Source organism: Manihot esculenta, chromosome 17, assembly GCF_001659605.2.
Source record: "Manihot esculenta cultivar AM560-2 chromosome 17, M.esculenta_v8, whole genome shotgun sequence".
NCBI lineage: Eukaryota > Viridiplantae > Streptophyta > Magnoliopsida > Malpighiales > Euphorbiaceae > Manihot > Manihot esculenta.
This window is the reverse complement of record NC_035177.2, coordinates 8364691-8436779: the sequence shown is the minus strand read 5'-3', so window position 1 is coordinate 8436779 and position 72089 is coordinate 8364691. Positions and strand designations below refer to the sequence as shown.

At 36.4% G+C, this 72089-nt stretch overlaps 2 protein-coding genes across 5 annotated transcripts; both read left to right on the top strand.

Moving 5' to 3' along the window:
• Positions 1-15098: 15098 nt before the first annotated feature.
• Positions 15099-42494, top strand: LOC110605112 (CLP protease regulatory subunit CLPX3, mitochondrial). Of its 2 annotated transcripts, XM_043952826.1 has the most exons (16): positions 15099-16217; positions 16816-16877; positions 17078-17175; positions 17344-17423; positions 18013-18063; positions 18291-18344; positions 18900-18974; positions 19064-19141; positions 25795-25851; positions 30262-30332; positions 30441-30540; positions 30715-30819; positions 41286-41348; positions 41461-41583; positions 41712-41870; positions 42261-42494. In XM_043952826.1, the coding sequence occupies exons 1-16, from the start codon at positions 15330-15332 to the stop codon at positions 42333-42335; spliced, it is 2139 nt and encodes a 712-aa protein (XP_043808761.1). In that variant the 5' UTR covers positions 15099-15329; the 3' UTR covers positions 42336-42494. The 2 variants fall into 2 exon arrangements, with proteins under 2 accessions (XP_043808761.1, XP_021599127.1); XM_021743435.2 differs by lacking the exon at positions 18291-18344.
• A 20383-nt stretch (positions 42495-62877) lies between these two features.
• Positions 62878-67619, top strand: LOC110605242. Of its 3 annotated transcripts, none has more exons than XR_006349239.1 (9): positions 62878-63717; positions 63977-64136; positions 64283-64360; positions 64883-65246; positions 65451-65563; positions 65701-65865; positions 65998-66137; positions 66452-66738; positions 67244-67520. XR_006349239.1 is itself a non-coding variant. In XM_021743664.2 (9 exons), the coding sequence occupies exons 1-9, from the start codon at positions 63599-63601 to the stop codon at positions 67401-67403; spliced, it is 1392 nt and encodes a 463-aa protein (XP_021599356.1). In that variant the 5' UTR covers positions 62880-63598; the 3' UTR covers positions 67404-67619. The 3 variants fall into 3 exon arrangements, 2 of the variants coding, with proteins under 2 accessions (XP_021599356.1, XP_043808573.1); XM_021743664.2 differs by having other exon boundaries at positions 62880-63717; positions 66646-66738; positions 67244-67619; XM_043952638.1 differs by lacking the exon at positions 63977-64136 and having other exon boundaries at positions 62882-63717; positions 66646-66738; positions 67244-67619.
• Positions 67620-72089: the final 4470 nt, after the last annotated feature.

Here is a 72089-nt window from a genome sequence, read left to right as displayed (position 1 = left end):
ATATCTGAGCATTTTGGTTCATATGAGTGGACCTACAGAGAGTGTTTTAAAGGTTAAGTCTGGTTGTTTTAAAGAAAAGTTTGAACAGTTAATAGTCCAGTCGGATCATGTATGGGATTTTAACAGGTACATAGAGTTCAGGATAGGCTTACTACGGGTCTAGGCGGCCTTAAGCCGATCTGGATCCTAGTGCCGAGCAGTTTGGGCCGTTACAGAGAGGGTACCGGTTTCCGGGCTGTTACAGATGGTATCAGAGCATAGGTGCCTCAAAAGTACGGTGTGTGAGCATGTTTGTTCACGGATTAGAGATCCCACATCGGAAAGAGGTTGCTTCAGTCATAGTTAGGCAAAGCACAATAAGGAAAATCATGTCCATTAGGATGTTAGTTTTGTTTTGCATGCTGATGTGAAATGCCATGAGGGATGCTATGCATGTATATGTTCTATGTTCATGTGTCTTTCATATGAACTATATGTGTGCTCATGTTTGTCTATTTGTGTTTTGTGTTTTCAGAAGGGCTAAGATGAGTGGAAGTAGTCCTCAGATTGATTCAGATCTGTCTGAAGGGTCTTTTGATGAAAGCAGGGATGGAATGGATCGAGAAAGAGTATCTGGAGATAGGAAAGAGAAGGAAGTGGATGTGCAAAGAAGGGATATAGGTTTGCAGGTGAATATGGACACCGAATCTTTAGAGGATATGCAGGCTAAGGATGCCAGACGGTCAGTTATAGGAGAGAATGATCCCTCTACTTGGAGTACAGCTACCTCAAAAGGAGTGCAATGGGGGAGCACTAGTAAGCAAAAAGTCAGAGGCCTTAAAGGGTCAAAGAAAAAGGAGTTCTGGAATAGGGTAAAACCTAGTGTGTATAGTGGTGCTGATCCGAGTCTTGGTATAGGTAGACCAACATGTCTGAGGTGTGGAAGGTTGCATAAGGGAGTCTGTCGTGTAGGGATAACAGGATGTTATAGGTGTGGTCAAGAAGGACATATGATATGTGAGTGTCCTGTTACGCCTTGGATGGTTCAGTCCCAGCGGACATTTTCTGGTAGAGCTGTTCAGCAGGAGGCAGCCACATTTGACACAGAGGTGCCAGGTATGCTTGTGTTTTTGGGTCGTGTCTATATGTTGTGAGCGAATTATAGGAATGCTGAGGAAAGTGAATAGCTAAGAGAGTAGTGAACTAAAGAAAAGGTAAAAAGAGAATTGCTATGAAATGTGGTAACCTTGGGTTGTGACGTGTACTTGTAGTGAATGATCATACGAGAAGAAGATAGTTGAACATAAACAAAGAGAAAAGACGAAAGACAGAAAGAGAAGAGAGCTAGTCTGGGAATAGGTGGTCTTTGAGGCAGAGAAAAGTGCCAGGCTTTTCTTTTGTTGATTCCCGTGGGCAGTTCCGTTAGCTTTGGCTTGGATCTTCACCCTGCGTTTCTAGGAGGCTAACACAGCAAACACGGTGACGTCGGATACGGTCACTGGAAGTGTTTGGATGTGTATGCTTTGGTTTGGACCCTAGTGTTTCGCTTTCCTTGCTTTTGGTGAGCTAGTAACAGAGTGGGTTTGATGACTTCTGGGCTTAGAGAGTTTTCTTTGGGTTGCTAGACCCGAGTGTGATCCATCTGTGGCAGAGTCAGTCTGTAGGTTCATTTCAGCGCATGTGAGAGTAGTGGATGCAATCCAGCTGACCTTATGGTTCTAGAGTTGACTAATGATGTCAATCTAGGGCGGATTGACTAGCTACTCATAGTACTACCTGTGTCAATAGAGACAAGGTAGGAGAGTTCAGAGTATAGGATGGATCAGTGGTCGTCCTTTAGAAGGACAGCGTATAGAGGTGCCTAGAAGTTGATGTCAGCCCTACAGGCTCACGGTTATTCAGGAAAGGTTATCAGAGGGTTGTTTTCACTCTTGTGAGTAAGTTTGTCAGGACAGGGAATCAGCCTCAATGCTCTTTTCTAGTGAGTTCTAGATGTTTCCCAGGTAGGCTGTCAGGTTTACCATCTGTCAGGGAGGTAGGATTGGAATGAGAATGGTATCTGAACGCGGAACCATTGCTTCCTCTCTTTCCTCGACAGAATGGCACCTGCAGAAAGAGAGCGAAAAATGGTCAGGATAGTGGATAAGAGGCTTGGTAGGTAAGGGTTTTATCTGATTAGTACCTCACCCTGGTATATGCACAAGTTGGTGTGGGAAACGAACGATAACTCCTTCAGGTTTTGCTCTGATAGGATCATAGATCAGTGCGTTTAAGCTGGTACGTAAGTACCAAGTTTTCCTTGTTAGGCTTGATGATCTTTTAGCTGCTCTGATAACAGTTGTTTATGGTTTTGGTGTGATCAAAGTTTGAATGCGACCAAGTGAGAGTTTGGAAGGAAAGGTTAGACAAGAGGGTGGTTAAGAAAAGATAAAGAGAAAAAGGAATAAGGATCAGCGTAGCACAGAAGGATTTGGCAGTATGGACTCAAAGAAGTGGTAGGCTTTATATGTTTATCTGTTTGGTTTTAACATTCGCGGACGAATGTTTTATAAGGGGGGAAGAATGTAATACCCGGCTAGTTCAGGCATCGGAATTCTTACCATCCGGTGGAATTCCGGAATGTCAGAGGTTCTAGACGGGTAAGAGTGAAAGTTTTCTAAAAGGTTTTTAAGTGTGTCAAAGGTTTGATTCAGAATAGAGTTAAGTTGTGAGGAGAATTGGCCTAAGGAGTTTCTGCTAGGTTCGGCCCCCGAAGGTAATGTTCGGCCGCCGAAAGTGTTATAGATTCGGCTTCCGAAGGTCATGTTCGGCCCCCGAACGTTGCATGGTTTTGCATGCAGGTTTGGCAGCCGAAGGTGAGTCGGCCAGCCCTCTATTTCAGCGCCTCCAGTCGGTGACTTGGATGGATTTCCGTTCCTTTCACTTCCTGAGGTGAGGCCACGTCCTCCCTGAGTCACTTGCTTTGGTTTTATCATCTTGTACTGTTTTAATGGGTTGATGGTGAAGGGTTTGAGTGAAAAAGAGAGGTTTGGTAGTGTGGAGAAGGTGAAGGGAGGTAGCACATGTCCTTAGGGTCAGGTTGCTCAGCTTATGTTTTCAGGAGGTAAGGACAGCTTTTTTTAACTTGTTTTAATGATTTATACCAGCGTTTTAAGAGGTTACAGGTAGAGTGGCATGTATAGGGTGTAAGTGTAGTTATTGATGAGTTATGCATGCAAGCTTGTCTATGTGTTATGTTTGCTGTTTGTTGGGGTTGATAGGTAGTTTTGGACCCCTTGGAGCATATACTTGAGTATATGCGAGTGGAGGATTGGAGTTATGCATGTTTAGAGAGGTGAAAAGGATGGAGGAGCTAGGTTGCGGGTGAAGCTGAGTTCGTGAGAAGAACTCAGGTTCGGCAGCCGAAGGTGCATTCGGCCGCCGAACCTCTTGCATGGTGGCTTAGGCTGCCACAGCTTGCCCCCGAGTGTGTTAAGGTTCGGCTCTGTTTAGGGGTTTCGGCCGCCGAAGGTGCCGCCGAAGGTTAGAGACTTTCGTCTCTGGAGTGTGTTATGACCCCCGAACCTTGCCCCCGAAAGGGTGCGGCCGCCGAAAGGAGAGCTTCGGCTGCCGAAAGTATGTGAGTTTCGGCTCTGGACAGGACATTCGGCCGCCGAAGCTGCCGCCGAATGTGTTCTGTCTAGCTGTTCTTTTGCATGCTTTATGTGATTGTTCTATGAGCTTTTAGAGGGATTTTGGGAAGTTGATTGTGAGTTAATAAGAGTATGTTTGACGCCTCATTCGAGTCCATTTGTGTAGGATTGGACCCGAGAGATCGAGGAGGTCACCAGTAGTCGTGGTTATAGCGTCAGTCAGGTTTCTGCTTGAGGAGCAGAGGTGAGTGGAACTAAACTTAATGCTTTTCATTAAGAAATAAACTACTTCCAGCATAGTTCATGCATCATGAGTATATAGTAGGTTGCGTGCATTAGAGTTCACGAATATGCCGCATTGCATTACGTACTTGTTGTTGTGAGTAAATGCTGAATGATCCAATAGTCTCAGACAGGAAGTCCAGGAGCCTTTGACTACGCCCTGGCAGGTATATGTGAAGTCCAGGAGCCTTTGACTACGCCCTGGCAAATGGTAAGTACCGATGACAGGAAGACCAGGTGCTCGATTCTACGCCCTGTCACAGAGTTACTGGGACTATGTGGTGACAGGTTTACCCTTGATGTGGATTGTCTGTGATATGATGCATTCCATAAGCTCATGTGTTGATAACTTGTTTTATTTACTGTTCTACTCACTGGGCTTTAGAGCTCATCCCACTCCCTTAATCCCAGTGTTGCAGGTACAGGGTTAGCTGGGAAGTCAAAAGCATCAGGGTGTTGGCTTCAGTATGTGTGTAATAGTTTAGTGTGGACATGATGTAAATTAAAGAAATATATGTAAAGGCATGTAATAGCTAGTAAGTCAGTATGAGATGGTTTAGTATGTGCTTTGCCTAGTGTTTGTTTATCCCTTGTATATGCATGTATCCAGTTTTACTTTTTGATCAGTCAGACCAGATTTAATATATGTTGTGTTTCGAAAACCCAGTGAATGATAACTGTGAGGGAAGATAGGGCGTAAGTCCCTTGACCCAAGACCAGTGCAAAGGGAAGACCAGGTTTGATTCCTGTGACTCTATGGTAGCCAAGTTAACTTATGATATGCTGACCCTTACAGAGTGGGTTCTATGCTGCAGAGCGCATAGGGTATGGAGGTTACTTGGTAAAGCATCACTGGTATGTTATAGATAGCCTGAGGGCTAGTTCAGATTAATATATCTGAGCATTTTGGTTCATATGAGTGGACCTACAGAGAGTGTTTTAAAGGTTAAGTCTGGTTGTTTTAAAGAAAAGTTTGAACAGTTAATAGTCCAGTCGGATCATGTATGGGATTTTAACAGGTACATAGAGTTCAGGATAGGCTTACTACGGGTCTAGGCGGCCTTAAGCCGATCTGGATCCTAGTGCCGAGCAGTTTGGGCCGTTACAGAGAGGGTACCGGTTTCCGGGCTGTTACAGCAGGTAACTTAATCATTGGTTGTTCAGATGTGTATGCCTTGATGGATCCTGGTGCATCTCATTCTTTTATTGCTCCGAGAGCCATGGGGAGGTTAGGTCTGATGACTTCTGGGTTAGAGTGTCCTCTCTGGGTCAGTGGACCCAAGTGTGATCCATCAGTGGCAGAGTCAGTCTGCCAGTGTAGTCCTGTGTTTGTTGAGGGAAGATGCTTGTCCGCCGACCTAGTGGTTCTAGATTTGACAGATTTTGACGTCATTCTAGGGATGGACTGGTTATCTACCCATGGTGCTACCTTGGACTGCAGGGACAAGGTAGTCAGGTTCAGAGGTCAGGATGGGTCTGAGGTTGTCTTCAGAGGAGACAGGAGGGGTACACCTAGAGGTCTGATATCAGCTCTTCAGGCTCGTAGGTTGCTCAGGAGGGGATGTCAGGGGTATTTGGCTCATGTGAGAGAGCTTAGCAGTCAGGTCAGAGAGCCCGCCTCAGTGCCAGTGGTTAGAGAGTTCTTAGATGTGTTCCTAGACGAGCTGCCAGGTTTACCACCTGCTAGGGAGATAGAGTTCGAGATAGAACTGATGCCTAGAACCCGACCGATCTCTATCCCTCCCTACAGGATGGCGCCAGCAGAATTGAAAGAGTTGAAGGAGCAGTTGCAGGAGTTGGTAGACAAGGGCTTCATCCGACCGAGTACCTCACCCTGGGGTGCTCCAGTTTTGTTCGTGAGAAAGAAGGATGGATCCCTTAGACTTTGTATCGACTACAGGCAGTTGAACAAAGTCACTACCAAGAACAAGTACCCGTTGCCAAGGATCGACGATCTATTCGACCAGCTAGCAGGAGCGGGTTGTTTTTCCAAAATAGATCTGAGATCTGGGTACCACCAGCTGAGGATCAGAGAAGAGGACGTACCAAAGACAGCTTTCAGGACCAGATATGGGCATTTTGAGTTCCTTGTAATGCCGTTCGGGCTAACAAACGCCCCTGCAGCATTCATGGATCTCATGAACAGAGTGTTTAGCCAATACCTGGATCACTTCGTTATTGTCTTCATAGATGATATCCTAGTGTATTCCAGGAATGCAGAGGAGCATGCCCATCATCTGAGGTTGGTTCTACAGACCTTGAGGGAACATGGCTTGTATGCCAAGTTCTCTAAGTGTGAGTTCTGGCTGAGGAGCATATCGTTCTTGGGGCATGTAGTGTCGGAGAATGGTATTGAGGTAGACCCCAAGAAGACATAAACTGTGGCTAACTGGCCTAGACCCACTTCAGTAACGGAGATCAGGAGTTTCTTGGGTTTGGCAGGTTACTACAGGAGGTTCGTTCAGGACTTCTCGAAAATAGCAACTCCTCTGACCAGACTAACCAGGAAGAATCAGAAGTTTCTGTGGACTGACCAATGCGAAGAGAGTTTTGAAGAGCTTAAGAAGAGGTTGACTTCAGCACCAATTTTAGCTCTGCCATCTAGTGATGAGGACTTTACAGTCTTTTGTGATGCGTCCCGTGTGGGACTGGGTTGTGTACTGATGCAAAATGAGAGGGTGATTGCTTATGCTTCGAGGCAGCTAAAGAAGCATGAGTTGAATTACCCCACACATGACCTTGAGATGGCAGCAGTAATCTTTGCACTCAAGATGTGGAGGCACTACCTCTATGGGGTAAAATATGAGATCTTCACAGATCATAAGAGCCTGCAGTACATCCTGAGTCAAAGAGATTTGAACTTGAGACAGAGAAGATGGCTAGAGTTGCTGAGTGACTATGATTGCAAGATTCAGTATCATCCGGGTAAGGCGAATGTCGTGGCAGACGCCTTAAGCCGAAAGTCACTAGGCAGTCTATCCCACATCACGGCAGAGAGGAGACCAGTGGTGAAGGAGTTTTACAAGCTCATTGAGGAAGGTCTACAGTTGGAGTTGTCTGGTACAGGTGCCTTGGTTGCTCAGATGAAAGTGACACCCGTGTTTCTGGAGCAGGTGGCTCAGAAACAGCATGAGGACCCAGAGTTAGTGAAGATTGCTAGGACTGTTCAGTCAGGCAAGGACAGTGAGTTCAGATTCGACAATAAGGGGATCCTCCGCTATGGGAGTCGTTTGTGTGTACCAGATGACATAGGGCTAAAGGGAGACATTATGAGAGAGGCTCATAATGCAAGATACAGCATTCACCCCGGAGCCACCAAGATGTATCAGGATCTGAAAAAGGTTTATTGGTGGCCAGCTATGAAGAGAGAAGTGGCACAGTTTGTGTCAGCCTGCGAAGTTTGTCAGAGGGTGAAGCTGGAACATCAGAAGCCGGCTGGAATGCTTAACCCGCTACCTATTCCAGAGTGGAAATGGGAGAATATAGCTATGGACTTCGTAGTGGGGTTACCGGCGACGTCCAACAGATTGGACTCCATATGGGTGATTGTGGACAGACTCACCAAATCTGCTCACTTCATCCCTGTCAGGAGTGGCTATTCTGTGGACAAATTGGCGCAGGTGTATGTTGAAGAGATAGTCAGGCTGCATGGGGTTCCTGTTTCTATAGTGTCAGATAGAGGACCCCAGTTCACCTCCAGGTTTTGGCGGAGTCTGTAGAATGCCATGGGTACTAGATTGGATTTCAGCACTGCCTTCCATCCACAGACAGACGGACAGTCAGAGAGGACCATCCAAACCATAGAAGATATGCTGAGAATGTGTGTGCTGGACTTTGGCGGTTCTTGGAGGCAGCATCTACCTTTGGTGGAGTTTGCCTACAATAACAGCCATCATGCTAGCATTGGGATGGCTCCATATGAAGCTTTATATGGAAGGAAGTGCAGGTCACCTGTTTGCTGGGAAGAAGTTGGAGAAAAGGCTTTGGCAGGGCCTGAGCTAGTAGAGATCACCAGCAGGGTGGTACCCTTAATCAGAGAAAGAATCAAGACTGCTGCAAGCAGACAGAAGAGTTATGCAGACATCCGCAGAAGGCTAGAGAGTTTCAGGAGGGGGATCTGGTATTGCTCAAGGTGTCTCCAATGAAAGGAGTGGTTCGGTTCGGGAAGAAGGGTAAGCTGGCTCCGCGGTATATCGGACCCTTTGAAGTCTTGCAAAAGATTGGGAATGTATCGTACAAGCTGGATTTACCTGCTTCAATGGAGAGAATCCATCCGGTTTTCCATGTTTCTATGTTGAGGAAATTTGTGTCAGATCCGGGCAAGGTTCTTAGTGAGCCTGATATGGAGATCCAAGAGGATCTCACCTATGTTGAGCAGCCAGTACGGATCCTAGACACCCAGATTAGAAAGCTAAGAAATAAGGAAATCCCGATGGTGAAAGTCCTGTGGAACCACCACAATATGGAAGAATGTACTTAGGAGACACGGGAGTCCATGCTCCGGCAATATCCTCATCTCTTTTAAGGTTAGTCTCTATGTGTTGTATGTGTATTATATGTTGTATGCTTTGCATGAGCTAGTTGAGGAACATTCGGGGACGAATGTTCTTAAGGGGGGGAGAATGTAATACCCGGCTAGACTCCGGTATCGGAATTCCTACCGTCCGGTGGAATCTCGGATGTCAGAAGCCTCTAGTAGGGTAAAACCATGTTTTTATGAAATGTTTTAATGTGTTTTATGTTTTAAGCATGAAAGAAAATGAGTTTTTGCATGAAAAGTCCTTGGAGGAAAACCCAGGTTCGGCCGCCGAAAGTCAAGTTCGGCCGCCGAACATGCATGCGTTTTGGAGGCACGTTAGGCCCCCGAAAGCATGAGTGAGGGAAGTCCAGATTCGGCCGCCGAAACTCAAGTTCGGCCGCCGAACATGGCATGCATGCGGAAGCACTTTCGGCCCCCGAACGTGGCCTGGCCAGCCACCTATAAAAGGGTCACTTGGCCGAAATGGGCGAGCTTTCTCCCATTTTCGACCACAGCTAGCTTCCGACCTCCCTCTTCCAAATCTAGTGTTCTTCCTTCAAATCCCCACCATTTTTCTTGAGTTTTAAGCTTGCATTGAAGGTTTTGAACTTTTGAAACAAGTTTTGGAGCTTTGGGAACTCATGAGCTCATTTTCGTGGATCTCCAAGTTTAGGTCGTCTCCCTCTCAATCTTCAAGAGGTAAGAGCCGATCTTAAGCTCCTTATGTGTTTTAAATAAGTCTTATGCAAGATCTATGGGTAGAAATGCATGTTAGGTTATATGTTGAGTTATGGGTTAATATTGATGTTTGGAATAATGTGTGTTGATTGTGTGTATTTGAAGTGTTGTAGTTGGGGTATATGACTGTTTGAGACCCCTAGGAACTTGTATGCATGTCCTAGTTGAGCTTTATGCATGATTTGAGGTTTTGGGAGGCAAGAGGCTCATGTGAGCCAAGTTTCTGCCCTTTTGGGAGAAACCAGGTTCGGCAGCCGAAGGGAGTTTCGGCCGCCGAACCCCCCTTGTGGAGGCAGCATTCGGCTGCCGAAGCTTGCCCCCGAAAGAGGACTTTCGGATCTGTCTGGGACTTTCGGCCGCCGAACCTGCCGCCGAAAGTGCCCTGTCCAGCCATTTCATGCATGTTCTTCTATGATGTTTTCATGATGTTTTAGGGGGTTTTTGGGGAGTAGTTTATAGTTATGTTCAGGTATGTTTGGTCCCTCATTTGAGTCCACCTGTGTAGGTTCGGACCCGAGGAACCGAGGACCCCAGCAGTGAGTTCAGCTGCTTCAGTGTTGTCAGAGTCAGCCAGAGGTGAGTGGAACTAAACTTAATCTTTTAAATTAAATGTTTTATCATGTTTCATGCATCATGATTATGCGATAGGATGATTGCATTTGTGTTCACGAATATGCTGCATTGCATTGATGGTTGTTGATGTGGGTGAATGTTGGATGACCCAATTAGTCCAAGACAGGAAGACCAGGACCCCATGCTACGGCCTGACACTATGTAAGGAAAGACCAGGACCCCATTCGACGGCCTGGCATGGTTATGAGACTCGAAGACCAGGAGCCCAAAGGAGGCCCTGGGGAAATGGTAAGTAATGTATGTTATGACAGGAAGACCAGGACCCCATGCTACGGCCTGACACTATGTTAACTTGGACTAATTGGTGACAAGTTCACCCAACCCTTATGTGAATTGTCTGTGTTATGATGCATTTCATTGGAGCATAGTATTAAAATGTTTTATAGTTCTTCTCACTGGGCTTTTAGCTCACCCCTCTCCCTTTTACCCCCAGGCTTGCAGGTACAGTGTAGAGCAGGAGTCCAGATAGAGTAAAGAATTCATGTTTATGTAATAGCTAGTAATGGACATGATCAAATTGTAATGTAATGTCTTAAGTACAGTATAGTTATGTAATGATGTTTATGGATGATTAGAGGTGTGCTTGACCATAGATGTTGTAATCCCCTTTTATACATGATCTTGGTTATTTTATGTCTTTATGTAAACCAACTCGGCATATTTTGTGTCACCCATTGGGGGCACTGATGGGATCCCATTGAGGGATCAATGTTATGATTATGTTAAGTATGTATGTGCCCAGGTTGAGTTTGGTTGATGTATATGGAAAGAAAAGTTTTAATTTTTATGTATGTTGTTGATCATGTATGGGATTAAGCAGGTTCACAGGATGCATGTTAGGCTTGCTACGGGTCCCGGCGGCCTTAAGTCGACCCGGATCCTAGCGCCGGTAGCGGTCCGATTTTCGGGTTATTACAAACACAACATACATCAAGCTTGGATCACATCCGACGAACCAAAACCTAACCTGTGCATGCATCAGAACCATAAACATAAAACCTCCACTAAAGTCCCCATCAAGTACTCTAGTGTAGTAATATTACATGCCACAAGTTTGGTTCAAACACAACTCATCACTAAAGCATTACATACATCATATACTAAAAAGGGACTAACCAAGCCTTAGGGCCAAGCACAACACTAATCCATAAACATAACTCTACTTTACGTTACATTACATCACATTATCTTACAATACATTATATCGATTTACATTACATGTCCACTACTAATCTATTACAAAACCATAATCTTTACCCTTGACATCTTCCTGGACTACCTCTGACCTGCAAACTTGGGGTTAGGGGAGAGGGGTGAGCTAAAAAGCCAGTGAGCAGAACATGGAAAACAATAATAAATCATATGCTTTCATGGAATGCGTCACAGCACAAACATTTCACATCACGGATGGACATGACCACCAAAACTCCCTCTGTCTGTAACATATCATAGTGCCCGGCCCTTCGGGCTCCTCAGGACTTCATTATGCCCGGCCCTCAAGGGGCTCCTCAAGACTTTATTATGCCCGGCCCTCAAGGGGTTCCTCAAGACTTCATTAACATATCATAACTAGGGCTATTGGGGTCACCTTGGTCCATCCACATCAACAGCAAATTATGCAATGCGGCATATTCGTGATTTCTAATGCAAACAACCTACTACATATACATGGTATTCATGATGCGTGAAACATGCTTAAAATATTTGAGTTAGTTCTACTCACCTTTGGCTGACGCTGGACTGACGCTGCAACAGCTAATACTGCTGGCCTTCTCGGTCCCTCTGGTCCGATCCTACACAGGTGGACTCGAATGAGGTGCCAAACACACTCTAAACAACTCATAAACAACTCCCCAAAAACCCCCTCAAACATCGTCAAAACATGCATAGAAAACAACCAAGAAAGGGCTGGACAAAGCACTTTCGGCGGTCGAAAGTCTCCTCCAGAGCCGAAAGCCATGCAGGTTCAGGGGCACTTTCGGCGGCCGAAGCCTCTCTCCAGATCTGAAAGTCAGGCACTTTCGGCGGCACCTTCGGCGGCCGAAAGTCTGCTCCAGATTCGAAACTCAACTTTTGGGGGCAAGGTTAGGCGGCCAAACCATGCATCCACAGGCAGGTTCGACGGCCGAAACTACCTTCGGCGGCCGAACCTGAGTTCATCCAGAACTCAGCCTCTTATGCATACAAGCCTCCCAAGCCTTCCAACACCCAAAACAACCCAAAACCTTACATGCTCTCTCCCAAACATGCATACACACTCCCACATGTATATAGGGGCATAAACTAACTTAAAACCCCAATACAAACATCACATAACATACATTGGGCATAAAACCCACATAAACCCTAACATGCATATTTACCCATACTCAAGCATTAAAACTTCTTTAAACTTACTTAAAACTTTATTAAACATCAAGAAAAGTAAGGATCTACACTTACCTCTTGAAGATCGAGGGTTGGTATGATCCTAACTTGAAGATATGGAGAATCCAAGCTCCAAAGATCTCCAAACTCCAAAACTTCGATCTAAGCTATAAAACTTATAAAAACCTTGGGAGATTGAAGAAAAATATGAAATCAGCCAAAGGAGGACATGAACACACCTGAGCTCGAGAATGGGGAGAAAACTCGCCCATTTTCGGTCTGAGGGCCTTTTATAGGTGGCCGGCTAAACTTCCTTCGGCGGCCAAAGCTGCTGCCAAAACTTCACCACGTTCGGCGGCCGAACTTGGGGTTCGACGGCTGAAAGGAAGCCGTCTTTGGAAGCCTAACGTGCCTCCTAAACTCTCCCATGTTCGGCGGCCGAACCTGGTTTCTGCCCTCAAAACTTTCGGAGGCCTAAAGCACTCCCGAAATAGCCCCATGTTCGGCTGCAGAACTTGAGGTTCGGCGGCCGAACCTGGGTCCTTCCTCCTTGGCCTATTCTTTTCAAAACTCAATTTCTTTTTCATTTAAAACCATAAAAATCATGTGAAAACATTTTAGAAACACATTTTACCCCTCTAGAAGACTCTGGCATCTTCAGAATTTCAGATTCCAACGGAGATTCCGCCGGAAGGTAGGGATTCCGATGCCGGAATCTAGCCAGGTATTACATATGTCATATTAATGGACTAAAAACCCATTAGTATAATTGATAATAATAAAGATGTTATTATTATTAATAATAATTATTTATTATTATTAAATAATAATATTTAAAAGATCTGCAGTCTATTTGTAACTGTTACAAATAAATGATTTTTCTGTTTTCCTTTTTTAAAAAAGGACTTATCACATAGATATTTGAGTATTTGCGAGATTGTGATAGTTAGTTATGAACATAAATCTTTTACGAAAAGAAGTGTGGGAAAAACAAAAAGACTGAAAAACGAATAAAACCTCTTCTACGAATTGTGGGAGTAAGGTTTTTAGAGTGATCGTTTTTCTAGGCTGCAGATTGAGAGCACATAGCTTATCCATCCGTTGAGATAGCTAGCACTCTAAACGAAAACGTTTGTGTGGATACCATTGAGAGTTTGTTTCAGAAGCAGCACCATCAGTTCGGAACTGTATCTTCTCGTCGAATCTAATAAATTAGTCTCTTATCTTTCCTTTCGAAATAAACGAAGCACTCAGATCCTGTAAGGAAAACATAGTTTTTTTTTCCGCTGCGTGTTTTAGGTTGCAGTAATCTCTAGGTTTCCTAACATCATCTTCCTCGAACTTGGCCTTCCCTTTGGACTGTGTCTAGATTATCTCTGTCAAAGTCCTTGGGTATCAACGTAGGCTTCTTCTCTTCCCCTGAGAGCCATGAATGATGCTCCCCTGAGTTTTGTATTGCTCGAGAGTAGTCTGCAACCTTTTGATGTATTGGAGCATTTGCTCATTGTTCAGATTATTGAGATATGCTTTGTTGATCATACAGGGTGTGTTTTATCTATTGCTAGGAGTGGAAGAAATAATAGTACCCTCATTGGTGGCTACCTTAGCAGTAGCTCGTGAATCGTCAGCCATTTCGAGAGAGAAAAGAAAATTTTCTTTTTAATAGAAAGAGGATAAGAGACCAGATTTAATCCAAATGAACAGAGAGAATTCAATAGATTTCCGGCAATGGAATCAAATGATATGGCCAAAATAAAATTGTACTGGGATTGGTCAATATGCAAAAAAGAGAATGTGAGCTGGTTAACACCTACAACCGCCACTCAGATGCTCAAGTCAGTAAATTGAAGAAAAGGGCGAATGTAAGGAATTGCTTAGAATTCAAAAGTAGTTATGTAAGAATGCGTACCTTGGTCTCTACGATCATTAGTTTTTGTATTGTAAGAAGATAGAGTTAATTATCGCATCTTCTGAAAATTCGGTTGATGCGGCTAATTGCTAGAAAATCCCGTGATTATAGGCATAATGAGAATCTACTGGATTGTTCCTACTAACGGTAACTTTATGTGAACACTCGACCTATTAAGGAGAAGGCAAGTCTTGATGAAGAACCGGATGCTATGGTGTTAGTGTCTTCCTTTCCACGAGTGGAACCATATATCAACATCAATATCGAATGCACCCTAAATTTTGTGTTTTTTATGTCTACGAGTGGAAGCATTATCAACTTATCGGACCCTTACCACGTGATATTATCTTACCGACTTATTTTTTGCTCTTATTATGTTACATCAACCTCGAATGCACCCTAAATTTTATGTTTTTTATAAAATAAAAAATAAAAAATAAAAAATAAAAAATCATAATGATAACAAATACGCCTGTAATTTTAAGTTTTCAACTTTTTAATTTAAAAAATATTTTTTAATAAATAATAAAAATAAAAATAAAAATACAACACTAAAAAAAATAAGCTTTTTTTGTTAAATACGAAAAAAAAAAAGCAAAAAACTACAATGAAAACGGATACATCTCGAATTTTTAGTTTTGAATTTTTTATTTTAAAAATATTTTTTAATAAATAATAATAATAAATATGCAGCACTAACAACTAAATAAGTTTTTTTATTTTTTAATTAAATAAAAATAAAAATATTAAATTACAACTTAAACAAATCAGCCTTAAATTATTCATTTTATAAAAATGATTCAATAGATAATTTATTATTACATATCTATAATTACTAGAATCAATTATATAGTTTTTTATTTTAAAAATTTATTAAAATATTTTTATATTTTATAAAAATAAATTCCTTTAGGTATTCTGAAAAAATAATAAATCAGATTAAAAATTAATTAAAAAATATTTTAAATTATTTTTTTATTAAAAAATAGTAACTAAATAATTAATTTCGGCAAACTACATATCCAAAACAAGATTTCTTGCTTGCACAAGGATGATAAACTAGCGGAAAGAGGAAAGAAAGTTTTCTCTCCACGTTTCCCCCTATAAACGCTCTCTGCAGCTTCTTCAACTGCTGCTCTTCTATATTTCTATATTAGCTGTTTTCTTCTTCTCCTTATTCTTCTCCTTCTTCTTCTTCTTCTTCTTCTCCTTCTTCGTCAATTTGTTCTCCACAGATCTCTTCCTTTTCATTTCATTATATCTTCTAATCATGTCTGCAATGAGAAGATGGAGGAAGCTTAAACACATACCTCTGGTTTTTTCTCATCCAGATCGCTCTCTCCACCGTTTCCTTCAGCTCTCCACCATCTCTACCCATTTAAATTATCTGAACGTCGGGTGCAACCGCCGGAGAGAGTCGCTTATTGGACTTCAAGAGAGATACAAGTGGAACCAAGGCTTTGGCTCCGGCGGTGGTAATTCTAATGATGGCGATTCTGAAATTCGCAAAATTAGGGCTGAAACCAATTGCCCTCGTTGTTCCAAGCACATGGATCTCCTCTTCTCGAATCGTCACTTTCCTTCTTCTAATCTTGAGTTGGATCCCAATCAAGAGTGCTCCAGTCTTGGAGGACCTAACAGTACTAGCAGCAGCTATCAAGCCGTTAATTTTTGCCCCAGTTGTAAAACCGCCTATTACTTCCGTCCTTACAAGATTGCTCCTCTTCAGGGTAGCTTCATTGAAATTGGCAGAGTTACTAACTCTAAACCCAAAAACAGAAACTCCACCAAACAATCCAAGGATAACGCCACTCAAGATTCCCCGGAGGATTACACCAATGCTATTAGTAATGGACTCAGGGCCTCCTTTTGGGACACTCTCAGGACTTACGCAGGGGACCCACCTGAGAATTTGCCTCCACCTGGTGAGAATGTCCTGGCAGTTCATACTCCACCTGGCCCACCATTTGCCCCTGGGGTTAATGTGATTAGAGCCACCGAGCCAAGTGGAGGAAGTGGATCAAATGGTAGAGCAGCTGGAGGAGGGGAAAGGACTGGTGGATGGGGTGGATCTAATTTGGGGAAGGACTTACCCACGCCAAAGGAGATTTGCAAGGGTCTTGATAAGTTCGTTATAGGTCAAGACAGAGCCAAAAAGGTTTGCTCTTCTAGCTTTATATCATTTGTATTATACGTTACTATTCCAATTACTAAATAACATATTCGGCGTTAATATGTTATTTGTTGATGTTTGACAAAATTGGGGTTCTGATTATTATAAATCTCAGGCATCATTATCTATTATATAATTTATACTGAATTTATGATTTCCCACAATGCATAAGCATGTGTTAGTTGATACAGCTTCCAAATTGCATGACAATCATATCCTCTAGTTCATTAAATTTATAAACCTTAATTTAGTTGTACGTCAACTTGATACCTACTCCTGTTCTTGCTTTATCATTTGGAATTGATTTTTGAATCTTTACTCTTTTTTCCCTGTGGGTCAATGCAATATAACCTTGATATTATCCATTTGCATAAATGGACCTTTATTTCCAGAAGCTGGTACTTCAAATAAGTTGAAAAGCAAACATGTCGTAAGCAATTTGTCATTCTAGGTTAATAACATCAACCGCTAAATTATACACTTAGTCTTGTGAAAATGTGTCTAGATTCATTAAATTAGTTTGATATTGGTTTTGTTTAATCTTTTAAGAGTAGTAGAGAGATGGTTCATGGTTGTGTTGCAGGTGCTTTCTGTTGCTGTATACAACCACTATAAGAGGATTTACCATGCCTCTGTGCAGAAAGGGTTAGTTTTCACTTGCTTCCTTACTTTTTAATATTTCAACCTCCACATTTACGTATCTATAGGTTCATGCTGATGACGGTTATTCATTCCCATTTTTAGGAACATTCAGCAGTTTCAAAATGTGATCTCTAATTTTTCTTATCTTAGTCAATATATGAAACAAACTAGTACAAAAAGTGACCTCTTCAATATGACACTAGGTCAGGAGCAGAATCAGGAACTTCATCTATCATAGATGATGATGATAATGTGGAGCTAGATAAAAGCAATGTGCTCTTGATGGGCCCAACTGGCTCAGGTAGTCTCTATTTTTTTTTTTTTTTGCCATTTTGTTTTACATGTATTTCTTCCTGCAGCTAGCAAAGCAATATAAACCAGCACTTCCTGCATTCTTACATTGTTAGCCCTTCTCTGAAGCTTCAGAATTTATAATCCAGACTTTGTGCTCTACTTGCATGTGAAACAGGCAAGACTTTGCTTGCAAAAACTCTAGCGCGCTTTGTTAATGTACCATTTGTCATTTCTGATGCAACAGCTTTAACTCAGGCAAGTTACTTTTAAATTAATGTCTCATTATGAATCACTTAAACTACCACATTATTCTCTCTCAGTAAGTGTTGTACATCCATGCAGAATTGTTAACTTATACATCCAACTAGTGATCTAATTCCTTTGTTTCCTTTATTTTTTTGTGTTCCGTTAGTTGTTGTCTTCTGTTGTCTATTATCAAGTTTTGTTGATAAAGGAACCTTGACAGTGCAATGGTTGTAATTCGCTTCACTTAATAATATTGTTTCAAGAAGTAAAAGAATGAAGACTTCTGAGAACAGAACAGCTTGATTATTCCCTCAAGCTAATTAGGAGTATATACCGTTAATTAAGGTTAAAAAGGGGAAGAAAACTAATTGGGAAGTATAAAACCTAGACTGATTTTGCAGGCCCCAATTAGCACATATTTATAGCTGCTAAAGTAGGCAATATTCTCGGCGATATCTCAACAGTGCTTAAAGTGATCAGCAAAGCTTGATTGCTGTTTCTTTCCATTTGATATAAATTTTTTCCATGGTTGCACTTATGGATGATGTTTTCTATTCCATGTTGTCCAATTGAAACAGCTAGTACTTTCTTTTTGCAGGCTGGATATGTTGGTGAAGATGTTGAGTCCATATTGTATAAATTACTTGCGGTATATCTTGAATCTGGCTTCTTATTGTTGTTTCTTATTCTTAATCACACGCTATATGTGCTTAGTGCTGCTCTGGATGCATCTACTGCTCCATTGGAGTATATGTTGTCTTGAACATTAACTTCTGTTCCTAGCTTGTACTTTGGATAAATTGTTTCTACTCATAAAACCTTAATGTATACTGTATAACATGTTCATTTATTTGTGTGTTTGTGACTGTGTGAGAGAGAGAGGGCATTGGTTACAGGGACTCAAAATTCCAGTTCCTTCCACCCAAGTTGGTAAATCTGCTCCTCAACAAAGTTTGATTTAAAATCATTTATGCCTTTGGACATCAATATGAAAACTAGTGAGAACTTCATTAATCACTAGAATATGCATGTTTCTCAAAATTCCAGTTCCTTCCACCCAAGTTGGTAAATCTGCTCCTCAACAAAGTTTGATTTAAAATCATTTATGCCTTTGGACATCAATATGAAAACTAGTGAGAACTTCATTAATCACTAGAATATGCATGTTTCTCATGTGCAAAAGTAGTTATGAAGTTCCCTCAAGTTTTCATTTCACAAAAAATTTCTACTTTGTCTTAAAATATTTGTAAAATCAAAAGAATTGGCTAGAATTGATCATTTGTGATTTTTTAGATGTTTGTATTAATTTGAATTCAAATTTCTAAAATTGAAACAAATGCTAAGATAGGGGCTAGAATTGAATTAATAGGATGTAGTATAATTGATCATTCATGGAAAGATTTTAGCTTTTTTGGTCATTAGCCTATTTCTTTTTATAACTGTTATTCAATTACATGCTGGGTTTATGCTTTTTTTTGCATTTAGGCGGCTGAGTTCAATGTGCAAGCGGCTCAGCAAGGGATAGTCTACATTGATGAAGTTGATAAAATAACTAAAAAGGTTCTTTGAATTTTCTATAATTTCATCCGGGTAATTTAATATTCAGGTGTTCTTTTTTCCTACCTCTCTTAATTGTGATCATTTTGCAGTCTGAGAGTTTAAACATTAGCAGAGATGTTTCAGGTGAGGGTGTCCAGCAAGCATTATTGAAAATGCTAGAAGGAACTGTGAGTAACTTATCTCTGCACTACTGATTGATTGATATATATAATGTCCCTATCAAGTTTCTTGACTTGACTTGTAGAACACTGATTATGGAAATTTTAGGAATGATTTATCATATATTTTTTTCTTTTCAAAAGTTACTATGATTTTACTATGATGTACAAGTAATAAATAGAGAGCTTATTTGGTAGATATATGGTTTCTGTCTTTGGAATTACTATGTTAAGCCATATTGTTTTTGGTGGTCGTGATGGTAGTGATCTTTAATTGATAGCGGCAACTAAGAGGGTGATGGTGGCCATGATGGCTATATCAGCAATGATGATGATCCTAATATTCGAAGTGAGAAGACATTTGCATTAGCATTTGCAATTAGCTACTGGTAACTAGCAGCTGAAGACCCAAATGCTGAAAACTGCAAAGTCACAACGTGTAGCACTTCAGTTATGGTTCAGATTTGCTAACTATAGGATTTTCTAGTGTTGTTTTTAGAAAATGCTCTGAACAAGCAATTAGGAGCCCAAATGCTTTTGTTAACTCCAAGTGTTCCTCCAAGGAGGCAAAAATATTTATTTGATTCTCAAACTTTTCACAGTTAGTATCACGTCCCACGTCGAAGATTTACTAAAAATTTAAATTGTATATAATAGTGGGTCAAAAACTACTAAGTAACTTGAGTTAACCATTTTGAGTAAAGTGGAAAATGGGCCCAAAAGTTATCTGGGTCAGTTTGGGTTAGACTGTTATAATTGGTATTAGAGCCACCTAGATTAGAAAATTGTGCGAAAAAATTGTGCGGAGCTAGTAGGCTTGCGAGGAAAGAGCTATCCATGTTGAACGAGGTGAAGCCGCCTGAGGCGCTAGCGAACTACAATACCTGAGGGTCCAGTCCTAGCATAGCAATTGTATCTAATCCAGTGCAACAAGATCGCAATGGGGACGTTGTAAAATTGAGTGAGAATTATCACGTCCTACATCAAAGATTTACATAAAATTTAAATTGTATATAATAGCGGGTCAAAAACTATTAAATAACTTGGGCTAACCATTTTGGACCAAGCGAAAAATGGGCCTGAAAATTATATGGGTCAGTTTGGGCCGGACTGTTACAGTTAGAGCCGGTTTAGGGTATAGGTTCAAAGCTGTTTTTGGGAAAGTATCCTTTTAGATGTTATTAGTGTAATAGAAACTTTTATCTTAGTATCAAATCGAGTACAAATCATCTTGTGAAAAGGTTGAAAGCAAAAAACCACATCACTTTTGCCTTTATCAAATAAACCAAAGTCATGCAAGTACAACAATCGTAAAAGTAACAAATTAAGAATGATCAAATAGTGAGATCGTTTGAGTAGATTTCCAAACATCAGAATGGATGGTTTCAAAAGGAATCATACTTCTATTGTTACTTAAGGGATAAAAGGTTCTTGTATGCTCAGCATACTCACAAGTATCACAAACTAAAGAACCACACTAAGTCTTGAAAAATAAATTAAGATAACGTTTTTCTAAAATAAAAAAGGATGGGTGTCCTAACCGTTGATGCACTGTATGATTTTCTAGTTGATATCCTAATTTCTTTCAAAAAGAGTCCGAGGTAAATTCAAACTCAGATTTTCTTTCAACATATATAAGCCATTGAGTGGTCTACCATAACCAATGCTCTTTCCATTTTGAAGGTCCTAAATAATACATTGGTCATGAAAAAGCTCAATTTTACAGTTAAGAGATTTGGTAAGAGTACTGACAAATATAAGATTAATAGGAAAATGAGGAACATAGAGAATAGATGATAACTTAATATTGGAAATACAAACAATCAATCCAGTTCCAAAGACAAGAACGAAAGAACCATGAGCTATTCTGACTGTGTTCTTTTGTAGACATAGAAGGTAATTAAGAAAGCGTTTAGAGGAGCCCATCATGTGTCTATTTGCTCCAAAATCAATAATCAATAAAGTACTATAAAGGGATGACATGTTAGAAAATAACAAGAAAACAACAACAACAATGGAAAGAGATTGTCCAACTAAGACAAATATCCAATCAACACCCTTCTTAGCAAAGAATCCTTTTTGCTTTTGCCATAATAGAGAGCAACAACAAAGCAAAGGAATACCCAAATACTGGAGGCTGCCTACACCAACAAAACACCCAATCAACACCAAATCCAACAAGAAATAGCAGAAACAGGCTGGAAAGAGAGGTTCAGAGGTAACGATGAGGTTCAAGTGTGAAGATCTATGCCGGAAACAAGCTCACACGCCGAGGGAGAGTGGCACGTGAGTCACATGCGCCTAGATCTCGGTCGTTGGAGGCTGGTAGATGGCCGGCGAAGGGGTTACGACTCGAATGTGGTAGGCGGTGATGAAGAAAAATGGGTATAGGTAGGTGAGTACCAAATTTGGTTGTCTAGATTTGAAAGTCCAAAATTGAATTAAAGCTCTAAATCAGGCAAAAGCTGATATCATGAAGCATTTTGAGAGGAATTTTTAATTCTATTCCAATTGAATTTATCTTTATGATATTTGAGTATTTATATATAAAGAATCAACTTAATATAGAAACATTTACAATAAAAATAAAATCTCTATAATTAAGTATAATTAGGATCTCAAAAACCCGAATCCTCTTAATTAGAAATCTTCTATGTTGGTTAACACTAACCAACCTCTTGTACCTCTATGGGTCATCATAGCTCCATCATCCTTCGTGAGACATATATTACGAATCATTGGTGTGCTACAAGGTTTACCTTTTAACTTTTTAGTTTATGTAAGTCAAGGACATACTTCCAATGAGACAAAAAAAATTTCCTTTTTACTTCTCATGACTTCTACTCCTAAGAAATATTTAAACTCATCCAAGTCTTTAGCATAAAAACTCGCATGCAATAAGGATTTTAGAGAAAAGATCCCTGCATAATCATTTCTATAATGACAATATCATCAACATACAGAACTAGAAGAATAATAATAGCATTTGAATGTCTAAAGAAGATTGAGTGGTCACATTTGCTCTTTTTCAGTCCAAATTCTTGAACAACTTAATTGAACTTGCCAAACCAAGCACAGGAACTCTGTTTTAAACCATACAACAATTTTTTCAAATGACACCCTTTTCCATACTCTTCCTGAACAACAAATCCTGATGGATACTTCATATACATCTCCTTTTGGAGATCACCATGCAAAAAGACATTCTTGATATCAAACTGGTGTAAAGGCTAATGCTGAGAAGCAGCTAAGAAAATGAACAAACGAACCAAGGTCATTTTGGTCACAGGGGAGGTGTTAGAAACTTAGAATAGTGGACTCAGTAGATTTGTGCATATCTTTTAGCGACAAGACTTGTCTTAACTCTCGCTACAAAATCATCTGGATTAACTCTGATAGCAAATACCATTTACAGTCCACAACCTTCTTGTCTTGGGAGTAAATCCATGAGTTCCCAAGTATGATTATCATCTAGAGATTTGATCTTTTTAAGCATTACATCACGCTATCCAGAATGGCTTAGGTGAGGAAATAGAATGTAGAGAGATAATTAAGAAGGTAGAAGAAGACAGGTGATCATAAGATAGAAAGTTAGCAACAGAATAGGTGGACTTACACTGTCGTTTACTTTTACGAAGATTAATGAGAATGTTAAAGTCACTCGGTGGTGGATCCGATGGCGAATAACATTCTAGTGCAGGATATGTATATGTTGAGTACTGGTCTTTGAGAGTAAACTTAAACCATTGGCGATTTGGCAGAAAGCTAAGTACTAGAAGAGATTCCTTTAGTGGGTTGTGGAGGAGAAGACAAACTAGTGGAAATTCCATTATTTGATGTGACCCTGTAGATGAGCCACTCAATTTTGCTCTCCTCGATCAGTAGATGGTGGTGGTGGTGCTGCAGAAAAGAATGAGATTTTCTCGAAAAAGACCACATCAGTTGAGATCAAATATTTGTTGACGTCTAGAGAATAACACCGATACCCCCTTTTGAAAATGAGAATATCTCAAGAAAATACACTTTAAACCTTTAGCATCAAGTTTAGTCACATGAGATTGGACATCCCAAACATAGCAAGTTATACAAAAAATACGTGGTTCTAATGGAAACAATGACTTACTAGGAAAGAGTACCCCATATGGAGTATCACCATTAGGCATCAAGGAAGGCATACGATTAATGAGAGAGCATGCGGTAGAGACAGCGTCAGCCCAAAATTGCTTAGGAACTTGCATTTAGAATAATAGGGCTCAAGCAATCTCAAGAAGATGCCTATTCTTTCTTTTAGTAATTCCATTTTGAGCAGGTGTATCCACACATGATGGTTAATGAAGAATGCCATGTTGAATCATATAAGTCTAAAATGAGTCTGACATGTATTCTTTAACATTGTCATTTTGCAAAATGTGCACAGAAATATTAAATTGAGTCTTAATTTCATCACAAAAAGCAGAAAAATAAGAAAATATTTCAGAATGTTGTTTCATAAAATAAATCCTAAGTTATTCTAGAAAAATCATCCACAGGTGACAAAATATCTTAATCCAGTTTTAGACCCAACAGGACAGCCCCCAAATGTCTGAATAAACTAATTCAAAAGTAGACTTAACTCGTTTATTGATTCTAGGACTTAAAGAGTTTCGGTGATATTTGGCAAAATGACATGACTCACACTCCACTAAATATACATTATGAAATTGAAGGTATAATTTCTTCAAAACTGATAAAGAAGGATGTCCCAATCGACAATGTGCCTCCAATACCCACTTATCCAAAATGTAGAGGCTACAACATATATGTCTTTTACTAATAATCTGCTTCTTGAAAAAATAGTGATCAGAAAAAAAAAAGACAAATTTAGGTTTTTGGTAAGTTTACTCACAGGGCAAGATTGGGTAAACTCAGCATAAAGGATAGGGTAATAGAAGTAGGCTTAACGGTCCCAAAACTCTCAAAATTATATGTTAACCCATCAGTTACAGTAGCATGAGAAGGTGTTTTATGTAGTCGAAAGCTAGCAAAAGTATGAGAATTACCTGTTTTGTGATCCGTGGCACTAGAATCAATGATCCATTTGTGTGAAGAGGAGATAGGACAAGTTTTAGCTGACTCGATACTAGCAGTTATTGAAGTGGACCTTTTCAACAGATTCGGATACTGAGCATATTCCTTAACTGAGATGGGAACGGTATTCTTAAGAGAAGGGCGGGTTGCAGCAACATTAGCAGTCCTGTGATTCTTGTTTTGCAATTTCTTACAATTTCTCTTCACATGGTCAGGTTCCTTACAGTAATAACAAATAATATCACTTGAATCACTGCTCTAGACTGAATCTCCACCCTTATGGGCATTTTGTTTCCCGCATCTCTCCCTTTCACTCTTTTGACAACTGAAGTATTAGATTGTTGAGCAAGGAGATTTTCCATGCAAAGCAATCTGCTAAAGACTTCCTCAAGGAAATGAAGCTTAGAACTAGACAGAATCTGAGGCAGTCTCATATTCTGGAGGGAGACTAGCAAAAAAACTCATAATAGCCATTTGTTCTCTCGGAGTTTGCTGCTTCTTGATATCAGCACTAAAGGGCAACAAAACATTCAACTCCTCGTAGAGTTTTTTAAATTTCATAAAGTGAGTGGTGAGTGATTTGCCCCCTTTATCAGCACGATAAAAGGATTGACACGTATCATAAATTCAGGGATATGTTCCCTTTGCCATAATTCAAAAATTCTAAATAGTCTATTAGTTCTTTCACTAGTTAACAGTGATCAACTAGATCAGCTACATCACTGTCAATTGAATTCATAATTTGCAAGAACAAACGGGCATCATCCCTAAGCCATGTTTGTCCAGTATTATTAGTGGGGATCTTCAGTTACATGGATGTCTTTTTCAACACTTTGCAAATAAATTTTAATTTTCTGACTCCACTCTAAATAATTAGGCCCTTTCAACTTATGCTCAGTAATTTTAGTGGGTGGGGGAATAATTTCAGTGACATGGGTCGTACTATTGGAAGTCATTTCAATCAATACTTAGCACAGAAAAGTATTCACTCCACACGAAGCTTCTCCTAATGCTCCAAGAGACAAAAACAGGAACACTGCACCTAACCTTTAACAGGTTTAAACACATACCAGGAAAGAAATATGAACAGATTGCCACAATTATGTTGGCTTTTAAGTAGGCATATTACTTTATGAAGTATTTCTTCAAGTACTAGTGCAAGATGAAAGACATTGACATACTGTAATTCTTTGGTGCCAATTTTATCAGATTTTTATGCTGGTTGTCATGCCTTGGCTTTTTTAGCACTTCTGTGTATTGGTGTGTTTTCTTGCTCTTTCTTCCTTTGAGTGTTTGTTGCTCTGATTTTAGTAGGATTATTATTTTATGAACGATTTCTTCAAGTACAAATGCAAGGCCAAAATGATTGACTTACCATAACCTTTGGTGTTAAATATCACGCCTTGGCTTTTCTTAGCATTTCTGTTTATAGGTGTACACTCTAGCACCTTGGAGTGTTTATTGCCATTGTGGTGGATGAGAACTCTTTGAAAATCATCTTTTGTAGTGAAACCTTCTTTGGGAAAAAAGGAATTAATTTTAGAATTGTTAGTGATATTTTCTTGCGGAATAAAAGTATGGTTTCTTTTTGTCAGATAGTGAATGTTCCTGAGAAGGGGGCCAGGAAGCATCCTCGAGGTGATAATATACAGGTAACAACCAAAAATATTCTTCTGATTTAGTTTAGTGAATGTAGCATTGCTTCTTTTGAAAGTTATCATTAATTGTTAATGTTCTATCATATAGCAGAATTCTCAATCACTGAAATTGGGGAGGAAATGCAGAAATTAGGAAGAAGGAATAGAAGAATGTAGAAAGAAAGAAAATCTGCATTGACATTCATTTTTGAATGAGGAATGCAGGCACATTTCGCTCATCTCATACCCAATCAACTATTGGTAACTGTCAGAGACATGCTAACTGATCAGAACAGATTCCATAGCAGTCCTATAACTACTTCCTCCCTCTCAAATCTCAATTGATACTTATCTTTCCTACTAACTCGTTAACTACTCTACTCCCTAGTCATGATGATATTCCCCACTCCTTGAGATCATTCTGGTCCTCAAGAATGGAGAAAGGAACAACAATCAGCAAAAACGTGTTGCATTATAGACTCACATGCTCTACTATTATGACCTGTAGTGAATTTTAATTTTCAAAACCAACATCCTATATGCTGTAATTGGTTTTCTTCCTATTTGCCTTTCTTTCTCTGCCTTCTCTATCTTTCAAATTCATCTCCTTGAAGAATTACAAATGTGGCCCCCTTCAAGATCAATTTCTTCTTCAACCTTCTTGATTTCTCCCATTTATCCTCCATGAAAATTAGGAAAATACAAGAATATAGAACTTGTAATCATGGTCCTTTTGTATTGGTAATCTCAATTTATCCCCACTGCCCCAAGAAATCACAATGTCCATCAAGGTTTTCCTATGGCGAGCACAATTTTTTCCATGCATTGGAAAGGCAATTCAATAGCATCCCACTTTATGCCCTAAACTCCAGCAACAAGAACGTCATCCTGCTTAGTTATGTGCTTAAGGTCTTGACAAAAATTGCAGTCTACCTCCACAGTACTGAAAATCTCTAGAGATTCTGATTTTTTTTCCTTCAAAATTCTGTCCATCATCATCTTTAATTCCAGAATTAAAAATTCACAGCTAATAATATCAACATCTTTCTCTTCTCCATCACCAACAATATCAACCTTATCCTCTTCTCCCTTACCGACAATTTCATTCTCTTCCTCCTCTCCATCACCAACAATATCAACCTCTTCCTCCTCTCCATTATCTTGAATTGCAATTCCACTATCATATTTTTTTTAGGCTTCAGGAATGGACTATATTATAGTGCAACTCTAAAGAATGCAACATTTCCCATTTCCACTTGAATTGATTCGCTCAATTTTTCAAATATTTGATCCCATTCTTTTAGCATCTCATTTTGTCTTTGAAGTCCTCTATCTAAATGTTCACAAAAACTCGGTAATTTCCTTTTTCTCAAGGCTGTAGTTCCATAGTTGGTGGAGTTGATTGGGTTCAAATTCTGTTTGTAAAAGAAAGAAAATTTCAAGTATTCCAAGAAACCAGTTCTTGAAATGCTGGAAGTGGAAGAAAAGAATAGAAGAAAATCAGAAAGCAATAGAAGAAAGAATTTAATTCAACAATTTAAGAAAGGAGTGCAGGAACAGGGTGTTGCCAAGAAAAAGAAACAGAACAAGAACAAAAAGGAAAAGAGTGGAAAGAAATTTCTGGAAAATAAGGGAAGAAAATTCAGAGAAAAAAGAAAGAAAAAGAAATAGAGGAAAAAGGGGAAGAAATCTCAGGGAAGAAGGAAGAAGAAGAAAAAAGATGTTGTCAAGAAGAAAGAAGAAAATAAGGGAAAGAAGGGAAGGGAATTTTGGGAAGTAAGAAAGAAAAATTAGAGGGAAGAAGAAGAAATAGAGAAAGGAAGAAGGTAGAGTAGAGGAGGAAGAAGAATAAGAAGAAGGATAGGAGGAGAAACTTGTAACTTGGGAAGACTGCTACTGATCTGCACCTGATTGCGATCCCAGAAATTCATTTGGAAGCAAAGCCCATTCTTGAACAGTGCTCTAATGCCAATTGTCATATGGCAAATTCTCAATCACAGAAATTAGGGAGAATAGAGAAAGAAGAAAATCTGTATTGATATTGATTCTTGAATGAGGAATACAGGTGCCTTCTGTTCATTTTATACCCAATATACTTTAACTGTCACACACATACTAACTGATTACAACAAATTCCATAACCAATCTATAACTACTACATCCCTTTCTGTTTATACTTATATTTTCTTTACTAACCGTTGAACCCCTCGTGGGTTTGGATAGGGGTAATATGTCTTTTATAAGAGTTTTAGACACTCCTCCCTTTTAACTAGCTTTTAAAGTGAATTAGGTCTGACTCAAATTTAACATGGTATTAGAGCCTTCTCACTAACGTTGGGTCTCCTGTAAATATTTCACACTCCAGTATAGTCTTGGGCATGAGAAGTGTGTTAAATCCCACATCGGTTTGGGATAAAGGTAATGTGTCCTAAGTCTTAGCACTCCTCCCCTTAAGTTAGTGTTTGGTGTGAGTTAGTTTTGGCTGAATATTTGATGCTCCATTATAGTCCTAAGCATGAGAGGGGATGTTGAATCCCACATCGATTTGGATAGGAGTAATGTGCCTTTGCAAGGGTCTTAGACACTCCTTATAAGACTCTCTTATAAGGGGTCTTAGACACTCCTCCTCTCTTACGCTAGATTTTGGAGTGAGTTAGGTCTGACCCAAATTTAATACTTATCTTATTAACTACTCTACTCTCTAGTCGTAATATGTCCTTAGGGTTCTAGACGTGCATTTTTTAATTATTTATTTTATTTTATATACTCACACATAAGTATAATTTTAATTGCATATAAATTTATGAATTATATTGAAATTATATAATATCTCTAATAAATCATAAAAAACCGTACTGTGTTAAATTTGTTTTCTTATTGATGAAGAGCCAAAACCAAATCAAATTAATGAATAAGTTTGATTCGTATGGCTTAGTTCTTACATTAACAGTTCTTTTTGCTCAATTTTTGGATTCACTTCACAAAAATTACATCTGTGCACTACCCCATCTCCAGCCACTCTAAATCCCAAGTTTTACAAAAATATTGGAACCATATAGCTTTGTTACAGCATCCTTAACCCAATCAACCATTTCAGCCTCAATCCAGACCCATCCCAGACAACAGCAACAAATGTATTAAACCTCCAACAAATAATTAACAGAACAAAACAATGTTGAATATCCTTGGCAGTAAAACCAAGAATCACCCAACTGTAAAGCTATATATATAATAAACTTGCTAGAGGAAGTGACCAATATTGTCATCACTGGAGAAATCATAAACTAGCTTTCCATGTGGGGGAGATAGGCAAACGTCACAACAAGAAAGGAGGTGGTGAATGCAATGGTGGGGACTAAAGCTTGTGGGTTACAAATTCATAATTATTTGATTAGGGGGTTTGAGTAGTGCATTATGTGTGAGGGAAAAGAATGAAAGAGGGGTTCCCTTGCACTCTATGAACATATAGAAATTTTATGGGTTTGTTAATTTGAATCATACATCGGTGAAGTAGAAGATGAGGATGTTTAAGTTTAATTTGTCCTTTTGTTTTTTGGGTGGGGGAGAAGAGAGAGTGAGGGAGGGGAGATTGAATAAATAAGACTGTTTTTTGTTTCGTTATAAAATAATTTTATTTTCAATTATGATCCGCGTATAGAATTTGAGCTAATTTTGCAATCTAGGATTCTGGGTGAAATTGCTCAAGTTAAGGATTTGGGTAAAAATTGGAAATGTTTTTGGTCATTAAGCCAAAAGATATTTATTAAATCAAATTTATACTTTATAATCCCAGCAACAAAACTTGCTTCAAGGGTTGTCTTGATTGTTTGGGTATGTTCAAAATGGAGTGTAGACCTAGGTTGGTGTAGGTGTTGAAGAACAACTAGATTAAGCTGTAGGATCACATATTAGGAGTGGTAGAATAATTATGACATGGGCTCAAGTGGTATGAATGATTTAGAACCACGATCAGAATGTTTGGCCTCAATGGTAACAGTACTGTGAAAAGGAACAATATAGTCAACTTTGGACTTGGGGCTTTCATGAGTTGAAAGAAATAAGTTTGCAGAGCATGTTGTTGCTAGCGTTATTGAAAGTATGAAACTACTTTTGATGAGTGTTTTTTTTTCTCCTTTTGTAAGTCTGCTTCTTATCATTTGGCAACTGCAACTAATTCAGTTGGATATTTATGGTCTAAAAGACCAAAACCAAAAAGTTTATAGTTCAGTTGACAGTTTAATTTCTTCTTCTATTTTATTTCAATTGGAAACTCATATTTCTGGAAACAATTTACCTGGCGCCAGAAAACTTTTCAGTTATAATTGACATCATCATTTAAACATGAAAATATTTGCTAGTCTAGATTGTCTGTTACTATGCAAATTTGTTTTTGAATTTGTACATGTATGTACATATATCCTGCAGATAGATACAAAGGATATCCTGTTTATTGTTGGTGGAGCTTTTGTGGATCTTGATAAGACCATTTCAGAGAGGTAATCTCTTCTGAACTCTGATAATGTTCCCTTATCTATGAAATATAATCTATCATGTTTCAAGGCATTATAAACTGGAAACTTCAAACTTTTTGTGATATTTATCAGACGGCAAGATGCATCAATTGGATTTGGAGCACCTGTTCGTGCTAACATGAGAGCAGGTGGAGTAACTAATGCTGCAGTCACATCATCTTTGCTTGAATCTGTAAGAATGGAGAGCTTCTGAATCAGTCTGATGGGAACATAAACTTGCACCTCATTCCTATCCTCCTTTTTCCCCTAATAAGACTTCATTAAGATGTTGGCTTTTTAGCTGGAAGGTTATGGAATATGGATGGAACTTGCAATATACTAACCCGAGTTAATGTTTGTGTTGCAGGCTGAGAGTGCTGATCTTGTAGCATATGGCCTTATACCAGAGTTTATTGGCCGTTTTCCTGTATTAGTTAGCTTGACAGCTCTTACAGAGGACCAACTTGTGCGGGTAATACTTCATATAATTGTGGGATTTTTCCCCTTACCATGTCTTTGTGGCTGCATATGAATACTCGATATAATTGGGCTGTTTGTGAATTCTTGGGCCAGTCGTTCAGAATATTGGAGGTTACTTCATTAACTGATTGCAGAGTTTAGTCCTGTCACAAGTATTTATTTGTAAATATTGGGCTTAATAATGTCAACTTTTAGATTATACTTGAAAATGTATTGACTGGTTAGCAGCCTAGTTGGGCTTTTTGCTTAAGAAGCCTCATTGTTGAGTTCTCTAGTTAAGGATCTTTTCACGGGTTGATGAACTGCCGAATTTTTAGCTGCAGCAGCCTTTCCCTTATTTCTGTTTCTTCCGCGCTTTGCTGAACCTATGAATGTTGTGATGGAGCTCGTTGGAGGGAGCGCCATTACCTCAAGACTCGTTAAAGAGAGAGCCTTTAATCTCGATTTGTATTTCAGAATATGCTTGCTTTATTCATAAAATTCATCTCTATAAATAAAGATTACAAATAGAGTCCTATTGCAAATGGTCCTAAGTAAATAAGAAATCCTACTTAAAATAAAATAGCAAAATCCAAGTAAATAAAAAATCCTACTTAAAGTAAAATAGCAAAATCCCTATCATAATTGTTGACTTATTTGCTGATCCTAACTGATTCTAGGGATATGATTTAATTTGATTAAGATCCTTAATTATCTCTGTAATTATTATTTAATTACTTGCTTCCTGTTTAGATATAATTCTTTGCGTATAAATAGTCATATATACCAATTGTAAAGATTAAGAGTGAAATATAAGAATTCTCTAAATTTTCCCAAAATTCTTCATGGTATCATAGCTTTTTCCTGATTTTAGGGTTCAAATTCAATTTTTTCCTCTTTAGGGTTTTAAAACCCTATATCTACATTTTTTGGTATTAACCCATATAGGAGTCTTTCCTCCTCTCACCGCCGGCATTAGGACTGTCGCTGCCGATTGCCCAGCTCCGACGCCAGAAAAGCTCGCACGTGAGCGTGACCCATCGCGTCCCGGCACGTGACCAATGGTCTGACGCTGCTTCGCCGCTCCGATCACTCCAGCGACGATTCCGACCATCTTTTCGGCTTTCTCGTGCTGCTATTCGGTTTTTGGTGAATCGATTGGGCTCTTTTGTGTGTACAACCTTGGGTACCTCCTATTCTTTCACGGTTCATAAATCTTTACTATGGCAGAAGGTAAAAGGGTCTCGATTCCTAACTCTGATTACTCGTCCTCCTATGCCACATCTAATTTTGTAAAGTCAGGTAATGCTTTCTCTCTTAATAATGTTCCATGGATTATCGATTCTGGTGCGAATAGACACATGATAGATTCTTCTAAAGGCTTTCTCAATTATTTTCCTTTTCTAACCAAAGATAGTGTCAGAATTGCTGATGACTCTTTTACTCCCATATTCGGAATAGGTTCTGTTATTTGCACATCCAACATTAAATTATCATCTGTCATTTATGTTCCCCACTTTTCTGTCAACCTTTTATCTGTCAGTGCTATCACCAATGCCCTTAATTGTCAAATTGAATTCTTTCCAAATCATTGTGTTATTTAGGATCTTCGCACAGGAAAGAGGATTGGCAATGGTAGGCTGCATGATGGCTTATATATGTTGAAGGGTGATTCAGGTTCTTCGATATCTCAAGCCTGTTTTGGAGAAAATAAGAATGTCAATTAGAAAATAATACAGTGGCATAGACGGTTAGGGCATCCATTATTTTTTGCCTTAGAAAAACTTTATCCTAATTTGTTTGCCTTAGAACTCGATTTGATTCTCTATTTTGTGATGCTTGTGAGTATGCTAAACACACTAGAACATCCTATCATTTGAGTCATAATAAAAGTCAAATTCCTTTTGCGACTATTCATTCTGATGTTTGGGGGCCTACTCAAACTGTCTCATTGTCTGGTAATCGATGGTTTGTCACCTTTATTGATTGTTGCACTCGAATGACTTGGGTTTATTTGATTAAAGCTAAAAGTGATGTCTTTTCTTGTTTTCAATCCTTTCATAAGATGGTTTGTACTCAATTTGATACTAAGGTGAAAATTTTGAGAACTGACAATGGAAGAGAATACATGGATAGTAGCTTTTCTGCTTATTTGGAGAGTAATGGGATAGTACACCAGACTAGTTGTCCTTATACTAATGCTTAAAATGGCGTGGTTGAGAGGAAAAATAGGCATCTATTGGAGGTAACTCTATTTCTTATGTTCACCATAAATCTACCCAAAGCATATTGGGGAGATGCAATCCTTGCATCTGCTTATCTTATCAATAGAATGCCTCTCAAGACGCTTGATTTTATGAGTCCTTTGGTGGTTTTACAAGGGAAGAATTCATACGTTGTTCCACCAAAAGTATTTGGGTGTGTTTGCTTTGTCCATACTAGGACGGCAGGAAAATTGGATCCCAAGGCCCTTAAATGTGTGTTTGTTGGATATTCTCCAACACAGAAGGGATACAAGTGTTATCATCCTCTCTCTAGGAAATACTTAGTCAGTATGGATGTTACCTTCCGAGAAACTGAACCCTACTTCAGTACCACCCACTCACCTCTTCAGGGGGAGAATAATGAGCAAGAAGAGGTGATCCCGAATTCTGTGATTCTGAATGATATGGTTCAACTAGAAAGTTTGAGTTATAGTAGATAGGGGGAGATGTTCAATCAGGGAGAGAGAATTGGCCATTTGGACAAGCCAGATTTGAGAAGGTATTCGATGAGAGACAAGGCAGAAGAAGCAATTATGTAGTCTACTCAGAGTCAAGAATCTTCTTCTGGTGAGTTATCCACAACTCTTGAATACGCCAATGACTTAGATAAACCTATTGCACAAAGAAAAGGGTCAGATCTTGTACTAAACACCCTATTTCTAACTTTGTTTCTTATGAATCCTTGTCTCCTTCCTATAGAGCCTTTGTCTTATCTATTTCCTCTGTGTCTATTTCACAGGATTGAAAGAAAGCTCTTGCAGATCCTAAATGGAAGGAAGCAATGATTGAAGAGATGAAAGCATTGGCTAAAAATGAGACCTGGGAGCTTGTCACTCTCCCACCTGGGAAGAAACTCGTTGGTTGTAAATGGGTGTTCAGTGAAATACAAAGCTGACGGCACAATTGAACGGTTTAAGGCCAGATTGGTTGCTAAAGGATTCACCCAAACCTATGGAGTGGATTACCAAGAGACATTTGCTGAATCAGAGTTCTGTTACCCTGCGTAGCCAACTTGGACTGGGACTTGCAGCAGTTTAATGTGAAGAATGCTTTCCTCCATGGAGATTTAGAGGAAGAAGTGTTCATGGAATTCCTCCTGGATTCACTGATGAGAAGACATAAAGAAAGGTTTGCAGGTTAAAAAAGGCTTTGTATGGGCTAAAATAATCTCCTAGAGCTTGGTTTGACTGGTTTAGCAGAGCCATGATGTCCTTTGGTTACCAACAAAGCAATGCTGATCACACTTTGTTTATCAAACATCACAAGGGTAAGATCACCCTTCTTTTTGTTGATGTTGATGATATAGTGGTGACAGGCAATGACAAAGAGGAAATGACTCAACTAAAGAGGTTGTTGGCTCAGGAATTTGAAATCAAAGATTTAAGAAAACTGCAATATTTCCTAAGTATCGAGGTGGCTAGATCAGAAAAAGGAATTTTCATCTCCCAAAGAAAGTACATTCCGGATTTTTTGAAAAAACTGGTATGATGGGGTGTAAACTAGCAGAATCTTCCATTGAAAGTAATCACAAGCTGGAAGCAGAAACTGGTGAGTCCGTGGATATTGGAAGATACCAGAGATTGGTAGGAAGGTTAATTTATCTCTCACACACTCGACTGGATATAGCCTATGCTGTTAGCTTAGTCAGTCAATTCATGCATTGCCCTCGCGAGACTCATATGCAGGCTGTACTTTGCATCTTAAGATACCTAAAGTTTGCGCCAGGAAAAGGGCTTCTTTACTCCAAATATGGTCACCTCCGAGTTGAAGCTTTTACAGATGCAGATTGGGCAGGATCTCTCGATGACAGGAGATCCACTTCTAGCTACTGCACAGTTGTGGGAGAGAACCTTGTCACCTGGAGGAGCAAAAAACAAAGTGGTAGTGGTGTTGCTCGATTAAGTGCTGAAGCAGAATACAGAGCAATGGCCCAAGGTGTGTGTGAACTCTTATGGTTACAGAAGTTATTGGAGGAGTTGAGGTTGCTCGAGAGAGACAAGATAACTTTGTATTGTGACAATATAGCTACTATAAGTATAGCAAAAAATCCAGTCCAACATGACCGGACGAAACACATTGAAATTGATCGGCACTTCATTAAAGAAAAATTAACAGACGGTGTCTTGAGCTTAGTTCATGTAACTTCTACTGGGCAACTTGCGGATGTGTTTACTAAAGAGCTCAACAACAAGATTTACCATAATTTGATTTGCAAGTTGGGCATGTGCGACATATTTGCACCAACTTGAGGGAGAGTGTTGACTTATTTGCTGATCCTAATTGATTCTAGGGATATGATTTGATTTGATTAGGATCCTTAATTATCTCTGTAATTATTATTTGATTATTTGCTTTCTGTTTATATATAATTCTTTGTGTATAAATAGTCATATAGACCAATTGTAAAGATTAAGAGTGAAATACAAGAATTCTCTAAATTTTCTCAAAATTCTTCAATAATAAAATAGCACTATGACAGCATATTCTTAGTGTAATAAAACTCATCTAAAACTAGTTTTTTCTAGAAAGAATGATTAAGTGTTTTAGCTGCGATCTAGTTGCTACTGTCGATGATAAGTCTTGACGATAAAAACGTCTATAACATCACTCCCTCCCTCGGAAAATAGTTTGTCCGCAAGCTGGTAGTCTGGATAAGCCTGTTGAAAGTCATCCAAAGTCTCCCAGGTGGCATTGGAAGTTGCTAAACCAGTCCATTGAACCAGTACTTCCCAAATCCCTCGGTTGAGATGTGCCCTGATAATGTGTGCTGGTACTGGAAATGCGCAACCATCTGTTACAGGTGGTAATGTGGGCATTGTTGTTGGCGGAATGTCTTTGAAAGGCTTTAGCAAAGAAACATAGAAGACATCATGGATCTTGGTAGAGGAAGGCAAAGCCAATTGACTGGCCACATTTCCTATGTTTTGCAACACCTGAAATGGGCCATAAAACTTTGGCAGCAACTTGTTTCCTTGCTGTTTTGTAATAGTGAAACGGACAGGGATGGAAACGAAGCTAAACCCAATCATCCTTCTCAAAAGAAATATCTATGTGCCCTTTATCATAGTATTGCTTCATGCGCGCTTGAGCTTGGTGTAGGCAAAATTTGACTTTTTCCAAAACTTGATTCGTTTTTTTAATACCACATCGACAGCCTCCACATGAGCAGAATTTGGGTCGTAGGACAATAATTGAGGTGGTTCTCTGCCATAAACAACATGGACTGACGTGGTTTTGATTGCTGTGTGGAAGGAAGTATTATAATAAAATTCCACCCATGCTACTCAATCCACCCAACTTTTGGATTTGTCACCGATAAAGCATCTCAGGTACATTTCAAGGGTATGATTCACCACTTCGGTTTATCCATCCGATTGAGGGTGGTAAGCCAAAGAAAAGGTCAATTTTGTTTCCACCAAACGAAATAACTCCTTTCAAAAATTATTGGTGAAGATAACGTCCCAATCGTTGACAATTGACTCGAGCACACCATGTAGTTTAACAGTATTGAAAAAGAAAACATGAGCACCTTCACTGCTGTGTAAAGGTGTGTAAGTGATAGGAAATATGCATATTTAGAAAAACGGTCCGCTACAACCAATAACACAGTCTTACCCTTCACTTTCGGCAAACCTTCGATAAAATTCATCGATATATCGGACCATATCTAAGATGGAAGTGCAAGGGGCTGAAGTAACCCCGCAAGATGCAAGTTTGATGTTTTATTTTTTTGACAAATAGAATAAGAAGCAATAAATTCCCTAATTGCCGACTTCATACCTGTCTAGAAGAAATTGCTGTGAATGCGATGAAGCATTTTTTGAATACCTTAATGAGTGCCATCATGGACAGCACTTATTATCGTAGGGATTAATGGTGAATCCAGAAGAAGGTAGATCCTATTATGATAGAGAAGCAACCCATCGCGTATTGTCCACGCGACATCCATTTGCCCATTAAAAAATTTGTTGTTGCAACTGAGATAACTTTGTGGAATTTGCAACCTCCTGTCTAATGGCATCAAATATCATAACGATGGGAGAAGAAACTGCCTTCAATTGTCCTTCCTCTTCATGTCGGCAAGAAAGTGTATCTACCACTACATTATGCTTGCCCATCTTGTATTCTACTCGAAAAGTAAAGCCTATCAATTTGCTAAGCCAATGTTGTTGGGGAGATGTGGCTAGACATTACTCTAAGAGATACTTGAGACTGTAATGATCCGTTCGGATGACAAAAGACCTTCCCCAAAGATAAAGTCGCTAATGTTGAATGGCCTTAGCCAATTCGATCAATTCATGTTCATAGGCAACTAATTTGTGATGTTGAATGGCCAATTTTCTATTGAAAAAGGCAATAGGATGCTGCTGTTGGTGCAAAACAGCACTAATTCCAATTTCAGATGCGTCACATTCCACTTCAAATTCCTTTTCAAAGTTTAGCAAGCAGAGGACTAGGGCTTGAATCAGGGCCTGTTTCAATTTTGCAAAAGAAGCTGCTGCCTCATTATTCCAGTTGAAGCTATTTTTCTTGAGAAGTTGTGTGAGCGATGCAGCGATGGTACCATAATCTTGAATGAATTTTCTCTATAGCCAATCAACTCGAGAAACCCACGTAGAGCCGTGATAGAATGTGGGAGGGGTCATTCTGTTATGGCTTGAATCTTGGTAGCATCCGTGGATACACCTGTTGCAGTAATAATGTGGCCCAAATATAAACTTGTTCTCCGAATGAGCATTTTGATTATTTTAAGGACAAGCAGTGGGAACGAAGTAACTGGAATACTAATTGTATGTGATGCAAATGTTCCTCCCATGTTTTGCAGTAAATCAGAATGTCATCAAAGAAAACCAGAACAAAATTTTGAAGATAAGGTTGAAATACCTCATTCATTAATTTTTGAAATGTTGAGGGAGTATTGATGAGACCAAAGGGCATGACTAGAAACTCAAAGTGCCCATGATGAGTTTGAAATGTTGTTTTCTCCATGTCTTCTTTTTTCATCCGGACTTGATGATAGCCGGATCGTAAGTCCAGCTTAGTAAATACTGGGCTCTGTGGAGTTCATCAAGTAATTCATCCACAATTGGAATCGGAAATTTATTCTTCACTGATTTAGCATTCAGCTCACGGTAGTCCACACAAAATCGCCATGCCTCATTCTATTTTTTAACCAACAATACTGGTGAAGAAAAAAGAATGGCTTGGACGGATAATTCATGGGCGCAACATCTTATCACACTATTCTCAATTTTATCTTTTTGAAGGTAAGGATAGCGGTATGGTCGGACCACTACCGGCGAAGAATTCAAAAGTAAACAGATGCGATGGTCATATTTCCTGATAGGCGACAATCCCGTGGGTTCTTGGAAGAGGATTGAGAATTTCTCTAGTAATCCATTCAAAGGCTGTTGGTCAGTGGTGGATCTAATCGAGTGAACCTATGGTAGAGGATCAAACTGAAGTCCCTCCAAGGTGATGCAGTGGTTTCCACATTGAAAACTCATGGTTAGGGTATTAAAATCCCGCTCTATCTTGCCTAATGTGAGCAGCCATTGAACACTCAAAGCAATGTCAAAACCATCTAAGGGTATAATGTAGAAGTTGATTGGAAAAAACACACCTGCGATGGATAGTTTTTCCTTGCTCCTCCCTATGCTAGGAGTTTTCTAGCCATTTGCTACTATCACTTGCAGACTATATTATGTTGATCACTTGCTATTTTCAAGCGTTGAGCTGCTACTCGGCTAAGAAAATTTTGTGTGTTGCCTGAGTCCACCAACACCTTCATTGGACAACCCTCTATTTCAGCTATTAGTTGCATGGTTTTGGATTTATGCATGTTTATGGGATTCTGCAGGCCTGTGATTACGTGCAATAAAATTGCCGGATTGTCCTTCTTCTTCAGATGCCACATGAGTATCGTCCAGTTCTAACTAAAATAGTTTTTTGCATTGATGTTCGGGGCTATACAATTCATTCTGTTGAATCCCACATCAGTTGTGGAAAGGGGTAATGTGCCCTTTATATGGGTCATAGGCACTCCTCTCCCTTGAGCTAGCTTTTGGGGTGAGTTAGGCCTGGCCCAAATTTAACATGGTATCAGAGCCTCCCTATCTGATGTTGGGCGCCCCATAAATGTGACACACACCAGTAAAAAATTCTGGGCGTGAGGGGGTGTGTTGGGGTAATGTGTCCTTATATGGGTCATGGGCAATCCTCCCTCTTGAGCTACCTTTTGGGGTGAGTTAGACCTGACCCAAATTTAACATGGTATCAGAGCCTCCCCATCCGATGTTGGGGCGCCCCATAAATGTGCCATGCACCAGTAAAAATTCTGGGCGTGAAGGGGTGTGTTGAATCCCACCTCGGTTGTGGAAAGGGGTAATGTGCCCTTTATATGGGCCATAGGCACTCCTCCCCCTTGAGCTAGCTTTTGGGGTGAGTTAGGCCTGGCCCAAATTTAACACATTCCAATTGTAACACAATCCTTTTGCCCTCCTATCTTCTAGATAATTTTTTTATAAATGGGGTTGCACTGCTACTACTTTCGGAAATAGTCGTGGAGCTCGCTACCATCCCCGACAGTGTCTTGCTAGTGGAAGGAGCTTGCATAGGCTTCTAATTCAATTAGATATTTTTTTGGTGGCCTACATTCTTACCCCTATGCTTTTTCCTTTCAAAGGATCGAGCAAGATTCATAGCTATGACCAAATGGAGAGGATTCTGCATTTCGACATCCAACCGTATACTTTTGGTTAATCCAACAATAAAAAGATCAACTCTCTGATCTGCCTGAATCGTATTAGCTCATGCTAAGAGGTATTGGAATTGCTTTTGATATTCTTCTACACTTCCTGTCTGTTTTAGGTTGATCAACTCTTCCAAGGGATTTCCTTGGAGGGGTGGTCTAAATCTCAGGTTGCAATAATCCTTAAAAGTTGCTCAGGACATCTCAGGTTTCTCCTGATTCAATTTGTAGAACCATAGTTGAGCTTCTCCTAACAGATGGAATGTTGCCAACCCCACCTTGTCCTCCTCCAACGTCCGTTGATTAGCAAAAAATTGTTCGCACCTATGCAACCAGCTTAAAGGATCGTAAGAACCATCAAACATTGGAAAATCTAGCTGGGAATATCTTGGCACCATTCTAGCAACAAGACGATCTTCCATTGGCTCGGAATGACTTTTCGAGTGATTGTTGTTACTGTTGCCGATCCCTACCTCAAGTTCCTTGCCTCGGGTTGGGTTTGAGTTCTCCACCAGCTCCTGTATTTGTTGCGACAGAGCCTGAATTTGTGCTTCCATGCAGGATTCTGATAGTGCTAATTGAGCTTCATTCTGGGCCTGAATTTCCTTGAGTAATGCTCGCAGATCATCCCTTGATTCTCCCATGACACTTGGCACATTGAGTTCTCTGGTTAAGGATCTGGTCATGGGTCGATGAACTGCCGAATATTCAGCTGCAACAGCTTTTCCTTTATTTTTGTTTCTTCCTTGCTTTATTGAACCTATGATTGTTGTGATGGAGGGAGCTCTATTACCTCAAGACTCGTTAAAGAGAGAGCCTCTAATCTCGATTTATATCTCAGAATATGCTTGCTTTATTTATAAAATTCATCTATGTAAAGTCCTACTACAAATAGTCCTAAGTAAAGCAGAAGTCCTATTTAAAATAAAATAGCAAAATCCAAATAAATCAGAAGTTCTACTTAAAATAAAATAGCAAAATTTATATCAGAATAAAATAGCACTATGACAGCATATTCTTAGTTTAAACTAGTCTTTTCTAGAAAGGACGATTAAGTGTTTGAGCTGCGATCTACTTGCTGCTGTCAATGATAAGTCTTGCCGATAAAAGCATCTTTAGTACTCATTGACTTTTGATTTCATCATTGTGCAAAGTAGTAATTGAAGTACATGTTTTTCAGTTTTATTGTACGTATTTATGTCATTAATATCTATTTAAACTTTGTACATCCCCAAATTTGAACTGGTAATAGGAAAGGTTTATTTTTGGCCACAATTAGAGAACATGGATTCCCTGATTACACCTGCACCCTATCAAGTGCATACTTAGATCCTGTATGTGATGCCCTGGGGATGTTGTGTGCTTCATTCTCATGATTCACTTTAACTTGAGCAAGCCAGACTAATTAGAACTTAGCATAACCAACGTCTTCACTTGTATAATTTTCTTATTTTTGGTTGACAGGTTCTCACAGAACCAAAAAATGCTCTGGGCAAGCAGTACAAGAAATTATTTAGCATGAATGCTGTATGATACTCTATCTCTGTGTCCATTTCTTTCTCCCTCTCTTCTCTCTCTCTCTCTCTCTCTCTCTCTCTCTCTCTCTCTCTCTGTCTTAGCACTGGAAGTTATATTTCAGGTGAAGCTACATTTTACAGAAAAAGCACTAAGATTGATTGCCCAAAAGGCAATGGCTAAGAATACTGGTGCTAGGGGTTTAAGAGCCATACTAGAGAGTATTCTAACTGAAGCAATGTATGAGGTATATAAGACTGTGAAGGCTTTTTTTTTTTTTTTTTTTCTTCTGTGGGTGGGAGGAGATGAAAGTTATACTGGCAACACAAAGCAATTAGCTGTTCTGTTAACTCATTTCATTTGTGCATATTTCAGATTCCTGATGTGAAAACAGGAAGTGATAGAATAGACGCTGTTGTAGTTGATGAGGAGTCTGTAGGCTCAGTAAATGCTACTGGATGTGGTGGGAAAGTTCTTCGGGGAGATGGTGCATTGGAGCGTTACCTTGCAGCATATAAGCTAAAGGAATCAGCGGTATATATTACACATTGTTTGATCTATAACCTTGGTTTGAACTGGATTTTGAGATATAATAATATATGAGAGGTGATATGATCATGATTCCCAGATTCTTGTGCTAATGCTAATCAAATTTAGGAAGTTTCTTGCCTAAAGAAAGTATAGTAGACCGAGAATAGTATTGTTGATTCAAAATGCTGTATGAAAAAAAAAACGAAAAACAAAAGTGGGAAGCAAGGGTTGTTAGGTGCAGTTTTGGTGTTGAGTTATGAGCTTTGATTTCAAAGGAGAATAAGTAGGATTGGTACCCTACCCTAATCTTGTTATTTGGTATTAATCTGATCATCATGTGTCGAATATTTTGCTTGGCAGCTAATTACATTAGCCGTGCTTGTATGGTTGTAGGAAAATGTTGAGGTTGCTGATGCAGAGTTGCAAGAAGGTGAATCCGATGTATCATCCAGAGCCATGAGCATGTAACTTTTGGTATACGGTTGTCACTCATTGTTCCCATTATTTATATAGTAACTTTAATTATATATGAAAAAAATTATTGTAATAGAATGACAATTATGTCCTGTAATTAATTTAATAAGAATTACATTAAAAAAGAAAGAAGAAAAATCATTTTCACCATTATTCAACCGTTACCACCATTACCATAAAATTACAAAGTTGGATCTTAAATTTCCATTTAATTCAATTGAATAGTATTCTTAGGGAAAAAAAAAGTTGATTTCAATATAATTATGATCCCTGGTCAGTTATACTCTTATCCTTTAAAATATTCAGGTCAATAGTTTGGTGAGTTTGTATTAAATATTTGGGATTTTTTCCCTCCAATCTTTTTGTCTTTCAAACAGTACAGAGCACCACTTACATAAAAAGAGAAGAAAATGGATGTCTCCTTCAAAATTTATTATCATCAAATGAGTCGATATGCGCAAGCGCGCCCTTAAATCATTCGAGAGATACCGTGAACATGCAAATTTGCCAGAATATTACTCAGAGTTCCTCTAAAGCAATTAATAGTTTTTCATTTTATTTCACTTTTTAGCTCAGTGGGATTTTACTTGTTTAACGCCAGGCGACACCTAAGAGAATTTTGCAAGAAAACAATAATTCTTTATTGTAAGAAATGAATTGGAAACAAGAAATTACTAAGAAAGCAAGCTAACATGGCCTTTAGAAAGAAACCCAACTAACATTTAGTATTACTCTTCCCTTCAGTTTAGCCTGAAAGTGAGAGCGGAAATTCAGATTCAAAATAATAAGGTAGCACGCTTAGACAGAATCTTCCCTTGTGTTCAGACAAAATGTAGCCTTCATCTCTATACAGATTGAACAGTGCAAGCACTTCATCCTTGTTTCTGACAATATCACTAAGCTTTGAGCTAAGTTGCATCCCTTGCTCCTGAAGATAGTACAGCTGATTGGCTGAAATAGACAACAAGACTATACAAATAAAACATCCTTAGAATTTACGTTAAGAAATGGCAAAGCTGGAAAAAAGTGGTTCCCCATCATTAACCTCTTTTATTGGAGGTGCCTGGCCACTGAGGAGATATTCAGTAAAAGCTAAGCCTAATAAAACAATGAAAGAAAATGCATTATGATGGAGATCAGGATAGGGGACTTCATGCATTCTAGTCATAGTTCAAATAGGTGAACTGGTATAGGTAAAAATAATTTAATAACTTCAGAAGATGTCTTCTCATCCAGTTAAACAAAAATCTAAGAGAATTTAACATTTTACAAGACTTTCAATCAAACACTCAACCTTAAGAGGAATTCTTGTTTATTGGATTTGGAGGGAGAAAAAACTGAAAAAAGAAAGAGATAGTTCTGTTGGGAGAAAGTCTAAGTCTTGCTTCTTTGTTTTTTTTTTTTTTCCTTTCATACATGCTTGCTTACAGTAGAACAACTATATTTATTCAGCAAAAAGTCAAACATCTAACCACCTAAGCACCTTTCAGAACTTATCTTATAAGTTAATCTATCATATCTATTTTACAGTTGTATTTTAAATTATGTAAACAATTAGATCTAAATAAATTTAATATTAAACTTGCTATCTATAACAAAAAAAAAAGTGATCATACAATATGGTTGTAAAAGTGTAGGACAAAAACTTTTAATGGTCGGATTTTTTTGTTGCAATTGTATGAAAGTATACATTTGTAACCTTCAACTATGAAGGTATTACTGTCACAATTACTTTTAATATACGGCTGCAATTGACTTTTAGCTATCAATATCGCATACTTCCTTAAAACTCAATTGCGATCATCTAGCTTTTCTCGTCTCTTTAAACTTTTAACGACGAAGTCTATTGTAACAGTATGCGATAGGATAATTACAATTGCTATTTAGTTTTTGCAATGGGTATTTAGTGACTAGAATTCTCTTCATTGAAAAACACTCTTCTTGTAGTGTTGTCGAAAATTACTGTCCTTTCTGTGCTTGTATTAGCATTTCTCTCTAACTCTCAATTAATTTATGGTGCACTTTCTCAACATTATTGTATTTTCTAGGTAACTTCTCATCTTCTTCTTTTTGGTGCACTTTTCACTAGCTAATATATTTTTTTCAAAACAATTCTTCTTCTTCTCTATTTTCTTGTGCTACATTTGATGTTTTTAATGTGTTTTATGTTAGTATTATGCTCTAGAGCATGATTGTAATAAGGATAATTATTTAATTTAATGACATTCTTTATTTATTAGTATTCATAATTAATATCATTTTTTTATTTATTAGTATTCATGATTAATATTATTTTTTTGATTAATATCTTAAACTAATAATAAAGTCGGTATTGTAAAACATAATATAGAGAAAATAATAAAGAGTTCATGATGTGAGATTCTTATTACATGTAAATGTGTTAATATTTAAATATCCCCGGCCATAGTATTAATATGAGAGGACATCATTATTACAGATAGGATAACATAGATTATACTCCTTAAATCAGTCAACAATAGTTTTCACAAGCTGAAAACATTGAGATGCTTTGAGTTAATATATGGATGCTTGTTTGAGAAACGAGTACATTGAGGACCTGAATATAATATAAATAAATATATCATATCATATCAGTTGTACAAATATCCTTAAATTTGAGATTATCAAAGATATATTAATTAGTATATAAATACTAAAGTTTGACTCAAAAGCTTATACTTCACCATTGAGTATTCAAAGCTTAGAGATTGAGAATAATATATAATATTTAAAAATAATTAATTTATCAATAAATGATTCATTATATCGGAATTAATAGTAAGGTATAGTTGTGTCATTCTTGAAATAAATTTGATAGTACTTAACATATTGAACAACAGTTGGACGACCTTTCCAGAAGATTAGGTCAGACAATCACTCTAATAGATCACGTTAGACGACTTCTCAAGATGGATGGCCACCCTAGTTCAGACGACCATTCCAATAGACCAGGTCGGACGACCACTCCAGTAGACTAGGTTGGGCAACTTCTCAGATTGGATGACCACTCCCAGGTCGGACAATCACTCCAGTGGATCAGGTCGGACTACTATTCCAAGTGACTGGGTTAGATGATTATTCCAGAAGATCAAGTTAGACGGACATTCCAGAAGTTTTTTTTATCTCTGTGCCAGCTACACAAAATAACAGAAGAATCTTTTATCTCTCCTAGTTCACATATTTTCTGTTGCAATAATAACTATATATTATGACGTGTACCCTTCCAGAATAGTCGATAGAGCTGTATATAAACACATTCTCCAAATAAAATTAAGCGAGTATTGCCTCAACCTCTCTATTCTGATTAAGTCCTTTTTGTTCCATGGTATCAGAGCATACCTATGTTGTATTTCATTTCTAAGCCTGTTCTTTCTTTTCTTTCTTCGTGTAACGACCCGAAAATCGGACCGCTACCGGCGCTAGGATCCGGGTCGACTTAAGGCCGCCGGGACCCGTAGCAAGCCAAACATACCACCTGTAAACCTGTATAATCCCATACATGATCAACAACATACGTAAAAAAAATAAAACTTTTCTTTCCATACTCATCAACCAAACTCAACCTGTGCATAAACATAAACATAACTTTGACCCCTCTGTGGGATCTCATCTGTGCCCCCAATGGGCAACATAACATCTGTTGAGTTGGTTAACATAACCGTCATAAAAAATCTCTAAGATCATGTATAAAAGGGATACAACAATCTATGGTCAAGCACACACTAACATCCATAAAACTCATTACATAACTATACTGTACTTTTACATTACAATTTGATCATGTCCATTACTAGCTATTACATAAGCATGACTTCTTTACTCTATCCGGACTCCCGCACTATACTGTACCTGCAAGCCTGGGGTAAAGGGAGAGGGGTGAGCTAAAAGCCCAGTGAGTAGAGCTAGTAAAACACGTTAACACTATGCTCTATGAAATGCATCATAACACAAACAATTCACAAAAGGGTTGGGTGAACTCGTCACCAATTAGTCCAAGTTAACTCTGTGCCAGGCCTGTAGAATGGGGTCCTGGTCTTTCCTGTCAGAACATATATTACTTACCATTTTCCCAGGGCCTCCTCTGGGCTCCTGGTCTTCAAGTCCCATAACCGTGCTAGACCATAGGATGGGATCCTGGTCTTTCCTTACTCTGTGCCAGGCCTGTAGAATGGGGCCTGGTCTTTCTTACTCTGTGCCAGGCCTGTAGCATGGGGCCTGGTCTTCCTGTCATGGACTAACTGGGTCATCCGACATTCACCCACAACAACAATAATTTATGCAACGCGGCATATTCGTGAAAACTAATGCAATCATCCTATTGCATAATCATGATGCATGAAACATGATAAAGCATTTAATTTAAAAGATTAAGTTTTAGTTCCACTCACCTCTGGCTGACTCTGACAATACCAAAGCAGCTGAACTCACTGCTGGGGTCCTCGGTTCCTCGGGTCCGAACCTACACAGGTGGACTCAAATGAGGGACCAAACATACTTGAACATAACTCTAAACTACTCCCCAAAAACCCCCTAAAACATCCTGAAAATATCACATAGAGATATTCATGAAATGGCTGAACAGGGCACTTTCGGCGGCACCTTCGGCGGCACCTTCGGCGGCCGAAATTCCTGGACAGATCCGAAAGTCAGGCACTTTCGGCGGCACCTTCGGCGGCCGAAAGTCCCAGACAGAGAAGAAAGTCTCTTTTCGGGGGCAACTTCGGCAGCCGAATGCTGCCTCCACAAAGGGGGTTCGGCGGCCGAAACTCCCTTCGGCGGCCGAACCTGGTTTCTGCCAGGAGGGCAGAAACTTGGTTCACACGAACCCCTTGCCTCCCAAAACCTCAAATCAAGAGTATATCTCAACCAAATCATGCATACAAGTTCCTAGGGGCCTCAAAACATCAAATACCCCAACTACAACACTTCAAACATACTCAATGTAACGACCCGGAAATCCGGACCGCTACCGGCGCTAGGATCCAGATCGGCATAAGGCCGCCGGGACCCGTAGCAAGCCTACTATGCATCCTGTACAGCTGGTATAATCCCAAACATGATCCAACATAAGCATAAACTTTAAAACATAAAACTGTAAACTTTTTCTTTAACCCGTTTGACCTGTGTATGCACTATGACTGAACTCATAGAACCCCTAGGGTCAGCATACTCTATGTCAAACTCGGTCCATCACATGAAACAACATAAAATAAAACTCATGTACAAAGGGATTATCCAACTCGGGCCAAACACAATACTATAACTCTGAACATAACATAAGGTCATATTACAATACAACTCTTTTTACATCAATGCATAAACTTAGATTACATCATGTCCACAACTATTCTATTACATAAGCATGACCATGGACGTATCCAGCTGATCTCCTGACTATCTCTGACCCTGCAAACCTGGGGATAGGGGAGAGGGGTGAGCTAAAAAGCCCAGTGAGCAGAAACTAAAAATGTTTGCTTTAATTCCACACTTTTTAGGTATATTATTATTCATTTTATTAATAACATTAAATAACATAACTTTTACTTTACATGCTTTCATGAAATGCAACACATCACATTTAATCACATAAAGGATGAATTTGTCACCACTAGCCCTCTGCATATCATAACATGTCCAACTACACCAGGGGCGATTAGGCCTCACCTAGTGTTCGCTTGCATAATTCATATCATAACATGTCCGACTACACCAGGGGCGATTAGGCCTCACCTAGTGTTCGCTTGCATAATTCATATCATAACATGTCCGACTACACCAGGGGCGATTAGGCCTCACCTAGCGTTCGCTTACATAAACATAGTACCAGGGGCGACCTGGTCTTTCTATCTCATATCATACCATGGCATATCATATCATATTATCTCATCTCATACTGAGGGCTAAGGATCATCCAATATCCATCCACATCAACAACATAATATGCAATGCATCATATTCGTGAATACTAATGCAATACAACCTACTACATATCATGGCATTTTATGATGCATGAACATGCTTAACATTTGATTTATTTACTTTAAAATAAGAGAGTTGTGTTCCACTCACCTGTGACTAGCTCAGGGCCGACTCTGCAACGGCTGACACTACTAAACACCTCGGTTCCTCGGGTCCGATCCTACACAGGTGGACTCCAGTGAGGTGCCAAACATACTCTAAACAACTCATAAAAGACTACCCAAAAACCCCCTACAACATCCTGAAAACATTACATGAAAACATGCAAGAAAAGTCTGGACAGGGCACTTTCGGCGGCACCTTCGGCGGCCGAAAGTCCAGACAGACCCGAAAGTCAGGCACTTTCGGCGGCACCTTCGGCGGCCGAAAGTCCCAGACAGATCCGAAAGACAGGCAGGTTCGGGGGCACCTTCGGCGGCCGAACCTTCTCTCCAGAGACGAAAGTCAGGCACTTTCGGCGGCCGAACATTACCTTCGGCGGCCGAAAGTCTGCTTTCAAGCCAAAACTCAACTTTCGGGGGCAAGGTTAGGCGGCCAAACCATGCATCCTCAGGCAGGTTCGGCGGCCGAAACCACCTTCGGCGGCCGAACCTGAGTTCATCCAGAACTCAGCCTTTGTGCATTTCAAGCCTCCCAAACCTTCCATACACCCCAAAACAAGCATCCGACTTCTCAAACACATGCATACATCCTCAACCATGCACAAGGGAGCTCAAACAAGCTTAAACTCCCAAAAACAACATCTAAAGCATACATAGATAGTTTATGACCCACATAGGCCAAAACCATCAAAACAACCCAAACCTCACATACTCTCTCCCAATCATGCATACTCTCTCCCATATGCTCAAGGGCTTGAAAACTAACTTAAACCCCAACACAAACATCACATGAACATACATTATCATACATTGGGCATAAAACCCACATAAACCCTAACATGCATATCTACCCATCAAAACCATCTTAAAACTTCATGGAACGTAAAGAAAAACATAGATCCACACTTACCTCTTGAAGATCGAGGGTTGGTGCGACCCAAAGCTTGAGATGTGGAGAACCCAAACTCTTAAAGTCTCCAAGCTCTCCAAACCTTGATCCAAGCTTTAAAACTCTTCAAAACAACCATATAGCTTATAAAACGTGAAGGATTTGAAGAAAAAGCAAGAAAACGACTAGAGGAGGACATGAACACACCTGAGCTCGAGAATGGGGAGAAATCTCGCCCATTTTCGGTCTGAGGGGCTTTTATAGGTGGCCAGCCAGACCTCCTTCGGCGGCCTAACGTGCATGCAAAACACCCCCATGTTCGGCGGCCGAACTTGAGGTTCGGCGGCCGAACCTGGTTTGTTCAATCAAGACTTTCGGAGGCCAAAGGCGCTCCCGAAACCAACTCATGTTCGGCGGCCGAACTTCACTTTCGGCGGCCGAACCTGGCAAAAACCTCCTTAGTCTTTTCTTTTCAAAACTCAAATCTTTTTCATTTAAAACCATGAAATCAGTAAAAATCATTTTAGAAAACACATTTTACCCCTCTAGAAGACTCTGGCATCATCAACATTCCATATTCCAACGGAGATTCCGCCGGAAGGTAGGGATTCCGATGCCGGAATCTAGCCGGGTATTACACTCAAGCAAGCCACATTGTTCAAAACATCAACATTAACCCATAACTCAACATATACCCTAACATGTATTTCTACTCATAGATCTTGCATAAAACTTGTTTAAAACACATAAGGAGCTTAAGATCGGCTCTTACCTCTTGAAGATCGAGAGGGAGACGACCTAAACTTGGAGATCCACGAAAATGAGCTCCTGAGTTCCCAAAGCTCCAAAACTTGTTTCAAAAGCTTAAATCTTCAAAACCAAGTGAAAACAAGTGAAAATCTTGAAAGATTTAGAGGAAGAACATCAAAAATGGGTGAGAGACGGCGGAGAGCTCATCTTGGCCGAAAATGGGGAAAAGCTCGCCCGTTTTCGGCTAAGGGACCCTTTTATAGTGGCTGGCCAGACCACGTTCGGGGGCCGAAAGTGCCTCCGCATGCATGCCATGTTCGGCGGCCGAACCTGGACTTCCCTCACTCATGCTTTCGGGGGCCTAACGTGCCTCCAAAACGCATGCATGTTCGGCGGCCGAACTTGACTTTCGGCGGCCGAACCTGGGTTTTCCTCCAAGGACTTTTCATGCAAAAACTCATTCAATATCATACTCAAAATCATAAAACACATTAAAACATTTTTATAAAACATGATTCTACCCTTCTAGAGGTCTCCGACATCCGAGATCCCACCGGACGGTAGGAATTCCGATACCGGAGTCTAGCCGGGTATTACACTTCGTCACTCAAATGGCAGAAGAATTACCCAGAGAAATAACCTTAGAAACCGTGAATCAAAACAAAAATGAAAAAGAGAATGAGAGTGATTTTCTCATGCTTAAAAATTCAAATAATCGTGTAATGCAATTGGTTAGTGCTCCTCTCATTGGAAAAAATTATCTGTCATAGGGCAGATCTAGTGATGATTGCTTTAAGGGCCAAGGATAAATTTGGTTTTATTGATGACACCTTCGAAATGCCATCTGCTGGGTCTCAAAACTTAGAGAAATAGAGGAAGGTGGAGAGTATGGTCACCACATGGATATTAAACTCATTGTCAAAGGAACTAATTGATGCATTTATATATGCACCATCTTCTCAAATATTCTGGGAATAAATTAAGGAAACATTCAAACAAAGTAATGGACCTTTTCTCTATCAGATCAAGCAGGAGATAAGTTCCCTCACTCAAGCTAATACCTCTGTCATAATTTATTTTACTAAATTGAAAAGATTGTGGGATGAATTAACTTGTTTAAAGCCCTTACTCGTATGTGAATGTGGTGTATCAAAATAATTGGATGAGATTTGCAATGAGGATAAATTGATTCAATTTTTAATGGGCTTAAATGAGCTATGATCATGTTAGGAATCAGATCTTACTTCTGGATCCCCTCCCAACTATTAACAAAGCTTACTCAATGGTAGTTATAGTTGAAAAATAGAGAGAAATACATAGTAACATAGTGGGAGACTTCAACTCAATCATGATAATAAAAAACCAACCACAGGTCGTAAAAAATTTAAAGCAAGAAAATGGAATGGGGCAGAAAAGAGAATAAAACTTGTGATTACTGTAAAAGTAATGGTCACACAAGGGAAGCATGTTTTAAGTTTCATGGGTATCCATAATGGTTCACCGAGCTGAAACAGAAGAAGATGAAAGTAAAAGGGGTGATTGTTGCACATGTGCAGGAAAACACAATGGATAATGATGATAAAATTGATAGCAAACAAGAAGGCAGTCAAGTGAGTTGGATTAGCAAATCATATGCAAAATCAAAATCCAGTCACAAATGAGGTAGCTATGTCAATTTCTTAAGATTTACAGGTAAGGATACTAAGGGCTACCCTACTAGTAAATGTGATAAAAATTTTGTATGGATAATAAACTCAGGTGTATCAACTCATATGTGTAGTGACCTATCTTTATTTCATACTATTTATGCATTACCAAATAAAAGCACTATAACTCTACCCGATAGAACATCTAAGTATGTTTACTATTCTGGAACCATCAGACTCTATTCTACACAATGCTTTGTATGTTCCTTATTTTAAACACAACTTACTCAGTCAGTAGCCTTTCTAAATTTTCTAAGCTATCAGTAAAATTCTCTTATGAAACTTGCTTTATACAAGACCTAGTGACTGAAGAGGTGTTAACTGAAAGGAAACAACAAAGGGACTCTGTGTTCTAGTAAATAAAACTTTTACTAGCTGTGGTATAGTTTGTGACTCTAGCACTGACTGTATTTCGGCTACCAAGTTAAACTCCATGCATGAAAGAAATGAAGTTTTCATTTATACTCTTATTAAAATTCCTATGAACTATGGCATTCAAGACTTGGTCATACATCACATGCAAAATTAATCCATGTCTCAGCCATTCAACTAGAAAATCAGGAAAATCAAGTGTGTGAAGTATGTCTACTTGCAAAATAACAAAGGTTAAGTTTTCAGAAAAGCAAAATAACAACTGAAACTATTTTTAAACTAATTCATATTGATTTATGGGGTTCGTATTTACTCATTCAATCACAAATACAAAATGCATTTTGATTATAGTGGATGATTTTTCAAGAGTCAAGTGGACATACCTTTTGCATGATAAATTTAATGTTCATAACATACTTTATGATTTCATCAGCATGATACAAACTCAGTTTTACAAAAATATCAAAGTAATAAGGTCAGATAATAGAACAGAATTTATAAATAAATATCGTGAAACTCTTTTTAAATCAAAAGGAATTTTACATCAAAGAATATGTTCATACACTCCATAGTAAAATGGCATTATGGAGAGAAAATATAAACTTTTATTGCAAGTGGCAAAAATGATAACCATAAGACTTTTCCTAGCCATTGCCATAAAATTTGAGTGGCATTTCTATCAGTTAGATTAAACAATATATATTTACATGGGTACTTAAATGAAGAAGTGTACATATGCCCACCAAAGGGATATACAAAGGCCAAAGAGGGACAAGTATCCAAGTTAATTAAAAGTCTCTATAGGTTGAAACAAGCGGGTAGGCAGTGGAATAAGGAATTCACAGTGAAGTTAAATGTAATACCCGGCTAGACTCCGGTATCGGAATTCCTACCGTCCGGTGGAATCTCGGATGTCGGAGACCTCTAGATGGGTAAAACCATGTTTTTATAAAATGTTTTAATGCTTTTGACAATTTTAAGTAAAAAGGGAATGAGTTTTTGAATAAAAACAACCTTGGAGGAAAATCCAGGTTCGGCCGCCGAACATGCAGGCATTTCGGGTGTGCCTTAGGCCCCCGAAGGCATAGGTTGAGGAAAGTCCAGGTTCGGCCGCCGAACCTCAAGTTCGGCCGCCGAACATGGCATGCATGCGGAGGCACATTCGGCCCCCGAACGTGGCCTGGACAGCCACTATAAAAGGGTCCCTTAGCCGAAAACGGGCGAGCTTTTCCCCATTTTCGGCCAAGGTGAGCTCTCTGCCGTCCCTCACCGATCTTTGATGTTTTTCCTCTAGATCTTTCAAGTTTTTCATTTGTTTTAACTTTGTTTTGAAGATTTGAGCTTTTGAGCAAAGTTTTGGAGCTTTGAGGTTCAAGAACTCAAATCTCTCCCAACTCCAAGTTTGGTCGCCTCTACTCTCGATCTTCAAGAGGTAAGAGTCGATCTCTAGCTTATATTATGTTTTAAGTAAGTTTTATGAAGTTCTTGGGGGTAGAATTCATGTTTAGGTTATAGTTATGTTTATGGGTATAAATGTATGTTCATGAACAATGTGGCTTGTAATGTGTGTTTGATGTGTTGTAGTTGGGGTTTAAGGTAGTTTGAGACCCCTAGGAGCTTGTATGCATGTTTTGGTTGAGCTAAATGCATGATGGTTTGAGTTTGGAGGCATTTGTGCATGTTTGAACCAAGTTTCTGCCCTTTGGGAGAAACCAGGTTCGGCAACCGAAGGGACTTTCGGCCGCCGAACCCTCTTGTGGAGGCAGCCTTCGGCTGCCGAAGCTTGCCCCCGAAAGGAGACTTTCGTCTCTGTCTGTGAGTTTCGGCCGCCGAAAGTGCCGCCGAACATGCATGAGTTTCGCCTCTGTCTGGGCGTTTCGGCCGCCGAAGGTGCCGCCGAACCTGCCTGACTTTCGGCTCTGGAGGGACTTTCGGCCGCCGAACCTGCCGCCGAAAGTGCCCTGTCCAGCCTTTCTTTGCATGTTTTTGCATGGATGTTTTGAGGAGTTTTAGAGGGTTTTGGGGGATGTTTTTAGAGTTATGTTCTAGTATGTTGGTCCCTCATTTGAGTCCACCTGTGTAGGTTCGGACCCGAGGAACCGAGGACCTCAGCAGTGAGTCAGCTGCTTCAGTCAGTGTCAGAGCTAGTCAGAGGTGAGTGGAATGACTCTTATGCTTTTAAATAAATAAATAAATCAGTTTTGAGCATGTTCATGCACCACGGATGCCATGTGATATTATTAGGATGCTTGCATTAGAAATCACGAATATGTTGCATTGCATAATATGTTGTTGATGTGGATGAATGTTGAATGATCCATTAGCCCTCATATGTTATGATATGATGATAGGGTATGGAAGTCCAGGTGTGGCCTGCACTACGCCCCTGGCACTATGTAAGAGAAAGACCGGACGTGGCCTGCACTACGCCCCCGGCACTATGGATTATGTATGTTATGTTATGTTATGTATAAGAGAAAGACCAGATGTCGCCTGCACTACGCCCCTGGCATGATTGGATTATGTAGAGGGCTAAATGGTGACAAGTTCATCCTTGATATGATTAGTTGTGATGTGATGCATTTCATGTTATCATATATTTTAAATGCTTTACTATTCTGCTCACTGGGCTCTAGTAGCTCACCCCTCTCCCAAATTCCCCAGGTTTGCAGGTACGGGTTAGACAGAGAAGTCAAGAGGAGTAAGGAAGTCTTATGTATGTAATAGTTAGAATGTGGACATGACAGATTGTATAATGATGTTTGGATATGTAATGTAATGATATTGAGGTTAGAAGTGTGCTTGACCATAGTATAATGTAATCCCTTTTTGAATCATGATCTTAATGTTATTGATGTCCATGTTTAGCCAACTCAACACTTGTTATGCCACCCATTGGGGGCATTGATGAGATCCCATAGAGGGGTCAAGTTTTTGATTATGTATATGTTCAGTGCATGCACAGGTTGAGTTTGGTGTATGATAGAATGTATGAAAGAAAAGTTTTAAATTTTTATGTATGATTGTTGATCATGTATGGGATTAAGCAGGTTTACAGGTTGCATGTCAGGCTTGCTACGGGTCCCGGCGGCCTTAAGCCGATCTGGATCCTAGCGCCGGTAGCGGTCTGATTTTCTGGTCGTTACATTAAAAGACTACGAATTCAAACATTTCTCATCTGATTATTGTTTATTTATAAAATAAGCAGAAAATGAGTTTACAACACTAATTGCCTATATAGATGATCTATTGATTATAGGTTCAAATGAACAACAGATTTTGCATATCAAATATTTTCTTCACCAACAATTCACAATAAGAGACCTAGGATATGCAAATTTTTCCTAGGAATAGAGATCAGCCGATCTCAAGAAGGAATATTTTTAAATTAATGGAAATATATTTTAGACATTCTCCAGGACACTGGTCTAAGCAATATCCTATCCACTACTAAGAAGCATCAAACTGAATAATGAGACTGGGGAGCTCATTGAACACCCAGAACAATATAGAAGCCTCGTAGAAAGATTGTTATACCTAGGTCTTACCAGGCCTGATGTTACTTTTATCATGCAATAGTTCAGTCAGTTTATGCAATCTCCAAGAAAGCCTTACTAAGATACGACAATTTGTGTCCTTCATTATTTAAAAGGGTGTCCATTGAAAAGCTTATTCCTTTTTGCTTCCAAATACATGCAGCTCAAAGCTTTTTACAACTCTAATTGGGCTTCTTGCCTCGTATTACGAAAATCCATCAAGTGCTATTATATATTTCTCTGTTCATCCTTGATTTCCTGGAAAGCAAAGAAACAATGCAACGGTTAGCAGATTTTCGCTGAAGTAGAATACAGGAGCATGGCAACAAACAATATGCAAATTAAAATGGATAAGTTACCTTCTTCAAGATTTTGATCTACAATATATTTTCCTATCCATCTCTTCTGTTATAATCAAGCGACCGAGCACATTGCAGTGAATCCTGTTTTCCATGAACGAACATCTTGAAATTTACTGCCATGTGGTTCGAGAACAACTCACAAAAGGATTTATTTTTATCTTGCATGTTCCTTTCAAATACCAACTTGCCGACCTCCTCACTAAACCTTTGACTTCCACTTTCTTTCATGAGCATCTGTTCAAGATGGGACTTCAAGATCTATCCTTGTCTCCATCTTGAAGGGGGCCTGATAGTACTTAACAGATCAAACAACAGTCAGATGATCTTTTCAAAAGGTTAGGTCGGACAATCATTCCAATAGACTAGGTCGGATGACTTTTCAAGGTGGACGACCACTCCAGGTCGGACGACTTCTTAGGAAAAACGACCAACCAAGGTCGGACGACCAACTAAGGTCGGACGACCACCCTAGGTCGGACAACCACTCCAATAGACTAGGTCGGATAACTTCTCAGATTGGACGACCACCCCAGGTCAAATGACCACTCCAGCAGACCAGGTCAAATGACTATTATAAGTGACCGGGTTAGATGACTATTCTAGAAGATCAGGTCGGACGGACATTTTAGAAGTTTTTTTTACATCTATGTGCCAGCTACACAAAATAACAGAAGAATCTTTTCTCTCTCCTAATTCACATATTTTCTATTATAATAATAGATGTATATTATGATGTGTATTACCTTAGTCTCTCTATTCTGATTAAGTCCTTTTTGTTACAAAATCTCTAGTCACAATAATTTGCTTTAATGAATAAGATTTATGAGAACATAATTAGAATGAAGATTCTAATTTTTCAAACATAAATATGACACAAAAATTATATTCAATTGAAATTGATGTAAAAAAGGTGAAATGAGCTTATTACATAGTAAACAGATATGAAAGGGTTATGGTCAAACTGCTTCTAACCTTCTGGCCTCTTGGTAATTATAACGCATAGCTATGTGTCTCTCATAATGAGCATATAATATAAGTAAAATAGAATCATTAAGAATGATTATAATTTAAAAATTTTAAATTATAAACTAAATTATTTTCAACTAAAATGTTCCAAATACCTGATGGTCACACTAATATGGGAATGAGAACTCAAAATAAAATAACAATGTAAATATAAACATAGGATGTCAATGGGCCTGTTAACATAAGATGTCAAGTCCATTATATTAAGTATTAATTTAAAATAATCTAAGTGTTAGGATTTTAATTAATAGAGTTATAATGGGCCTTATTAATTAATTGAGTAAATTAAATAACTGTCCATTTAAGAGTTAAATTAGAGTTAAATTATGAGAGAAATTTAGTTCAAGAAGGCTATATAAACTTCCTTGTGGCCGAATGAAAAATGTGTCAAAAACACAAAGATAGATTCTTCCTCTCCTAATTCCTCCTAAAGTCGCCAACTTTCCTCACTAGCACTAATAGAATTTGGCCATTGTTGCTGCTATTTAAGAACTCTTGACTTCTCGTCATTATGAAGATTACTATTGGAAGTAATCAATTTGAATTATTGTAGTTTGCAATAACCTAATTTGAAGGAAAAATTAAGCAATAAAAAATCTTTAATCTCCAAAGGTAAAATTCTGCACTTTTAATTTCAAAAAAAGCAACTCTTTGATGGTTTCTTACTTTATTTAGTCATTCAAGTTTTTAATTTCTGCTGCCATATTTTTATTTATGATCTTGAATAACTAACACTTTCTTCTTTGAGTCTACAAGTTTTTTGCTTATGTCCAAACCTTTTACATTTGAAACACTATGGCTTTCCCTTATACTAGTTGGTTTTCTTACATACGCCACATGGAGGATACTTCCTTAGTTGGAATTTGTTTCCTTTGGAAGATGAGTTTTTGAAGTTGTGAATCACTTGAAATGCACCTTTAATAGATTTTTCAAACTTGAGTCAGGAACTAAGAGACTGATCTTTGTTTGGCATGAATGATTTTATAAGAAAAAAATTCAAATGATTTTCTCATAAAATTATGCATAATTTCATCTTTATACATGGTGAATATTTTTTTAAGTTAAAATAGAAGTGAATTCTTTAATTCCAAACAAGATTATCCAAGAAAAGAAATCAATTGAATTGAATTTTTATGAAATTTTTTTATTCCAAACGGATGGTAAATATTTTTACACATTTTAAGCTTAACTATTTAAAAAAAAAAAAAACTTAGAGATGTAAGAGAATTGAGCAAAGTGAATTTTGAAGAGTTCAAATCAAGCTAATTTATTTCAAACTCAAGTCAAATATCAATAAATTCAAAATTAGTTTATTTAGCAAATGAGTCAAGAAGAGCTAAGCTCTTGTTTAGCCAAGTCTCAAATAATAATTCAATTTATTTAATAACTGTAATAAATTTTTTTTCACAAACTAGTGAACAAAATCAGTTCTTGAATTTTAACAAGTTAAATATTTACAAGTTTAAATTTGGCTTATTTATTAAACGAGTTTAAAAATTATGCTTGAGTTCGGCTTATTTAGCAAATGAATCAAGTTAAACCAAACTTTTTATTGGGTTGAGCAACAAATAGCTCAAGAGAAACTCGGTTTATTTATAGTATAAAAAAACTTTGTGTTAATCATTTTGGATTGATAATTTAGAGTCCGTAAGTTATCTGTATCACTTGAATTTGAGATATGTTTCAATTCATATTACAATTACATTGGGTCAAAAAAAAGTTTTCCAATTGAATTCGGGTGTTTCAACTCATATTTAAGTTATATTAAGTAAAAAAGTCATATTATCAAATTATAATACCCAATAATAGAATACTGGCTTAGTAAATATACACACTACTAGCATAACACAACACGAATTGTGATGTAATATCATGGATGAGACTGTGAGATCCCATATTAGTTAGGAATATTAAAAAAAAATATTAGTTAGGAATAATAAATTAAATAAATTCATATACAGTAGATCCAGCTGCTAAAAATAATATACTAGTAGATTTAATTTGATGGTAAGTATATTAAAGTAAATCCGAAAAGCTTTAAATTCTACTCGTCAATCTCTTGTTGCCTTGTAATTTTGTAAAATAATAATAATAATAATAATAATTCTAATGAGGCAGCTACTTTAAACTAATGAGCTTAGTTTTCTTTTTTTTTTTCCCTTTTGGGTGGTTTCTACAAAGCAAGCATCCCTCTCTTTGTCTGGCTGTTTAGCTTTCGTTTCTTTTGTTTGTTATATTTTTTTATTTTTGCTTGATTTATAGATCTCGCGACTTATATTTTAAGGGAATCTTTTTTAGATCCATTGAAGATTAATGATTTTGTTGGTTTCAAATCTTTGCTTCGGGAAGGTTTCAAGCATGAGCCGAGTGACAAACCTTTAGGGAATTGACGGCCAAACCTATTCTGATAGCTTGCTTGCCTCTTAGCTTATTGTTGCCTTTGCATTCTGAAGAAGATCTAAGAGCTTCACTTGAGTGGAGGGATCTTTAGGGAATTGATGGTCAAGCCTCTTCAAGTTTGGCTTTCCTAAGGTTATGAGATACTAGTGAGAGTCTCCACATTGCTTTGAAGCTTGTCCTGAAAGTACATGCATCCTATTCTGATAGCTTGCTTGCCTCTTAGCTTATTGTTGCCTTCGCATTCTGAAGAAGATCTAAAAGCTTCACTTAAGTGGCAACTTCTTCTGACTTAGAGATATTGAATTTGTTGAGTGGAGATTATCGGCGGGTGGAGTCTCTTTGGCGTGGTACCACTTTAGATTTCTTGGTTGGTGACTGATTTCTAGAATTTGGGTTGAATCTGTTAATTTGATTGTATGAGGACTTTGGATTGAACTAGATGGTATGTATGTTTTGGATTTGTTGAACCCACACCTTTGCATTTTCCCTATGGGCCTCATCATGCAATGATAATGCAGTTAAAAATTTTGATAAAAAATTATTATGATTAGGGTGACCATTCAGTTGGTTCAGTTCAAAATCGAATCAAACTGAATAAATTGAAAATCGAAAATTTGGTATTTATGAAAACTGAATCGAATCGATTTTAGTCAGAAATTGAATTTAACCGAATCAGTTTGATTCGATTCGATTTGATCGGTTTGAATTTTTAATAAATTTTTTATTTTTTATACTTTATTTTTAATATTTTAAAATTTAATTGAAATATTTTAATTTTAATATGATCTAATCTCTAAAATAATATATTATTATCATTAATCAGTTCGATTTTTTTTTATTTTTTTGATTTTTTTCTAATCAAAATCGAACCAAATCAAAATAATCGAAATTTTTAAAATTAAAAATCGAACTAAAATAAATAAAAATTAAAATTAAAATTTTAAATTAATTTGATTCGATCGATTTTTTAAATTTAAACTGAATATCTCTTAAATAATTATGATTAATTAAATTTGAGGTGTTACATTTTTGTTATATAATTTGAGAGCATAAGAGAAAAAGGCTCCAATTTTAATTTAGATCGGTGGTGCTCTATTTCAAATCTGGTCTAAATCAAATCAGATTGATTTCATGTTCAAATCAAATTGTATTTAGAGGTTAGATGCATACGTAGTGCTAAAATATTAAAAAAAATAAATATTAAAATTAATTAATTTGATTTTAAAAACATATAAAAAAAACTAAATTACAAAATTGGTGAAATTTTCATATACTAAATAATAATAATTTAATAATATAAAGAAAAAGTTAATCCATTGAGATTGGGAGAGATGGGGTGGCAATGAGCAAATAAGGGCAAAAGTAGACGTCAAGGGGGGTGGGGTAAGGCATTAGATAAAATTATTTGAATCCTTATCATCAACCATTTTCAAAACCCACAATTATTTTAATCATTGAAAAGTATTAACCTTTTTGGCATTTTCTTTTCTTCTGAATTTTCATCTACAGTTTGAATTTATATATATATCTTGTCCTGTCCCCTCTTCTTTTTGTTACTTATCATATCATGTGGGTTTATCCACTGGATGCTCCTTCTTTACACCTAATACTTCATGATTACCATTATCTTCCCCAGCTTTACACTTACTTTTACTTTCCTATCTCACCCTAAATTAATTAAAGAAAGTTTACAATTTATAGAAAATTTATTAATTAATTTTTTAATTTTAAAAAATATATTAAAATTTTTTAATATTTTAAAAAATATATTAATTAATTTTAATCGTTAAATATTTTATAATTTAATTTTTATAATTTAAATAAATTATTAATTGATTCTTAAATTTTATAAAAACTCTATTAATTAATTTCTTTATATTAATAATATTTTATATTTTTAATTAATATTTACCAGTTAAAACTAATAAAAAAATTAATCACTAAACATTTAAAAATATCAAAAAATTTTTAAAATTAAAAGACTAATTAATAAATTTTTTTATAATATAAGTATTAAAAGTGATTTTTTATTGATAAAAAATTAATTAGACTCTGTCAGGTATTTTAATTAACATCGTTTAGTTAAGATGATATAAGAAAAAAGATGAATTAAAAAATAAAAAATAAAAAAGTAAAATTTTGATAGCAAATAAGTCTATTTATAATAGAAAAAAATTTTAATATAAAATTATAAAAATATTAAAAAATAATTAAAATATAAAATTAATTTTAAACGATGAAATTTTTATATTAAATTTTATGATAAATTTATGGCTCTCGTCACACTTTTAAAAACTATATATTTTAAAATTTTACTTTTAAAAAATTATCATAAAATTTTATTGAATGTCAGCAATTAAATTCGATTTAAATTTATCGTAAAATTTAAAATTTGTTGCTTCATATTATTTATTAATTAACCTAATTTCTTAATTAAACATCTACCATATAAATAATAAAATGTGTTCACATTTAATTGTGATTATGCAGATCCACTGAGGTATATAAAAAAAATACTGCCGTTTATGATCAACATCTATATTTAATAAAATAGAACTCAATTATGGAATATGGATCTCAATCATTTAATTACTTAATTATTATTTTCTTTCTAAACCCTTAAAATTCACGTGTTCTTTGACTTTTATATAAAAAAAAGTAAAGAAAAATATCTTCATGCATTTAATAAAAAAAAAACATAATTTTTACATTCAAGCTGTCCACAACTGAGAATTTCTCTCAATATTTATCTTATAAAATTAAACCTAAAAAATAAAACGAGAGAAAAAAAATAGCATAAAAATCAGATTTACTCTAAATTATATAATATAAAAAAATATCAAATTTTATTTTTTATATAAAAATACCCTTAAATTATATTAAATATATTCAAATAAAATTAAATAATAAATTAAATAGAATATATTTCATGCTTTTATATTAGAGTAAATAATTTAAATAAAAAATAAAATTTAATATTTTTATTTTTTTACATTCACACGCTTAGTTTGATAGTAAATATATTTAAGTGAATTTGAGAAATTTCTACTTTTAAGATTTTATTTTTTTTTTAAAAAAAATTATTTTTTAATATATAATTCTGTAAATTTAATCTTTTAGATAGTAAATTTATTTAACCGTTTAGTTCAAAAGAATAATTAAAATATTTTAAATTTTAAGATTTTATTTGATTGAAAATAATTTAATTAAAAATTTTAAAATTTTAAAAAAATATTAAAATTGTATTTATTTGATTATTAATATTTTTTGAATTTTTAAAAAATTAAATGACTTTATGCTATCAAGGGAAGTAAATAATTTTTCTAATCTAATTAAGATATTTCTGAAAAATTTATTTCACTATAAATAGTATTTTCGAAGCAAAGGAGACCTAAATCAACACTCTTTTATCATTATACCTCATCCCTATACTACAAAATACTCCCTCAGGCCTAAGCCCAACCATTCTTCTTACCAAATTCCAAATCTCATACCTTTTTTTTTTCTTAATCGTTTCTTCTCCTCGTCCTCCTCCCCCTGCTGAAATCCAAGAAGAAAGAGAAATGTGGTGGCTTGGAAAGAAAAGGTGAAATGTTTTTAGTTAGGCCACCAAGAACCCATCAATCACAAGATTAAAGAACAAGTTTTTGCTAATGTTGATACGCTCAGATATCACTAACTGGGGTAGTAGGAGTATGGATTTTGGGAATTCTTGCATCTTCTTTCTCAACAATTATTCCTTTTCTTCTACTTCTTCTTCTTGTTCTTCTTCTGGGCTTTGTGATTGTTGTTCTGGGAAATCACCCTCATCATCAACATCATCTCCTTCTTCTTCTTTCTTTTCTTCTTCCCTCTCCTTGTCTTTTGGAAGTGAATTTCCAGAGCCTAGTTCCATGGATTTTACAATCAAGCTCACTACTTCCAAATTCACTACTGGTCCTTTGGCTTTTCTTTAATCTCTCGCTCTCTCTCTCTCTCTCTCTATCTCTCTCTCTTGACGCTTCTATACTGTATTTTTATCATCACACCTATCTTACATTGTTTTCTTGAAGCAATTATCTACTTCTTCTTATTCTCTCTCTCTGTCTCTCTCTCACAAAGAAGGAAACTAAAAAATGTTGAGTGCATCACTGACCCCCTTGTTTTGCAATCCATTAATGGCTTGTACTGCTACTTCTTCGACAACTTCTTCGACAACTATGCCAGCAATTCCATATGATCTTCGACCCATAAGGTAATTTTGGTCTTCCCAGTTATCTTTCTCTATGTATCTATTGCTATTTTAATCAATTAATTGTCCACTATCACACTTACTCTTTGATGAAGAAAAATTGTTAGTTTATACTATAGATGGGTTTGTGCGTGTGTGTGTGTTTCATCTGTTTTAATGTATGTGTTGAATTAGTAATCCATTCAATAGAAGTGGAAGAAGGATTTTTGTGGTAGTGAAAACCCAAATATCCCTTTATTCTTTACACGATGATGATCATCAGGTATGATCATGATCAACATTGGATGTGGATGAGAAGGAGGACCCTTTTCCCATGGACAAAGAATGGGACTGCACATGTTGTTTCAGTTTCAGCTTCAGCTTCCTCTCTTTCTACCAATGAGATGACCAGGGACTCATCCCGCCTCAATGTGTATAAGGAGGTTTATCTGTATTACCAGTGAACAAAATTATCTATTTTTTCATTGATAATCTCATGCAATCTGTTAATCTTGTTATGCTGAAATTTGCATCCTATCCATTGTGAAGTCCTTCTTATCCTCATCTTGGCGCTGAAAACAATCCCCAGGTTGTCAAGTCTGCAAGGGAAAAGTTCAACCGGGAAATCAGCTTTCAATCCAAAGACAAAGATATCTCGCTTGCAAAGGTATCTAAGTTTCCTTTATTTTTTCCTCTTGTCGTTCTCATTAGAGTATGATTTTACTTAGTTTTTTGCCCACACAGTAGGACCCATGTTTTTCAATTATTGTTTTATTTTTATTTGTTATGTGGTATCTTTAATTAAGCCTTTTGATAATGTCATTATTTTAGATTCAAAATCACAATTTTAAGTTGTTGCAGTATCCCTCCATTTCGAATCAATAAATTTGCAAGAATTCAATTCGTTGATTTCTTTTCCATCAGTTCTCTTGTTTGGAATGAGAGAATTTAATCCCTTTTAACTTTGAAAATTTTCATTTAAAAAAAAAAAAAAATGATTTATCTTGTATAATTTTACAAGAATTCATTTGAATTCTTTTCTTACAAAATGGATCATACTAAAGAAGTGTATGTTTTCACTACTTAATTGGTATTTTCTGTCTTCCTCTTTCCCTTAAAAATGTCTAACTTTACTATTTTAATCACATGGCGACTCTCGATTTCATATATTTGTCGCTTGTTGGCATAGGCCTTGCTGTTCATTGCAGCAGAAGATGAGGCATTCATTGCTTTTAATAAAGAGATGGATGCATGCTCTCTCGAAAACGAAAGGAAAACTGCTTCAGTCCCAGTGGAGGAACGAGAGTGGAATTTTGTGGAGCAAATGCCATTGGCTGGAAAGAACATAAATGAGTGGCTCAGTGAGTTGGATACCATTGCAAGAGAAGTTGAAGCGGAGCTAGTTTCAAGAGACATAGGCTGCCATTTGGTTGAAGTTTTAGATGCAATAAACGTAGTTCTTTTTGAATTAAGAGGCTTCAAAAGGTCACCTGTTGTTGTAGACTCCAAGTATTCATACTTGCACTCTGTGCTCAGCACAGGAACCGGCAGTGGTAATAATTTATCGTGTTTGTTTTATTTTATATCTAAGCGATTTGCATTTACACTTTTTCTAATTTTGTTGGTGCACTTCATCTTCATTTATTTATTTTTTTATTTAGTGTGTGATATTTTTTCTTTTGTCTTATTCTATTCATAATTTTTTGGGTGCATTTAATATTTGCATCTATCTCACTATAATATTGCCTTTGTGACAGCAATTTTGCTTAGCATAATTTACATAGAAGTGTGCAGACGGCTCGGTCTAACAATTGTGGGATCTCGAGTTGGGGAGGATTTTTTGATATGGCCCCAAACGGAGAACCTAGAGGTGCTTGTCTGAATATTACTCTAGATAATACATCGCTTGTTTCTTTCGCAACTTTGGCTGCTGTCTTGTATGGAAAACTCATATGTTCTGACAAAGTGGAAGTTGGATTATTTTTATTTTTCCTTATCTTTCTTTAGGAGCTCTTTAAGGTGACTTCAGGGCACAACTTATTTGCCATTGTCAATGGAAAGTGTGTGGAGGATCCTAGATCAAAGGCGTCAGATTTGACCAGCAACTCACTTTTAGGGCTCGAGATAGCTACAAAGCGAGACATTATTGGAATTTCCCTGGCCAATTTGATTGTAAGTTACAGTCTCCCTCTGCAGATTTTTGAATACTTTTTTGGTTACTTCATCAATATTAGTGATCCATGTCTTTTAAGTTCACTTAGTTAATTCTTATATAAGAATGAACTAAATTTTTAAAATTTTCAGAGGCTTCACTGGAAACGTGCTTCAAGATCAAATCATGGATTAATGCTGACTTCTCCACTTAGGCACGTTCATAGTGCTGACAAGAATCATAACATGATTCCCAATTCAAATGTGCCTTTGCTTCGGCCACGAGATCTTAGGTAATGTCCTTATCTATCTTATGGCGTAGGCACTTGCAACTTTTTTCTCTTGCAGGCATGGGTTTGTGTGGTCTTTAACAACACTTGCTTAACAGTCAGCCTGTGCAATGGCTTCAAATTAGTAAGAGAAAGGAATTATTTTCTGATAAGATTAAATCCGGTGTAAGTTATCGAGGATAGCTTAATTTAAATATCACTAAACTAAAATATATAAATAGTATAACCAAATGAACCCTAATACATATACAATAGAGCCAATAAAATTTGTTCAATACAGAAGTATTAAACTTGTATTGGGTTTTTTCTCATATCAGGAAAACTTTGGATGTTGCAGTCAGCTCATGTTTGTTGGAGAAATTATTTTCTAAAGACCATTTGGTCGTTGCAGGAAATTTCATACTTGGTTTCTACTTATGATTTGTGGCTTGAGAATTTGATTTTTGCAATGGCACATATCTAGATATTCTCAATGGGTATGCAAAAGATTATATTGTAGATTTGTATACAGGCTGGCCATTATGGCTTCAGAAAGATTGCTGATTTTGCAGCCACATAATTGGGCCTTGAGAAGAGATCATGGGATGATGTTGTACTACAATAGGTATGAGTTTTTGCAACTCTATGCTATTTTTTTTGAAAAAAAAAAGGGTAATTTATAGTATAGACCTTGAGATTTAGCTAAACTCACAACTTAGTCCGTACTTTTTTTTAGTAGTAAACAGTTTAGTCCTTGGGTTTTTATTTTATTAAATAGTCATTTCGTTAAATTTACCATTAGTCAACTATTAATTGAAGAAGTTAACTCAAATTAAAAAGATTAAATTGTTACAAATATTAAAATTATAAGGACTAAAACTAAAGGGACTAAATTGTTATGAAAAGTGAAGTTTGAAGGATTAAATTGTTATGGTCTAACAGTGAATTTTAACAGGATGAGTGTTTTATTAACAAAAAGAAACCTTGGAGGCTAAATTGTTTCTCACTAAAATCACAAGGACTAAGTTGTGGGTTTTGTTAAATCTTGGGGCTATATTATAAATTACCCGGAAAAAGAAAATATGGTTCAGTATGGTATTAATGAATAAGTATTGAACGGAAAATGTCAGGGAATATGGAGAGGCAGTACAAGAGCTTAGCATCTGTATGGCCTTTGCTCCAGAAGAAGAGGCAGAAGTTCTGGAACCATTTGTTGAGAAATTGCACTTGTTAAAGCTCGAATCATCCTGGAAGGCTATGGGACATGCTAGTCACCTTAAAGTTCCTTGATCTTCTCTGTAAATAGCTTTCTCTCTATCTTTCATAATCATGTAGTATTTGAGCTTTATGCAAGTACTTGAATGCTCTCCATCAGTAATTTTCAAATTGCATGGTTTTTTTCTTCTTTCTTTTCTTTTGCATATTGATTATGCAAGATGTTTAATGAGCAAGAATTTTTAGGTTATCTTTGATATTATGTAATCAAAATTTTAAAGTTATTGGCTAGTTGCTGCTGTTACGTCACCTTACTCTGATTATGCAAAGAAAATTTATTGCAACTGAATGTCAACTACGTTACATGATTATGATTATTTTAACAAATGTAATCCTCATCATATATAAAAATTTTATATAATTATATAAGATTTTATCTTCTTTTAAACATGAAATTTTTTTAAATGGAAAAGAATTTAATTCTTTCATTCTAAACTATTATATTATTAAAAAATAAATTAATTGAATTAAATTCGTGATTCTAAAAGAGCGTTTAAATATTAATTTTCTATTTCAGAGTCATAATACTCACAATATGGCCCCTTTTTTGTTACTTGCCTTGGCGGTGGTTTCAAAGATGATACGTCGGATAATCAGTATTGGGTGCAATTTGATTGAAATCGAAAAAATTAATTCAATTTAAACATTTAGATTATATTCGGTTAAAAAATTAATTTAAAATTTTAGTTTAGTTTTTTATTTATTTCAGTTTAATTTAATTTTTAATTTTAAAAATTTTAATTATTTCAGTTAGATTTGATTTTTAATAAAAAAAATTAAAAAAATTAAATCGAATATATTAGTGATAATAATATATTATTTTTAATAATATAAAGAGATTAGATAAAATTAAAATATTTTAATTAAATTTTAAAATATTAAAAATAAAGTGTAAAAAATTAAAAATTTATTAAAAATTTAAATTGAATCGAATTGAATTAGATCGATTTGGTTTGATTTGATTTTTAATTAAAATCATTCGGTTTAATTTTTATAAATACTAAAATTTTAATTTTTAATTTATTTGATTCGATTTAATTTTAAATCGAATCGAACCGTCGGTCCTAACAATAACGTGATTAAAAGCAACATTTTCTTTTCCTTTTCAATTAGGAGCATGATAAGGAAAGTGAAAGGATGAAGAGAATGGTTTGGACAATTTTATTTGGTTTTTGCATTATAGAGAACTATATACGGTTACAAAAACTTTTAAACAAAAAAACTATTATATCTATACAATCAAATAATTTTCTATACGGAGAATAAAATAAAAACATAGTTTCTTATATACAGTTTATGCTCATTAACTCAAAATACGATCACGACAGTAAATTATACCCATGATTATAGCTGCAAATCTTGCAGGATATTCGCTCTTTCCTAATAGAAAGAGATAGAACTAATTAAAATAATAGTAATTTATTTGATTTGTAGTCGAATATACTTATTTTTTTAAGTGTAATTGTTAAAATTAATAATGCAAGTGGAGACCTGATTAATTTTTGGTCCATTAATTACTAAATTAAGCTATTTAATAATTTTTTAATTAAATAAAAATTTAATGAACCGGATAATTATTAATTTACTGTTATCAAGTATATTTTCATTTTGCCAGAGATGGTAGGATTACTAACCTAATTAGTTGATGATGTCCATTATCGAACAGTCAATTACATCATCGTCGAATTTTCAAAAAATACTATATTTATTTTTATCATCTTATAATATAAAAGTAAAACGATCTCAGACATAAAAATAAGTTATTTCTAATATTATTAAAATTTTAAATAATTTTTTATATTATCCCTATTCTTTTAAATTTAAATATTGGTTTGAGTATCAGAATGACTGTCAACTCCTTGTATTTAATCGATCGCAGATCAGTTATATTTTAATAACGTCATAAATCTAATCTTAGCAACATCAGAAGGAAAAAAGTAATATTTTTTTTTATAATTTTTACTATCAGACGTAATGTATATTAAAAAGTAATAAATAAAATTTTTTTAAATAAGATAAAATTAATAGTGCAGAAAATGTTTAGATTCCTTTCTTCATTAGCTTTTTATTGTTAACAAGTAAATAAAAAACAATGGCTCAAGTCAAAAATTTTCGTGAAATTATTTTTGATTAAAATTTAAATTCGATATCTTATAATTTCACAAATGATTTTTAATATTAATAAATTAGAGTTTATGAGCTCAGTAAACTGAAATTGTTTATAGTAACAATTTGGCTATTGCAAATGCATAAGATATATATTTTCTTACTAATTTTTAATTCCTCCACGATTTTCAGCCAATTTTCATTCCTCCAGTACTTTATGGCATATTATTAGCTAATAATGCTGACCGTGACGACATTGCCAGTCATGAAACTGTCACGTGCTGTTTCAATGAAAAACTGACATGTTTATAACTTTATTATTTTTATAAAAAAAATTATTTTTTAGTCCCTAAAATATAACATAATTAATAAATTTATATCTCTATTTTTAAAACTCAATACTTTCATTTTTAAGGTTTAATTCCATCAAAATCTAAAATTTTTGCAAGGTTTAATTCCATCAAAATCTAAAATTTTTGAGTCAAAAATTTCTATTAAATTAATAATTTTATTTTTGAAAGTAATTAAATCAATAATTTCTATTTGATCAAAGAAAGAGAATAAATATGATTTTAAAAATACTCTTATTAATAATAAAATAAAAAATTACTATTTAGTTTTTATAATATAGAAAAACTCGTTTAATAGTTTAATTTTAAAAAATATATTAAAATATCATTGATATTTTAAAAAGTCTGTTAATTAGTTTCTCTATTAATTTTATTATTAAATATTTTACTATTTAGTCCTTATAGTTTAGAAAAAATTATTAGTTGGTTTCTTAAATTATTAAAAAGTTTATTAATTAGTTCCTTCATATCAGGAATATTTTAAATTTTTTTATAATACTTAACTACTAAAATTAATGAAAAGACTAACTAGTAGACTTTTTAAAATGTCAAAAACGTTTTAATGAACTTTCAAACAGCGAGCAAACGATCGATATTAAAAAATAATTTATATTAAATTTTAACTTTTTATTTTTAATAATTTAAATTTTATATATTTTAATTTTTATTATTTTTGCTGAATTTGAATCCTAAATTTATTAAAATTTTTATTTATTTATAGAGATTGAGTTTGAGATTTTCTTTCTTAAATTTAACGGAATTAAATTTTAGAGACTAAAGTGTTGAATTCAAAAAATAGAAGAATAAATCTATTAATTTTGTAATATCTTAGGGACTAAAATATGTTTGTTTTTCTTTAATTCTTTGAGAAATGGACCTATAAATTCATAGGAATTAAATTTTAGGAACTAAAGTATTGGATTTTAGAAATGGTAGTTCGATCATTTTTTCTGTCACTAACGACATTTTCGATACAATGACCTATAATTTTGATAAAATTAAACCTGAATTATAAAAATATTGAGTTCTAAAAATATACGAACAAATCCGTCAATTACACTATATCTCAAGAACTAAAAGTATTTTTCTCTTTTTATAATTAGACACTAAATCTTTTTTCTTAACAATTATTCGTGTTAAATTAATTACAACGACTATCAACTTGCCACTAAAATTAATAGATATTATTAATAGCATGATTTTAGAGTATAATTATAAAAGTATGAAATTAATATTTTTTTATTTTTTAAAAATTATTCTCTTAAAGTATGAATTTGTTTTATTATTTCTAAAAGTTATAATATTTTTTAAAATATCAATGATATTTAAAAATAACTTAAAAAGATTGATCTCAGATTTTTTTAAATCGAGTAAAATATTTTTAATCTAGTAAATTAACCGAGCTAAGCATTAAAACTACAATGTTATTTTCATTATTTTTTATTTTTTATTTTTTTATAAAATTTTTTTTCTTCACTCGTAAAAAATAAATATATGATAATAATAATAATAATAAATTTACATTTGAATTAGTTAAGTTTTTTATTTTCTCCTTGTATATTCGCTGCTTTCTCATATACTCCTCTTCTTTAAGACATTTTTCAAACAATTAAAAGATTTTAATTTTAAATTAAATATAAAATTCTACTTATAAATATTTAATAAGTTTCTTTTTATAAATGTTTTAAAAAAATAATTATAAAAGAATAAATGTTATATTATTAAATTTTAAAACATCTATTATTAAAGAAATTATAACAATTTTAATGTTAAAGATTAAAATTTCATTTTATTCAAAAATTAAAATGAATGATGGAATGAACAACATATATTTTTTTATTCTTTTCTTTAATTTTTTTAAATATAAAAGATATAAAAATAATAATAATTAATTTTCTTATAAAAAGATTAAAAGTAAAAAAAATGAAAAATGAAAATTACAATTTTAAAAAAATGTTAAAAAATCCTAAATTTTACTCACTTTTATAATTACACCCTAAACTTTTATTTTTCAATAATTTTACTCTCTAAAAAAGTGATAAATGGCCGTTAAATTTAATGACAATTACTAACAGTATAGTACAATTAAATAGGTATAGTACAATTAAATAGGTATAATTTGGAGTGTAATTGATAAAAAATATTAAAGAATTTGCCTCATGTAAAGTCATTTTATTTTCTTGATTTTAATTTTATTCTGTTTACTCTTTCAATTTTTAAATGGTAAAATAATTTAATTTCTATC

Bases quoted from the DNA above. Each gene is read 5' to 3' on its own strand.
- LOC110605112 (XM_043952826.1), top strand. From the start codon at position 15,330: ATGTCTGCAATGAGAAGATGGAGGAAGCTTAAACACATACCTCTGGTT. The intron at 18,975-19,063 runs GTTCTTTGAATT...ATCATTTTGCAG, and splicing joins TTGATAAAATAACTAAAAAG to TCTGAGAGTTTAAACATTAG. The intron at 30,333-30,440 runs GTAATCTCTTCT...GATATTTATCAG, and splicing joins GATAAGACCATTTCAGAGAG to ACGGCAAGATGCATCAATTG.
- LOC110605242 (XM_021743664.2), top strand. From the start codon at position 63,599: ATGTTGAGTGCATCACTGACCCCCTTGTTTTGCAATCCATTAATGGCT. The intron at 63,718-63,976 runs GTAATTTTGGTC...GATGATCATCAG, and splicing joins TATGATCTTCGACCCATAAG to GTATGATCATGATCAACATT. The intron at 66,138-66,645 runs GTAATGTCCTTA...ATTTGTATACAG, and splicing joins CTTCGGCCACGAGATCTTAG to GCTGGCCATTATGGCTTCAG.